The sequence below is a fragment of the Staurois parvus genome, unplaced genomic scaffold, assembly GCF_062004578.1.
Source record: "Staurois parvus isolate SC_StPar_1 unplaced genomic scaffold, SC_StPar_1.0 ptg000574l, whole genome shotgun sequence".
Lineage (NCBI taxonomy): Eukaryota > Metazoa > Chordata > Amphibia > Anura > Ranidae > Staurois > Staurois parvus.
The window spans coordinates 4,121,209-4,193,297 of record NW_028318370.1 but is presented as its reverse complement, the minus strand read 5'-3'; the positions used below and the strand labels follow the sequence as shown (position 1 = coordinate 4,193,297).

General features: G+C 43.8%; 1 protein-coding gene across 1 annotated transcript; it reads left to right on the top strand.

Moving 5' to 3' along the window:
- The first annotated feature begins 20,476 nt into the window (after positions 1 to 20,476).
- LOC149450468 (OX-2 membrane glycoprotein-like) lies at positions 20,477 to 53,838 on the top strand. Its single transcript, XM_089691956.1, has 5 exons — positions 20,477 to 20,500; positions 31,940 to 32,000; positions 37,766 to 38,092; positions 47,408 to 47,722; positions 53,377 to 53,838. The coding sequence occupies exons 1-5, from the start codon at positions 20,477 to 20,479 to the stop codon at positions 53,451 to 53,453; spliced, it is 804 nt and encodes a 267-aa protein (XP_089548082.1). The 3' UTR covers positions 53,454 to 53,838.
- The last annotated feature ends 18,251 nt before the right edge of the window (positions 53,839 to 72,089 follow it).

The following is a 72,089-nucleotide window of genomic DNA, read 5'->3' as shown; positions in this document are numbered from 1 at the left end:
TTGGATGAGTCTGACTTTGACGTGACTTTGGGTGGGTCTGACTTTGACGTGACTTTGGATGAGTCTGAATTTGACGTGACTTTGGATGAGTCTGACTTTGACGTGACTTTGGATGAGTCTGACTTTGACGTGACTTTGGATGAGTCTGACTTTGACGTGACTTTGGATGAGTCTGACTTTGACGTGACTTTGGATGAGTCTGACTTTGACTTGACTTTGGATGAGTCTGACTTTGACGTGACTTTGGATGAGTCTGACTTTGACGTGACTTTGGATGAGTCTGACTTTGACGTGACTTTGGATGAGTCTGACTTTGACGTGACTTTGGATGAGTCTGACTTTGACGTGACTTTGGATAGGTCTGACTTTGACGTGACTTTGGATGAGTCTGACTTTGACGTGACTTTGGATAGGTCTGACTTTGACATGACTTTGGATGAGTCTGACTTTGACGTGACTTTGGAAGGGTCTGACTTTGACGTGACTTTGGATGAGTCTGACTTTGACGTGACTTTGGATGAGTCTGACTTTGACGTGACTTTGGATGGGTCTGACTTTGACGTGACTTTGGATGAGTCTGACTTTGACGTGACTTTGGATGAGTCTGACTTTGACGTGACTTTGGATGAGTCTGACTTTGACGTGACTTTGGATAGGTCTGACTTTGACGTGACTTTGGATGAGTCTGACTTTGACGTGACTTTGGATAGGTCTGACTTTGACGTGACTTTGGATGAGTCCGACTTTGACGTGACTTTGGATAGGTCTGACTTTGACGTGACTTTGGATGAGTCTGACTTTGACGTGACTTTGGAAGGGTCTGACTTTGACGTGACTTTGGATGAGTCTGACTTTGACGTGACTTTGGGTGGGTCTGACTTTGACGTGACTTTGGATGAGTCTGACTTTGACGTGACTTTGGGTGGGTCTGACTTTGACGTGACTTTGGATGAGTCTGAATTTGACGTGACTTTGGATGAGTCTGACTTTGACGTGACTTTGGATGAGTCTGACTTTGACGTGACTTTGGATGAGTCTGACTTTGACGTGACTTTGGATGAGTCTGACTTTGACGTGACTTTGGATGAGTCTGACTTTGACTTGACTTTGGATGAGTCTGACTTTGACGTGACTTTGGATAGGTCTGACTTTGACGTGACTTTGGATGAGTCTGACTTTGACGTGACTTTGGATGAGTCTGACTTTGACGTGACTTTGGATAGGTCTGACTTTGACGTGACTTTGGATGAGTCTGGCTTTGACGTGACTTTGGAAGGGTCTGACTTTGACGTGACTTTGGATGAGTCTGACTTTGACGTGACTTTGGATGAGTCTGACTTTGACATGACTTTGGATGAGTCTGACTTTGACGTGACTTTGGGTGGGTCTGACTTTGACGTGACTTTGGATGAGTCTGAATTTGACGTGACTTTGGATGAGTCTGACGTTGACTTGACTTTGGATGAGTCTGACTTTGACGTGACTTTGGATGGGTCTGACTTTGACGTGACTTTGGATGGGTCTGACTTTGGATGGGTCTGACTTTGACGTGACTTTGGATGAGTCTGACTTTCATGTGACTTTGACGTGACTTTGGATGAGTCTGACTTTGACGTGACTTTGGATGAGTCTGACTTTGACGTGACTTTGGATGAGTCTGACTTTGACGTGACTTTGGATAGGTCTGACTTTGACGGGACTTTGGATAGGTCTGACTTTGACGTGACTTTGGATAGGTCTGACTTTGACGTGACTTTGGATGAGTCTGACTTTGACGTGACTTTGGATAGGTCTGACTTTGCCGTGACTTTGGATGAGTCTGACTTTGACGTGATTTTGGATAGGTCTGACTTTGACGTGACTTTGGATGAGTCTGACTTTGACGTGACTTTGGATGGGTCTGACTTTGACGTGACTTTGGATGAGTCTGACTTTGACGTGACTTTGGATGAGTCTGACTTTGACGTGACTTTGGATAGGTCTGACTTTGACGTGACTTTGGATGAGTCTGACTTTGACGTGACTTTGGAAGGGTCTGACTTTGACGTGACTTTGGATGAGTCTGACTTTGACGTGACTTTGGATGAGTCTGACTTTGACGTGACTTTGGATGAGTCTGACTTTGACGTGACTTTGGATGAGTCTGACTTTGACGTGACTTTGGGTGGGTCTGACTTTGACGTGACTTTGGATGAGTCTGAATTTGACGTGACTTTGGATGAGTCTGACTTTGACGTGACTTTGGATGAGTCTGACTTTGACGTGACTTTGGATGAGTCTGACTTTGACGTGACTTTGGATGAGTCTGACTTTGACGTGACTTTGGATGAGTCTGACTTTGACTTGACTTTGGATGAGTCTGACTTTGACGTGACTTTGGATGAGTCTGACTTTGACGTGACTTTGGATGAGTCTGACTTTGACGTGACTTTGGATGAGTCTGACTTTGACGTGACTTTGGATGAGTCTGACTTTGACGTGACTTTGGATAGGTCTGACTTTGACGTGACTTTGGATGAGTCTGACTTTGACGTGACTTTGGATAGGTCTGACTTTGACGTGACTTTGGATGAGTCTGACTTTGACGTGACTTTGGATAGGTCTGACTTTGACGTGACTTTGGATGAGTCTGAATTTGACGTGACTTTGGATGAGTCTGACGTTGACTTGACTTTGGATGAGTCTGACTTTGACGTGACTTTGGATGGGTCTGACTTTGACGTGACTTTGGATGGGTCTGACTTTGGATGGGTCTGACTTTGACGTGACTTTGGATGAGTCTGACTTTCATGTGACTTTGACGTGACTTTGGATGAGTCTGACTTTGACGTGACTTTGGATGAGTCTGACTTTGACGTGACTTTGGATGAGTCTGACTTTGACGTGACTTTGGATAGGTCTGACTTTGACGGGACTTTGGATAGGTCTGACTTTGACGTGACTTTGGATAGGTCTGACTTTGACGTGACTTTGGATGAGTCTGACTTTGACGTGACTTTGGATAGGTCTGACTTTGACGTGACTTTGGATGAGTCTGACTTTGACGTGACTTTGGATAGGTCTGACTTTGACGTGACTTTGGATGAGTCTGGCTTTGACGTGACTTTGGAAGGGTCTGACTTTGACGTGACTTTGGATGAGTCTGACTTTGACGTGACTTTGGATGGGTCTGACTTTGACATGACTTTGGATGAGTCTGACTTTGACGTGACTTTGGGTGGGTCTGACTTTGACGTGACTTTGGATGAGTCTGAATTTGACGTGACTTTGGATGAGTCTGACGTTGACTTGACTTTGGATGAGTCTGACTTTGACGTGACTTTGGATGGGTCTGACTTTGACGTGACTTTGGATGGGTCTGACTTTGGATGGGTCTGACTTTGACGTGACTTTGGATGAGTCTGACTTTCATGTGACTTTGACGTGACTTTGGATGAGTCTGACTTTGACGTGACTTTGGATGAGTCTGACTTTGACGTGACTTTGGATGAGTCTGACTTTGACGTGACTTTGGATAGGTCTGACTTTGACGGGACTTTGGATAGGTCTGACTTTGACGTGACTTTGGATAGGTCTGACTTTGACGTGACTTTGGATGAGTCTGACTTTGACGTGACTTTGGATAGGTCTGACTTTGCCGTGACTTTGGATGAGTCTGACTTTGACGTGATTTTGGATGGGTCTGACTTTGACGTGACTTTGGATGAGTCTGACTTTGACGTGACTTTGGATGGGTCTGACTTTGACGTGACTTTGGATGAGTCTGACTTTGACGTGACTTTGGATAGGTCTGACTTTGACGTGACTTTGGATGAGTCTGACTTTGACGTGACTTTGGAAGGGTCTGACTTTGACGTGACTTTGGATGAGTCTGACTTTGACGTGACTTTGGATGAGTCTGACTTTGACGTGACTTTGGATGAGTCTGACTTTGACGTGACTTTGGATGAGTCTGACTTTGACGTGACTTTGGGTGGGTCTGACTTTGACGTGACTTTGGATGAGTCTGAATTTGACGTGACTTTGGATGAGTCTGACTTTGACGTGACTTTGGATGAGTCTGACTTTGACGTGACTTTGGATGAGTCTGACTTTGACGTGACTTTGGATGAGTCTGACTTTGACGTGACTTTGGATGAGTCTGACTTTGACGTGACTTTGGATGAGTCTGACTTTGACGTGACTTTGGATGAGTCTGACTTTGACGTGACTTTGGATAGGTCTGACTTTGACGTGACTTTGGATGAGTCTGACTTTGACGTGACTTTGGATAGGTCTGACTTTGACGTGACTTTGGATGAGTCTGAATTTGACGTGACTTTGGATGAGTCTGACGTTGACTTGACTTTGGATGAGTCTGACTTTGACGTGACTTTGGATGGGTCTGACTTTGACGTGACTTTGGATGGGTCTGACTTTGGATGGGTCTGACTTTGACGTGACTTTGGATGAGTCTGACTTTCATGTGACTTTGACGTGACTTTGGATGAGTCTGACTTTGACGTGACTTTGGATGAGTCTGACTTTGACGTGACTTTGGATGAGTCTGACTTTGACGTGACTTTGGATAGGTCTGACTTTGACGGGACTTTGGATAGGTCTGACTTTGACGTGACTTTGGATAGGTCTGACTTTGACGTGACTTTGGATGAGTCTGACTTTGACGTGACTTTGGATAGGTCTGACTTTGACGTGACTTTGGATGAGTCTGACTTTGACGTGACTTTGGATAGGTCTGACTTTGACGTGACTTTGGATGAGTCTGGCTTTGACGTGACTTTGGAAGGGTCTGACTTTGACGTGACTTTGGATGAGTCTGACTTTGACGTGACTTTGGATGGGTCTGACTTTGACATGACTTTGGATGAGTCTGACTTTGACGTGACTTTGGGTGGGTCTGACTTTGACGTGACTTTGGATGAGTCTGAATTTGACGTGACTTTGGATGAGTCTGACGTTGACTTGACTTTGGATGAGTCTGACTTTGACGTGACTTTGGATGGGTCTGACTTTGACGTGACTTTGGATGGGTCTGACTTTGGATGGGTCTGACTTTGACGTGACTTTGGATGAGTCTGACTTTCATGTGACTTTGACGTGACTTTGGATGAGTCTGACTTTGACGTGACTTTGGATGAGTCTGACTTTGACGTGACTTTGGATGAGTCTGACTTTGACGTGACTTTGGATAGGTCTGACTTTGACGGGACTTTGGATAGGTCTGACTTTGACGTGACTTTGGATAGGTCTGACTTTGACGTGACTTTGGATGAGTCTGACTTTGACGTGACTTTGGATAGGTCTGACTTTGCCGTGACTTTGGATGAGTCTGACTTTGACGTGATTTTGGATAGGTCTGACTTTGACGTGACTTTGGATGAGTCTGACTTTGACGTGACTTTGGATGGGTCTGACTTTGACGTGACTTTGGATGAGTCTGACTTTGACGTGACTTTGGATAGGTCTGACTTTGACGTGACTTTGGATGAGTCTGACTTTGACGTGACTTTGGAAGGGTCTGACTTTGACGTGACTTTGGATGAGTCTGACTTTGACGTGACTTTGGATGAGTCTGACTTTGACGTGACTTTGGATGAGTCTGACTTTGACGTGACTTTGGATGAGTCTGACTTTGACGTGACTTTGGGTGGGTCTGACTTTGACGTGACTTTGGATGAGTCTGAATTTGACGTGACTTTGGATGAGTCTGACTTTGACGTGACTTTGGATGAGTCTGACTTTGACGTGACTTTGGATGAGTCTGACTTTGACGTGACTTTGGATGAGTCTGACTTTGACGTGACTTTGGATGAGTCTGACTTTGACTTGACTTTGGATGAGTCTGACTTTGACGTGACTTTGGATGAGTCTGACTTTGACGTGACTTTGGATGAGTCTGACTTTGACGTGACTTTGGATGAGTCTGACTTTGACGTGACTTTGGATGAGTCTGACTTTGACGTGACTTTGGATAGGTCTGACTTTGACGTGACTTTGGATGAGTCTGACTTTGACGTGACTTTGGATAGGTCTGACTTTGACGTGACTTTGGATGAGTCTGACTTTGACGTGACTTTGGATAGGTCTGACTTTGCCGTGACTTTGGATGAGTCTGACTTTGACGTGATTTTGGATAGGTCTGACTTTGACGTGACTTTGGATGAGTCTGACTTTGACGTGACTTTGGATGGGTCTGACTTTGACGTGACTTTGGATGAGTCTGACTTTGACGTGACTTTGGATGAGTCTGACTTTGACGTGACTTTGGATAGGTCTGACTTTGACGTGACTTTGGATGAGTCTGACTTTGACGTGACTTTGGAAGGGTCTGACTTTGACGTGACTTTGGATGAGTCTGACTTTGACGTGACTTTGGATGAGTCTGACTTTGACGTGACTTTGGATGAGTCTGACTTTGACGTGACTTTGGATGAGTCTGACTTTGACGTGACTTTGGGTGGGTCTGACTTTGACGTGACTTTGGATGAGTCTGAATTTGACGTGACTTTGGATGAGTCTGACTTTGACGTGACTTTGGATGAGTCTGACTTTGACGTGACTTTGGATGAGTCTGACTTTGACGTGACTTTGGATGAGTCTGACTTTGACGTGACTTTGGATGAGTCTGACTTTGACTTGACTTTGGATGAGTCTGACTTTGACGTGACTTTGGATGAGTCTGACTTTGACGTGACTTTGGATGAGTCTGACTTTGACGTGACTTTGGATGAGTCTGACTTTGACGTGACTTTGGATGAGTCTGACTTTGACGTGACTTTGGATAGGTCTGACTTTGACGTGACTTTGGATGAGTCTGACTTTGACGTGACTTTGGATAGGTCTGACTTTGACATGACTTTGGATGAGTCTGACTTTGACGTGACTTTGGAAGGGTCTGACTTTGACGTGACTTTGGATGAGTCTGACTTTGACGTGACTTTGGATGGGTCTGACTTTGACGTGACTTTGGATGAGTCTGACTTTGACGTGACTTTGGGTGGGTCTGACTTTGACGTGACTTTGGATGAGTCTGAATTTGACGTGACTTTGGATGAGTCTGACGTTGACTTGACTTTGGATGAGTCTGACTTTGACGTGACTTTGGATGGGTCTGACTTTGACGTGACTTTCGATGAGTCTGACTTTGATGTGACTTTGGAAGGGTCTGACTTTGACGTGACTTTGGATGAGTCTGACTTTGACGTGACTTTGGATGGGTCTGACTTTGACGTGACTTTGGATGAGTCTGACTTTGACGTGACTTTGGGTGGGTCTGACTTTGACGTGACTTTGGATGAGTCTGAATTTGACGTGACTTTGGATGAGTCTGACGTTGACTTGACTTTGGATGAGTCTGACTTTGACGTGACTTTGGATGGGTCTGACTTTGACGTGACTTTCGATGAGTCTGACTTTGACGTGACTTTGGATGGGTCTGACTTTGGATGAGTCTGACTTTGACGAGACTTTGGATGGGTCTGACTTTGACGTGACTTTGGAAGGGTCTGACTTTGACGTGACTTTGGATGAGTCTGACTTTGACGTGACTTTGGATGGGTCTGACTTTGACGTGACTTTGGATGAGTCTGACTTTCATGTGACTTTGACGTGACTTTGGATGAGTCTGACTTTGACGTGACTTTGGATGAGTCTGACTTTGACGTGACTTTGGATGAGTCTGACTTTGACGTGACTTTGGATGGGTCTGACTTTGACGTGACTTTGGATGAGTCTGACTTTCATGTGACTTTGACGTGACTTTGGATGGGTCTGACTTTGACGTGACTTTGGATGAGTCTGACTTTGACGTGACTTTGGATGAGTCTGACTTTGACGTGACTTTGGATAGGTCTGACTTTGACGTGACTTTGGATAGGTCTGACTTTGACGTGACTTTGGATAGGTCTGACTTTGACGTGAGTTTGGATGAGTCTGACTTTGACGTGACTTTGGATAGGTCTGACTTTGACGTGACTTTGGATGAGTCTGACTTTGACGTGACTTTGGATAGGTCTGACTTTGATGTGACTTTGGATGAGTCTGACTTTGACGTGACTTTGGATGGGTCTGACTTTGACGTGACTTTGGATGAGTCTGACTTTGACGTGACTTTGGATGAGTCTGACTTTGACGTGACTTTGGATAGGTCTGACTTTGCCGTGACTTTGGATGAGTCTGACTTTGACGTGACTTTGGATAGGTCTGACTTTGATGTGACTTTGGATGAGTCTGACTTTGACGTGACTTTGGATGAGTCTGACTTTGACGTGACTTTGGATGGGTCTGACTTTGACGTGACTTTGGATGAGTCTGACTTTGACGTGACTTTGGATGAGTCTGACTTTGACGTGACTTTGGATGAGTCTGACTTTGACGTGACTTTGGATAGCTCTGACTTTGCCGTGACTTTGGATGAGTCTGACTTTAACGTGACTTTGGATAGGTCTGACTTTGATGTGACTTTGGATGAGTCTGACTTTGACGTGACTTTGGATGGGTCTGACTTTGACGTGACTTTGGCTGAGTCTGACTTTGACGTGACTTTGGATGAGTCTGACTTTGACGTGACTTTGGATGAGTCTGACTTTGACGTGACTTTGGATAGGTCTGACTTTGACGTGACTTTGGATAGGTCTGACTTTGACGTGACTTTGGATGAGTCTGACTTTGACGTGACTTTGGATAGGTCTGACTTTGACGTGACTTTGGATGAGTCTGACTTTGACGTGACTTTGGAAGGGTCTGACTTTGACGTGACTTTGGATGAGTCTGACTTTGACGTGACTTTGGATGGGTCTGACTTTGACGTGACTTTGGATGAGTCTGACTTTGACGTGACTTTGGGTGGGTCTGACTTTGACGTGACTTTGGATGAGTCTGAATTTGACGTGACTTTGGATGAGTCTGACTTTGACTTGACTTTGGATGAGTCTGACTTTGACGTGACTTTGGATGGGTCTGACTTTGACGTGACTTTCGATGAGTCTGACTTTGACGTGACTTTGGATGGGTCTGACTTTGGATGAGTCTGACTTTGACGTGACTTTGGATGGGTCTGACTTTGACGTGACTTTGGATGGGTCTGACTTTGACGTGACTTTGGATGAGTCTGACTTTGACGTGACTTTGGGTGGGTCTGACTTTGACGTGACTTTGGATGAGTCTGACTTTGACGTGACTTTGGGTGGGTCTGACTTTGACGTGACTTTGGATGAGTCTGAATTTGACGTGACTTTGGATGAGTCTGACTTTGACGTGACTTTGGATGAGTCTGACTTTGACGTGACTTTGGATGAGTCTGACTTTGACGTGACTTTGGATGAGTCTGACTTTGACGTGACTTTGGATGAGTCTGACTTTGACTTGACTTTGGATGAGTCTGACTTTGACGTGACTTTGGATAGGTCTGACTTTGACGTGACTTTGGATGAGTCTGACTTTGACGTGACTTTGGATAGGTCTGACTTTGACGTGACTTTGGATGAGTCTGACTTTGACGTGACTTTGGATAGGTCTGACTTTGACGTGACTTTGGATGAGTCTGGCTTTGACGTGACTTTGGAAGGGTCTGACTTTGACGTGACTTTGGATGAGTCTGACTTTGACGTGACTTTGGATGGGTCTGACTTTGACATGACTTTGGATGAGTCTGACTTTGACGTGACTTTGGGTGGGTCTGACTTTGACGTGACTTTGGATGAGTCTGAATTTGACGTGACTTTGGATGAGTCTGACGTTGACTTGACTTTGGATGAGTCTGACTTTGACGTGACTTTGGATGGGTCTGACTTTGACGTGACTTTGGATGGGTCTGACTTTGGAAGGGTCTGACTTTGACGTGACTTTGGATGAGTCTGACTTTGACGTGACTTTGGATGGGTCTGACTTTGACATGACTTTGGATGAGTCTGACTTTGACGTGACTTTGGGTGGGTCTGACTTTGACGTGACTTTGGATGAGTCTGAATTTGACGTGACTTTGGATGAGTCTGACGTTGACTTGACTTTGGATGAGTCTGACTTTGCCGTGACTTTGGATGAGTCTGACTTTGACGTGATTTTGGATAGGTCTGACTTTGACGTGACTTTGGATGAGTCTGACTTTGACGTGACTTTGGATGGGTCTGACTTTGACGTGACTTTGGATGAGTCTGACTTTGACGTGACTTTGGATGAGTCTGACTTTGACGTGACTTTGGATAGGTCTGACTTTGACGTGACTTTGGATGAGTCTGACTTTGACGTGACTTTGGAAGGGTCTGACTTTGACGTGACTTTGGATGAGTCTGACTTTGACGTGACTTTGGATGAGTCTGACTTTGACGTGACTTTGGATGAGTCTGACTTTGACGTGACTTTGGATGAGTCTGACTTTGACGTGACTTTGGGTGGGTCTGACTTTGACGTGACTTTGGATGAGTCTGAATTTGACGTGACTTTGGATGAGTCTGACTTTGACGTGACTTTGGATGAGTCTGACTTTGACGTGACTTTGGATGAGTCTGACTTTGACGTGACTTTGGATGAGTCTGACTTTGACGTGACTTTGGATGAGTCTGACTTTGACTTGACTTTGGATGAGTCTGACTTTGACGTGACTTTGGATGAGTCTGACTTTGACGTGACTTTGGATGAGTCTGACTTTGACGTGACTTTGGATGAGTCTGACTTTGACGTGACTTTGGATGAGTCTGACTTTGACGTGACTTTGGATAGGTCTGACTTTGACGTGACTTTGGATGAGTCTGACTTTGACGTGACTTTGGATAGGTCTGACTTTGACATGACTTTGGATGAGTCTGACTTTGACGTGACTTTGGAAGGGTCTGACTTTGACGTGACTTTGGATGAGTCTGACTTTGACGTGACTTTGGATGGGTCTGACTTTGACGTGACTTTGGATGAGTCTGACTTTGACGTGACTTTGGGTGGGTCTGACTTTGACGTGACTTTGGATGAGTCTGAATTTGACGTGACTTTGGATGAGTCTGACGTTGACTTGACTTTGGATGAGTCTGACTTTGACGTGACTTTGGATGGGTCTGACTTTGACGTGACTTTCGATGAGTCTGACTTTGATGTGACTTTGGAAGGGTCTGACTTTGACGTGACTTTGGATGAGTCTGACTTTGACGTGACTTTGGATGGGTCTGACTTTGACGTGACTTTGGATGAGTCTGACTTTGACGTGACTTTGGGTGGGTCTGACTTTGACGTGACTTTGGATGAGTCTGAATTTGACGTGACTTTGGATGAGTCTGACGTTGACTTGACTTTGGATGAGTCTGACTTTGACGTGACTTTGGATGGGTCTGACTTTGACGTGACTTTCGATGAGTCTGACTTTGACGTGACTTTGGATGGGTCTGACTTTGGATGAGTCTGACTTTGACGAGACTTTGGATGGGTCTGACTTTGACGTGACTTTGGAAGGGTCTGACTTTGACGTGACTTTGGATGAGTCTGACTTTGACGTGACTTTGGATGGGTCTGACTTTGACGTGACTTTGGATGAGTCTGACTTTCATGTGACTTTGACGTGACTTTGGATGAGTCTGACTTTGACGTGACTTTGGATGAGTCTGACTTTGACGTGACTTTGGATGAGTCTGACTTTGACGTGACTTTGGATGGGTCTGACTTTGACGTGACTTTGGATGAGTCTGACTTTCATGTGACTTTGACGTGACTTTGGATGGGTCTGACTTTGACGTGACTTTGGATGAGTCTGACTTTGACGTGACTTTGGATGAGTCTGACTTTGACGTGACTTTGGATAGGTCTGACTTTGACGTGACTTTGGATAGGTCTGACTTTGACGTGACTTTGGATAGGTCTGACTTTGACGTGAGTTTGGATGAGTCTGACTTTGACGTGACTTTGGATAGGTCTGACTTTGACGTGACTTTGGATGAGTCTGACTTTGACGTGACTTTGGATAGGTCTGACTTTGATGTGACTTTGGATGAGTCTGACTTTGACGTGACTTTGGATGGGTCTGACTTTGACGTGACTTTGGATGAGTCTGACTTTGACGTGACTTTGGATGAGTCTGACTTTGACGTGACTTTGGATAGGTCTGACTTTGCCGTGACTTTGGATGAGTCTGACTTTGACGTGACTTTGGATAGGTCTGACTTTGATGTGACTTTGGATGAGTCTGACTTTGACGTGACTTTGGATGAGTCTGACTTTGACGTGACTTTGGATGGGTCTGACTTTGACGTGACTTTGGATGAGTCTGACTTTGACGTGACTTTGGATGAGTCTGACTTTGACGTGACTTTGGATGAGTCTGACTTTGACGTGACTTTGGATAGCTCTGACTTTGCCGTGACTTTGGATGAGTCTGACTTTAACGTGACTTTGGATAGGTCTGACTTTGATGTGACTTTGGATGAGTCTGACTTTGACGTGACTTTGGATGGGTCTGACTTTGACGTGACTTTGGCTGAGTCTGACTTTGACGTGACTTTGGATGAGTCTGACTTTGACGTGACTTTGGATGAGTCTGACTTTGACGTGACTTTGGATAGGTCTGACTTTGACGTGACTTTGGATAGGTCTGACTTTGACGTGACTTTGGATGAGTCTGACTTTGACGTGACTTTGGATAGGTCTGACTTTGACGTGACTTTGGATGAGTCTGACTTTGACGTGACTTTGGAAGGGTCTGACTTTGACGTGACTTTGGATGAGTCTGACTTTGACGTGACTTTGGATGGGTCTGACTTTGACGTGACTTTGGATGAGTCTGACTTTGACGTGACTTTGGGTGGGTCTGACTTTGACGTGACTTTGGATGAGTCTGAATTTGACGTGACTTTGGATGAGTCTGACTTTGACTTGACTTTGGATGAGTCTGACTTTGACGTGACTTTGGATGGGTCTGACTTTGACGTGACTTTCGATGAGTCTGACTTTGACGTGACTTTGGATGGGTCTGACTTTGGATGAGTCTGACTTTGACGTGACTTTGGATGGGTCTGACTTTGACGTGACTTTGGATGGGTCTGACTTTGACGTGACTTTGGATGAGTCTGACTTTGACGTGACTTTGGATGGGTCTGACTTTGACGTGACTTTGGATAGGTCTGACTTTGACGTGACTTTGGATAGGTCTGACTTTGACGTGACTTTAGATGAGTCTGACCTTGACGTGACTTTGGATAGGTCTGACTTTGCCGTGACTTTGGATGAGTCTGACTTTGACGTGACTTTGGATAGGTCTGACTTTGCCGTGACTTTGGATGAGTCTGACTTTGACGTGACTTTGGATAGGTCCGACTTTGACTTGACTTTGGATGAGTCTGACTTTGACGTGACTTTGGATGGGTCTGACTTTGACGTGACTTTGGATGAGTCTGACTTTGACGTGACTTTGGATGAGTCTGACTTTGACGTGACTTTGGATGGGTCTGACTTTGACGTGACTTTGGATGAGTCTGAATTTGACGTGACTTTGGATGAGTCTGACTTTGACTTGACTTTGGATGAGTCTGACTTTGACGTGACTTTGGATGGGTCTGACTTTGATGTGACTTTGGATGAGTCTGACTTTGACGTGACTTTGGATGGGTCTGACTTTGATGTGACTTTCGATGAGTCTGACTTTGATGTGACTTTGGATGGGTGCAACTGTAATGCTTTTTTTATGCTAATAGAAACGTATGACAGTTCTGTTCATGTAGTGCAACTTTGATGCGACTTTACACTCTCTGGCACTCAAGTAGCATCAAAGTCGCATTCAAGTCACAGCATTCAAGTCATACCCATCCAAAGTCGCACCCACCAATGGTGTAACTAGAACTTTCAGGACCCTGGTGCAAGAAACCATGAACGGCCCTCCTGACCCTCAGCCAGGGCCTTTCTGCCTGAGCCTGGTAGCCAAACGCCAGGGCCTGGTCACAAGTGCGACCTCTGTGACCCTGCTAGTTTCACCACTGATGTCAGTAGTTTTTTTTGTTTTTGTTATATTATATTTTATTATTTTTTTTAAACTATTTTTAAAAAAGTTTTTCACAGTTTTTTTTTTGGTAATTATTTCTCAGACTTTTTTAGGAGCCCCTTTGGGGGGGACTTTGGTGAGATATCAGGAGTCTAAACAGAGACAGAGAAAGGAGATTGAAGACACAGTCTTCCTTCTCCATCTCTTGCATGTGCACAGAATGAATGGACAGGAATAGCTCTGTAAGGAGGCTTCCTGTCCATTCATAAACTGAAGAATAGTAAATACAGTTGACTATGCCTCAGTTATGAACGGACACAGTCAGTGATTGGTACGGATCTGCTTTCAGAAAAGGAAGGAGATGGTAAATGACACATTTACAAGCCCCTTCCCCGCTCTCCATCCTGACAGATCTGATGGATCCATCGCAGCAGCTGGCAGGAGGGGGGAATCTGGCAGAACTTCAGGGGATGGGGGGGGGGGGGGCAGGAAAGAGCACAGGTGGGGGAGGTGGGAAAGAGCTCATTGGGGGCTGGAGAGCACATGGGGGGGGGGGGGGGGGGGTGTTGCAGCATAAAAAGTGCTGGACAGGAGGAGCAGTGGGGGTGGCTGCATATAGAGGAACCAATCTCTCCATATTCCTCCTGCAGCCCCTGAATGTGGAAGGGAGAGGAGGAGAAGCAGGCATTCAGCTGCTGCAAGAGGAACATGGAAAGATTGGTACTTCTATATGTAGCATGTGGCATGCAGCCACCCCTGCCGCTCTTTCTATCCAGCTCTTTTTCTCGTGCAACCCCCCTCGTGTGCTCTCCAGCCCCCTTGAGCTCCCCCCCACCTGTGCTCTCTGGCCCCATGCTTTTTCTTGGCCTCCCCCTTTATCTTCTGCAGCTCTGCTAGGTTCCCCCTTTCCTCTCCCGCCAACTGCTCCTGGATCTATCACTCCTCCTCTCCCTGTGTACAGGGGGTCACACGGGCACCCTGCAGCATAGGGCAGGGTCGCAATTGTGACCACTGCGACCCCTGTAGATATGCCCCTGGCACCCATATAAAGTTGCATTAAAACTGCATTAAGGTCCATCACTTTCCTATTAGAAAAAAAAAAAAGCAAAACACAAAAAATGCACGTTCAAAAACTCCTCAGAAAAACACATCAATCGCAATATTGCTCCCAAGGGGCCCCAAAGTGGCCCCTTGGGAGCTATTCATTTTCCAAAGGGGCCACAAGAGACACTTTGGCTATTGTGGAGGGCTGAACGTAATTCTGAACTTATTCATTTTGGACCTCAGAAGGACTATAAGTACGTAAACATAGTAAACACCTGGCAATAGGTACAAAATAGGTCATGAAATAGGTCTCTGCCAGGCAGGCAGTCAAGGGGAGGTAAAAACAGATGGCTGAGCTGCAGTTTTACTGCCCTCCAGATCTGAAAATAATGTTATACTTTCCTGCTCTGTGCAAGTGCCCCCCGAACCCCCTCTTCTAGAGTCCCTTCATCGGTGCTGTCTGCTCTGCCCTGGCAGTGGAGCCACCCTCAATATGGAAGTAGAGTACAGAGAAACTTCAAATGAAGATTGCAAAATGAGTGCCAGGCTGCAGACAGAGAGAAAAGAGCAAACAAGGCGAGTCCTGTGGTATGCTGCTGTATATCAGATTTCACAGCTGAGGGTTTAATTATAGCCTCAAAGACTCGAATGAAACAATTCACCATGTGCAGTGCTGTCACAACCTAGTGCCCAGACGAGGGGCGGACTGACCATTTGGAAACTCGGGCACTACCCGAGGGCCCGAGGTCAGTAGGGGGCCCCATGAGATGCCCCTGGTACCTTTTTCATAGGCTTTTTTGAGTTTGGGCAAGGACACAGGGGCCCCATGATCCCCTATTGCTCGGGGGCCCCATGCGTTGTCAGTCTGCCCCTACTCACACCTATGCAGATTATGTTTGATGCATTTTCTTGTTATGTTTCACATTTTTTCATGCACATTTTAGTGCATCTGATGCGTTTTGGGAGGTTGTCTTGTGGGAGGAACTAGCGGAAATGCATCAAAAAAGCTAGCACTGCGTTTTGATGGGTTTCAGCTCGTTATAGAATGCCAACGAGCTGCATTTCAATGGAAGTCTATGGAACCAAAAATGCAACTTGCTGCAGAAAATAAGTCCCTGACCCCTTCCAAAAAATGCACTGGTGAAAAACGCAGGGATGTAAACGTGACCCATAGGAAACCATATTAAATGGACGTTTCTTCAAAACTGAAATTCATTGAAAAAAGCATAGGTGTGAACCAGGCCTATAATATATTGTTTAGCAAGTTGTTCTGAGACGTCAAACTGCTTATAGAGTCCTGTGTATAATCTTGCTCCAAATAGTATGCACTGTGGATGGGAACATATTGGGGCAGCACAGTGGCTAAATGGTTAGCACTGCCACCTGGCAGTACTAGGGTCGTTGGTTCAAATCCCCACCACGGCACCTCCTACCTAGAGTTTTCATGTTCTCCCTGTGCCTGCGTGGGTTTCCTCCGGGTACTCCAGTTTCCTCCTACACTCCAAAGACATGCTGGTAGGTGAATTGGCTCCTGTCTAAATTGTCCCTAGTATGTGTATGTATGAATGTGAGTTAGGGACCTTAGATTGTACACCCCTTGAGGGTTAGGGACTGAGGTGAATGTACAATATATATGTAAAGCGCTGCGTAAATTGATGGTGCTATATAAGTATCTGGAATAAATAATAATAGCTATGATCCTGTAAATTGTTGTTCCTCAACCTGGCTGCCAGTCCTTAAAGTATATGTAACTCAGAGTTGTATTACTGTATCCAAATCACAATCACCGTCAAATGAAATACAGTATATGGAGGTATTGTTATGCTGTTATTACATTACTCTGTAAAGTGCCAGAAAGAGATTAGTATAAACTATTATTATCTATTATTATTTTAAAAATAATAAATAAATAAATACCATCAATAAAATACTACTACTACTATTACTACTACTGCTACCACTAATATTAATAATATACAAATAAACAATATATTATTATTATTAGCAGTAGTAGTTGTAGTAGTAGTGGTAATAGTGTTATTAATATTATATTTATTATTATTATTGGTAGCTATATAAGTACCTGAAATAAATAAATAAACATATAGTGAACATCTTGTATTGAACTTTATTGTTGCTGTATTGTCTCCCGTTATATTGTAAAGCGCTGAGCAAACTGTTGGCGCCATATAAATCCTGTATAATAATAATATATAAATCCTGTATAATAATAATATAAATCCTGTATAATAATAATGTATAATAATAAAGTAGGTGTCTCTGGAATGTGGATGCAAAGCTGGAAAAACTATTTGTTAATTGGTCACTAGGTGGCAGTCCACTGTGGTACAGCCCTGGACTATATGTAGAGGGCAAAGGAAATGGCATTTAGTCTGCTGAGCTGACCATGGACTGGACGGTAAGGCGTGCTGTGCTGTGTGTGTTTCCTCTGATTGTCTACATTTTGTTATTCATTTGTTCTTATTTTTGAAAGTTATAAAGAGCACATCACAACAATCCTTGTGAAAATACTGTTGGGATTTACCGGGGAGAGTCAGTGTGATCACTAATAGGAATTACTTACCATTTACCCATCTGCAATCATTTTCCTGGAAGTGTTTAGTGTGAGCGTCTAGGATTAATGGATTCGGTGTGTCATTCAAATTCATATCTCAAATTTGAAATTTGCTGCACTCCAATAACCCATGAATCCGTAGTCCAGCATTTGTACCATCAAAATTGTTATTTTATGATTTTTACCGCATTTGGGATTTGAGATTTTAAGGTGTTATTCCTCCAAGAAAATGCTGTAGAAAAAAAAAAAATAATAAAAAATATTGATTGAAAATACAAAAATGACAAACTATGAAATAGTATTATTATTATTATTCAGGATTTATAGAATGCCAACAGTTTGCACTGAGATTTACAATCTTAAAGGGAGAAAGCGCAGTTACAATACAATAAAATACAACAGTCCAGCATTTTTACCATCAAAATTGTTATTTTATGATTTTTACTGCATTTGGGATTTGAGATTTTAAGGTGCCATTCCTCCAAGAGAATGCTGTAGAAAAAAAAATAATAATAAAAAATAATATTGATTGAAAATAAAAAAATGACAAACTATGAAATAGTATTATTATTATTCAGGATTTATAGAATGCCAACAGTTTGCACAGCGCTGTACAATCTTAAAGGGAGAAAGTACAGTTACAATACAATAAAATACAACAGTCTAGCATTTTTACCATCAAAATTGTTATTTTATGATTTTTACATTTTTACCGCATTTGGGATTTGAGATTTTAAGGTGTTATTCCTCCAAGAAAATGTTGTAGAAAAAAAAAAATAATAAAAATAATATTGATTGAAAATAAAAAAAAATGACAAACTATGAAATAGTATTATTATTAATATTATTATTATTATTATTCTTCAGGATTTATATAATGCCAAGTTTGCACAGAGCTTTACAAACTTAAAGGGAGAAAGTGCAGTTACAATACAATAAAATACAACAGTCTAGCATTTTTACCATCAAAATTGTTATTTTATGATATTTACATTTTTACTGCATTTGGGATTTGAGATTTTAAGGTGTCATTCCTCCAAAAGAATGCTGTAGAAAAAAAATGATAATAAAAAATGATATTGATTGAAAATAAAAAAATAACAAACTATGAAATAGTATTATTATTATTATTCTTCAGGATTTATATAATGCCAACAGTTTGCACAGCGCTTTACAATCTTAGAGGGAGAAAGTGCAGTTACAATACAATAAAATACAACAGGAGTAAGAAGGTCACTCTCATAGGAGCTTACGATCTAATAGAAAACAAAAATGACAAACTATGAAATACCTCTTAGATTGTAAGCTCCCAGGATCAGGGCCCTCCTATCCCTCTTGTATTGAACTGTATTGTTGCTGTACTGTCTCCCAGTATATTGTAGAGTGCTGAGCAAACTGTTGGTGCTATATAAATCCTGTATAATAATAAAATAATTTTTTTGGTGTAATGAAGATTCTTATTTAACAGTTAGTACTGACGGGTAAGGGGTTTTATTGTGTTTTTTTTTTTTTTTTTAAACAAGTATTTCAAATTTGTGTATTTCTGAGCTGCAATGGAGTCCACTGCATTAAATGTATGCATTATAATCGAGATAACACCACTGTTTGATATTGAAGGGAAATCTCTTCGGATTCATAAATGGGGAGGAGTGCACAGCTTTATAAATACAGAGAAGTTGCTATGTCTTCATTGTCATTGTAATATTGATAAATATGCCTGTTATGTACAAATATACATAGTAGTATACATGTTAGTACATAAAACCAAGCCTGCTCAGTGCTAATGGATGCTAGCAAGTGGAATCTCCTGCTAGATACAGGTGGAGGGAACCCTTCCAGATCCATCTACCTTAATGGCTAGGAGGAACTTCTTACCATTCGGAAACTCGGGCACTGCCCAAGGGCCCGGGGTCTGTAAGGGGCCCCATGAGATGCCCCTGGTACCTTTTTCATAGGCTTTTTTGAGTTTGGGCAAGGACACAGGGGCCCCATGATCCCCTATTGCCCGGGGCCCCATGAGTTGTCAGTCCGCCCCTGCTTCTTACTCTTACATTAGGTAGATTGCAGCAAGGGGGTGAGACTATATGACAGTGGTGGTGTGTGTGTTCTGCCACTGGAGAACCCAAAATTTCAGGGATGATTTAATGCATCATCATCTATCCATAATCAAAAGATGTGATTTAGATGGATTTATCCTTTGTGAACAGTTATTATTTTATTTTTATTATCATCTATTATTATTATATTATTATTTAAAAAATGAATGAAATAATATTAACATCAATACAAATAATTATAATAATAATATCACCAAAAATAATACTTTATTAATTTATCATGTTATTGTTATTATTATTTGAATATTATTATTCAAAAAATGTATATAATAATATCGACAACAATACAAATAATAATAATATTTTATTATTTTATTGTTATGTATTAGTGTTTTTATTGTTATTTATTATTGCTATTATAATGATTATTGTTAGTATAATATTAGTATAATATTTTGTCTTAATGATCCCTAATCTGCTTTGGCATTGTACAAAGTAATGTAATAACAGCATAACAATACATTCATAAATTTAATTTGACAATAATTGTGATTTGGATACAATAATATAACTGACCTACGATTCTGTAAATTGTTGGGTTGCTAACCTGACTTCCAGTCACTAAAATTCTTTACCATTTTTAATATTTTTATTGTCTTATTTATATTTTTATTTGTATTGTGTTTATACCATTTTCATCTAAGGGATGCATTATTTTTCCTCCCAGTTGGAGATATCAAATCTCCCTGCTCCCAGTGAGGAAGGCTCTAGGGATATCTCAGTGATTCAATCTCTTTGCTGTTTAGAGATTTAACTACTTGTTGTCCATCATCTCACAACAATATATTCACCATGGTGGAAATGAGCTTACTGCCAGTAAGCAGTTGTCAGCGATCTGGGGCCTGTTCACACCTGCGAGTTCCATGAGGTACGGTATTTGATGAAATATGTGCTACGTTAAGGCTGCCCATTCATTTAGAATGGATTGACAATTCATGGCAATGGAACAAATATATGAGTAATGCATACAATGTATTTACCAAGCGTAGAAAACTTGGGAAATACTAACACACACATGCACAGGTAAATGCAGATACACATACACTATATTGCCAAAAGTATTGTTCTGCCTGCCTTTCCACGCACGTGAACTTAAATGGCATCCCAGTCTTAGTCCGTAGGGTTCAATATTGAGTTGGCCCCGCCCTTTGCAGCTATAACAGCTTCAACTCTTCTGGGAAGGCCGTCCACAAGGTTTAGGAGGGTGTCTATGGGAAGGTTTGACCATTCTTCCAGAAGGACATCTGTGAGGTCAGGCACTGATGTCAGGGGAGGAGGCCTGGCTCTCACAGTTTTTGCTCTAATTCATCCCAAAGGTGTTCTATGGGGTTGAGGTCAGGACTCTGTGCAGGCCAGTCAAGTTCCTCCACCCCAAACTGGCTCATCCATGTCTTTATGGACCTTGCTTTGTGCACTGGTGCGCAGTCATGTTGGAACAGGAAGGAGCCATCCCCAAACTCTTCCCACAAAGTTGGGAGCATGAAATTGTCCAGAATGTCTTGGTATGCTTACGCCTTAAGGGTTCCCCTCACTTGAACTAAGGGGCCAAGCCCAACACTCCAGAGAAAACTTCACTCCAGAGAACACGTCTCTACTGTGCTAGAGTCCAGTGGTGGCATGCTTTACACCACGGCATCCGACGCTTTGCATTGCACTTGGTGATGTAAGGCTTGGATGCAGCTGCTCGGCCATGGAAACCCATTCCATGAAGCTCTCTACACACTGTTGTTGTGCTAATCTGAAGGCCACACCAAGTTTGGAGGACTTTAGCTATTGACTCTGCAGACAGTTGGTGACTTCTGCGCACTGTGCGCTTCCACATGCACTGACCCCACTCTGTTATTTTACGTGGCCTACCACTTGGTGGCTGAGTTGCTGTTGTTCCCAGTCGCTTCCACTTTGTTATAATCCCACTAACAGTTGAGCGTGGAATATTTAGTAGCAAAGAAATGTCATGGATGGACTTATTGCACAGGTGACAACCTATCACGGGACCACGCTTGGAGTCACTGAGCTCCTGAGAGCGACCCATTCTTTCACAAATATGTGTAGTAGCAGTCTGCATGCCTAGGTGATGGATTTTTTTACCCTAGTGGTCACTGGTTCGAATCCCAACCATGGCACCACCTGCCTGGAGTTTACATGTTCTCCCTGTGCCTGCCTGGGTTTCCTCCAGGTACTCCAGCTTCCTCCCACACTCCAAAAGACATGCTGGTAGGTTAATTGGCTCCTGTCTAAATTGTCCCTAGTATGTGTATGTATGAATGTGAGTTAGGGACCTTAGATTGTACGCCCCTTGAGGGTTAGGGACTGATGTGAATGTACAATATATATGTAAAGTGCTGCGTAAATTAATGGCGCTATATAAGTACCTGGAATAAATAATAATAATAGCTACAGTATGATCCTGTAAATTGTTGTTCTTCAACCTGGCTGCCAGTCCTTAAAGTATATGTAACTCAGAGTTATATAACTGTATCCAAATCACAATTACCGTCAAATGAAATATATGGATGTATTGTAATGCTGTTATTACATTACTCTGTAAAGTGCCAGAAAGAGATTAGTATAAACCATTATTATCTATTATTATTACTATTTAATAAATAAATAAATAACATCAATAAAATACTACTATTACTACTACTACTAACAATAATATACAAATAAACAATATATTATTATTTTTAGCAGCAGTAGTGGTAATAGTGTTGTTATAATTATTATTATTAATGGTAGTAGTAGAGTAGTAGTTTTATTATTATCAGTATTATTTTCTTTATTAGTATTAATATTAGTAGTAGTAGCAGTATTATTATTATATCAGATTTCTAATAAACATAGTGAGCGCTAAAAGCAAAGAAGCAGCCACAGCATCAAAAAGGATACCAAAAACCTTGCAAAACTCAGAGTATAAAAGATGCGGCGCTAAATACAAATAGTTATAAACAATATTAAAAGGTGCCTAATAACCACAGTGCCAATATAGTCGATGCTAATATATGGTGAGCATATATCAAGTGACTAGTGTGATCGCATGTATTCCGTCACTAACAAAGTGACACGCAGTGCAAAATAGCAGTCTTAGTGAAAACGTGGGAGATGAAAATCCCTCTCCATCAGAGTGCTTCTTCCAAGCTGTGATAATGAAAAAGTGAAGGCTGTGCACTCCCCAGATGCACAGTGTAACTGCGCATTTAGAGACAAATTTCTCTACTGGATCCGCTGATGATTCCTAAAGATATGGATCTGGTCTGGTCAGGTATTCCTCACCCCGCTTAACCTCCCTAGCGGTATGATTATTTCCGATTTTTGGTGCTGAAAGCGGTACCATGTTTTTTGCATGGAAATATGTAGTTTTTTTATTGTAGGCTGTAATTTTTTGGAATAACTCACTGAAATCTGTCCGAACAAGAGTCTAGTAAACATTCCGGATATGATAAAACTTGAAACACGAAATCATAAATTATAATTTAATTAATAATTATAAAAAATAATAATATAATAATAATAAATTTAATTCAATAATATAATCAAACCAAAAACACTGAAATTTGAAATACAGAGGCAAATTCGCACATCGCTGAGCAAAGTCGCAAAATCGTCATCAGTGTCTGATGACGAATTTCCCCCACGAATCATTATAACTCAATTCTGCAAGTGGTTCTGATTTACTATCGCTGTTCTCTAGCCGGTCTAAAACTGCTTTTGACCTAAAGGGACACTTTTTGGGCGCCATGGACATTTCTAAGTTTCCAGGCAGAAAGAACAGTCAAAATGCAGGCAGGGCACAGGACAAAGCACTCGGGACAAAATGTATGTGAAATGCATTGAAACAGCAATGTTTTACTATATAATAATCATTTTTAAAATAATGAAATTTTTTAAAAATTTCAAATTTGCCTCCGTCCCGTCGTCACAGGGACCGGAACACGGAAGCCGGATGCCGGCATCGGCCGGAGGAGATGGCCGGGGACGCTGCAGGGGACACATCGCGGGAGCGAAGGACAAGGTAAGCGCTGCAGGGACTCCCTGAGCAACGCTGCATGGTAAGCCCGAGTGTAGCTCGGGGTTACCGCTCTTGGTATAGAAATTTTACCCCGAGCTACACTCGGGAATACCTCCAGGGAGGTTAATACTGCTGGTAATCCTTGGTCTCTCCTTTAATTGGCTCTCTGGGTAATGAGTGGCTCACCAAGGGCCAAAAGAAAAAAGGAGGCCAATAGCGTAATTCCCTCAGGGAAGGAGCTACAGTGTCGTGACGTCACACCGCCAGCACCACGGAGGTCCCGGCGGCCATCTTTATATCCACCTCATGGTCAGTGTTGTTATTTTTTCCTCATACCATACTGCATCCTATAAATTTATTCCCTAAACGGTATTACGCTATTGGCCTCATTTTTTTCTTTTGGCCCTTGGTGAGCCACTCATTACCCAGAGAGCCAGTTAAAGGAGAGACCAAGGATTACCAGCAGTATTAAGCGGGGTGAGGAATACCTGACCAGACCAGATCCATATCTTTAGGAATCATCAGCGGATCCAGTAGAGAAATTTGTCTCTAAATGCGCAGTTACACTGTGCATCTGGGGAGTGCACAGCCTTCACTTTTTCATTATCACAGCTTGGAAGAAGCACTCTGATGGAGAGGGATTTTCATCTCCCACGTTTTCACTAAGACTGCTATTTTGCACTGCGTGTCACTTTGTTAGTGACGGAATACATGCGATCACACTAGTCACTTGATATATGCTCACCATATATTAGCATCGACTATATTGGCACTGTGGTTATTAGACACTTTTTAATATTGTTTATAACTATTTGTATTTAGCGCCGCATCTTTTATACTCTGAGTATTATAATTATTATGATTAGTAGTAGTAGTAGTAGTAGTAGTAGTAGTAGTCAGGGGCGGACTGACCATTTGGAAACTCAGGCACTGCCCGAGGGCCCAGGGTCAGTAGGGGGTCCCATGAGATGCCCCTGGTACCTTTTTCATAGGCTTTTTTGAGTTTGGGCAAGGACACAGGGGCCCCATGATCCCCTATTGCCCGGGGGCCCCATGAGTTGTCAGTCCGCCCCTGCAGGGACCCCATGATCCCCTATTGCCCGGGGGCCCCATGAGTTGTCAGTCCGCCCCTGGTAGTAGTAGTAATAGTAGTATTGTTATTATTGCCAATAACTACAGAACTGAGCTGGTGACGATGAATTTCCCAACATGCTGTATTTGGATTGTTGTAGCAGGAACTTGGCTGATTTAATAACAGTTATATGTCTTATTTCCTACAAGTTTTCAGGATATTCCTGTAAGGAAGAGCTACAGACACTGTATATAGTAAACGAAATATACTTGTATATCATTTCTGAACACAGTTTAACATGTGACGGTGTCATAGAGAAGTCAGGGAACTTGCTTACAATGACCTGTTTCCTGTAGGAAAGTCATTAACTATTAACAGCTGGAATAAACCTCGGCCCCAATGACTATTTTGTCTACTGTGATGATGTATTTTTATTTTTTATGAGATATTTTCCACCTTAACTGAAGGGAATCTCTCTCCAAGGAAATAGTCCCGGGACACACCACAGCTCGCTGCTTAGAAAAATTCAAGTTTCAGCTTAATCTGTTGGCTTTTGGATATAAATTAGTCCCATCTATAAGTCTCATTGTACATGCAGTATGATTTAGAATAGTTGTCTTCAAACTGCGGCCCGGGGGCCAGATGCAGCCCTTTGTTTGCCTTTACCCTGCCCTTGGGGCACTTTTCCTCCCACTGATACAAGACACTATTCCTCCCACTGACACCAATGATGGGGCACTATTCCTCCCACTGACACCAGCGATGGGGCACTATTCCTCCCACTGACACCAGCGAAGGGGCACTATTCCTCCCACTGATGCCAATGATGGGGCACTATTCCTCCCAATTATGCCAATAAAGAGGCACTATTCCTCCCGTTGATACCCACAAAAGGACACTATTCCTCCCACTGACACCAATGATGGGGCACTATTCCTCTCAATGACACCAATGATGGGGCATTATTCCTCCCACTGATACCAATGATGGGGCACTATTCCTCCCACTGACACCAATGATGGGGCACTATTCCTTCCACTGATACCAATGATGGGGCACTATTCCTCCCACTGATAGCAATGATGGGGCACTATTCCTCTCAATGACACCAATGATGGGGCATTATTCCTCACAATGTTACCACTGATAAGGCACTATTCCTCCCACTGATACCAATAATGAGGCACTATTCCTCCCATTGATACCCACGAAGGGACACTATTCCTCCCACTCACACAAATGATGGAGCACTGTTCCGCCTACTGACACCAGTGATTGTGTACTACTCCTTCCACTGACACCAATGATGGGATATTATTCCTGCCGCTGACACCAATGATGGGACATTATTCTTCCCCCAGACTCCAATGATGGGGCACTATTCCTTTAATTGACACCAACTATTCCCTCAACTGACACCAAACTGACACCAACGATAGGATACTATTTTCCCCACTGACGCCAACAATAGGACACTATTCCTGCCACTGACACCAACAATGTGTTGTTTACTCCCACTAACTCAATTTGTACTCCCAATGGTCACAGTAGGCCTCCCCCCTCCCCCCTCCCCCCAAAGTCTGAAGGGCAGTAAACTGGCCCTTTGCTTAGAAAGTTTGGTGACCCCTGATTTAGAACAAAAGAAAAAGCTTCAGTAAAACAAAGCAAAGACATTGCAATGACGCCAATAAAGAGGCACTATTCCTGCCATTGATACCCACGAAGGGATACTATTCCTCCCACTGACACCAATAATGGGGGCACTATTTCTCCCACTGATACCAATGATGGGGCATTATTCCTCCCAATGACCCAATGACACCAATGATGGGGCATTATTCCTCGCAATGTCAAAAATGATGGGGCACTATTCCTCCCACTGTTACCAATAATGAGGCACTATTCCTCCCACTGATACCAATGATGGGGCACTATTCCTCCCACTGATACCAATGATGGGGCACTATTCCTCCCACTGACACCAATGATGGGGCACTATACCTTCCACTGATACCAATGATGGGGCACTATTCCTCCCACTGATACCAATGATGGGGCACTATTCCTCCCACTGTTACCAATGATGGGGCACTATTCCTCCCACTGATACCAATGATGGGGCACTATTCCTCCCACTGTTACCAATAATGAGGCACTATTCCTCCCATTGATACCCACAAAGGGGCACTATTCCTCCCACTGACGCAAATGATGGGGCATTATTCTTCCTACTGACACCAGTGATTGTGTAATACTCTTTCCACTGACACCAATGATGGGACATTATTCCTGCCACTGACACCAGTGATGGGACATTATTCCTGCCACTGACACCAATGATGGGGCATTATTCTTCCCCCAGACTCTAATGATGGGGTACTATTCCTTTAATTGACACCAACTATTCCCTCAACTGACACCAACGATAGGACACTATTCCTGCCACTGACACCAACAATGTGTTGTTTACTCCCACTGACTCCGGATCAATTTGTACTCCCAATGGTCACAGTAGCCCCCCCCCCCCCCCCTAAAGTCTGAAGGACAGTAAACTGGCCCTGTGCTTAGAAAGTTTGGAGACCCCTGATTTAGAACAAAAGAAAAAGCTTTAGTAAAACAAAGCAAAGACATTGCAAGAAACTTGACCCTCAGTGATCCACCTTACATCAGAATCCCCATCAGAATTCTTTTTTTGCTTTAAGGTCTTCATTGGAGTCCCCTCTTACATCAGAGGGCAGGATAACAACTTGCAGTGGGCCAGATTTGGCCCATGGGCCATCGTTTGGAGACCCAATGTCACCTTGAAGAGCATTTTCAGAAATAAATGCAGTATCATTTTGTATTTATTTTTTTCTTTATTTGTGACCGATATCCCTCATTTATCTCCCTATGACGGGTTCATTTGGTAATCTGTGTGCATTTTTTTGAACAAGGCTTGCCTTGATGTATGTTTTCTTTGGTTTGTAGAGAATCCACCTATCTCCGGACCCTTCCTTCCTCAGAGGTGGTTCACACTAGAATGCACACGTTTGAGCGTCTTCCAGTTTTGACCACCCATTCATTTCCATGGTCTGCCCAACACACGGGAACGTGTAATCAATAGTGCAGGCACCACTTTTGCAAAAAAAAAAAAAACGCACCATACTGCAAGGCACTGTGGTAAATGTGCTGCATTTGTACATTTGATACATTTGGGGTGACTTTAACAACTATTATTATTATACAGGATTTATATAGCTTCAACAGTTTGCTCAGCGCTTTACAATATAAAGGGAGACAATACAGCAACAATACAGTTCAATACAAGAGGGTTAGGAGGGCCCTGATCCTGGGAGCTTACAATCTAAGAGGGACGGGCTTGTGGTACAAAAGGTAATAACTATGGGGCATGGACTGATAGGAGAAATAGAAGATTCGGTTATTAGCTGAAGGCAGGATAGGCTTCCCTGAAGAAACAGGTTTTCAGAGATCGCCTAAAAGTGGGAAGAGTAGGCAATAGTCTGATAGATTGGGGTAGAGAGTTCCAGAGGATGGGTGAAGCTCTGGAGAAGTCCTGGAGACAAGCATGGGAGGAGGAGACATGGAAGCTAGAGAGCAGGAGGTCGTGCGAGGAGCGGAGAGGACGGTTTGGGTGATATTTGGAGACAAGATAGGTGATGTCATTTGGGGCAGAGTTATAAATAGCTTTATATGTTATTGTTAATGTTGTGAATTTTATTCGTTGGGCAATGGGAAGCCAGTGGAGGGATTGGCAGAGAGGGGTGGAGGACACTGAGTGGAGGCCAGTGGAGGGATTGGCAGAGAGGGGTGGAGGACACTGAGTGGAGGCCAGTGGAGAGATTGGCAGAGAGGGATGGAGGACACTGAGTGGAGGTCAGTGGAGGGATTGGCAGAGAGGGGTGGAGGAAACTGAGTGGAGGTCAGTGGAGGGATTGGCAGAGAAGGGTGGAGAACACTGAGTGGAGGTCAGTGGAGGGATTGGCAGAGAGGGGTGGATGACACTGAGTGGAGGCCAGTGGAGGGATTGGCAGAGAGGGGTGGATGACACTGAGTGGAGGCCAGTGGAGGGATTGGCAGAGAGGGGTGGAGGACACTGAGTGGAGGCCAGTGGAGCGATTGACAGAGAAGGGTGAAGGACACTGAGTGGAGGCCAGTGGAGGGATTGGTAGAGAGGGGTGGAGGACACTGAGTGGAGGCCAGTGGAGGGATTGGCAGAGAGGGGTGGAGGACACTGAGTGGAGGCCAGTGGAGGGATTGGCAGAGAGGGGTGGAGGACACTGAGTGGAGGCCAGTGGAGGGATTGGCAGAGAGGGGTGGAGGACACTGAGCGGAGGCCAGTGGAGGGATTGGCAGAGAAGGGTGGAGGACACTGAGTGGAGGCCAGTGGAGGGATTGGCAGAGAGGGGTGGAGGACACTGAGTGGAGGCCAGTGGAGGGATTGGCAGAGAGGGGTGGAGGACACTGAGTGGAGGCCAGTGGAGGGATTGGCAGAGAGGGGTGGAGGACACTGAGTGGAGGCCAGTGGAGGGATTGGCAGAGAGGGGTGGAGGACACTGAGTGGAGGCCAGTGGAGCGATTGACAGAGAAGGGTGAAGGACACTGAGTGGAGGCCAGTGGAGGGATTGGTAGAGAGGGGTGGAGGACACTGAGTGGAGGCCAGTGGAGGGATTGGCAGAGAGGGGTGGAGGACACTGAGTGGAGGCCAGTGGAGGGATTGGCAGAGAGGGGTGGAGGACACTGAGTGGAGGCCAGTGGAGGGATTGGCAGAGAGGGGTGGAGGACACTGAGTGGAGGCCAGTGGAGCGATTGACAGAGAAGGGTGAAGGACACTGAGTGGAGGCCAGTGGAGGGATTGGTAGAGAGGGGTGGAGGACACTGAGTGGAGGCCAGTGGAGGGATTGGCAGAGAGGGGTGGAGGACACTGAGTGGAGGCCAGTGGAGGGATTGGCAGAGAGGGGTGGAGGACACTGAGTGGAGGCCAGTGGAGGGATTGGCAGAGAGGGGTGGAGGACACTGAGCGGAGGCCAGTGGAGGGATTGGCAGAGAGGGGTGGAGGACACTGAGTGGAGGCCAGTGGAGGGATTGGCAGAGAGGGGTGGAGGACACTGAGCGGAGGCCAGTGGAGGGATTGGCAGAGAAGCGTGGAGGACACTGAGTGGAGGCCAGTGGAGGGATTGGCAGAGAGGGGTGGAGGACACTGAGTGGAGGCCAGTGGAGGGATTGGCAGAGAGGGGTGGAGGACACTGAGTGGAGGCCAGTGGAGGGATTGACAGAGAAGGGTGAAGGACACTGAGTGGAGGCCAGTGGAGGGATTGGTAGAGAGGGGTGGAGGACACTGAGTGGAGGCCAGTGGAGGGATTGGCAGAGAGGGGTGAAGGACACTGAGTGGAGGCCAGTGGAGGGATTGGTAGAGAGGGGTGGAGGACACTGAGTGGAGGCCAGTGGAGGGATTGGCAGAGAGGGGTGGAGGACACTGAGTGGAGGCCAGTGGAGGGATTGGCAGAGAGGGGTGGAGGACACTGAGTGGAGGCCAGTGGAGGGATTGGCAGAGAGGGGTGGAGGACACTGAGCGGAGGCCAGTGGAGGGATTGGCAGAGAGGGGTGGAGGACACTGAGTGGAGGCCAGTGGAGGGATTGGCAGAGAGGGGTGGAGGACACTGAGTGGAGGCCAGTGGAGGGATTGGCAGAGAAGGGTGGAGGACACTGAGTGGAGGCCAGTGGAGGGATTGGCAGAGAAGGGTGGAGGACACTGAGTGGAGGCCAGTGGAGGGATTGGCAGAGAGGGGTGGCAGATACAGAACGGTTGGTAAGTTGGATGAGTCTGGCGGTGGCAGCATTCATGATAGACTGAAGGGATAGCCTGCGATGAGGTGAGCAACTAATGGCACCTGCAAGCATCTTGCAACACCAAGTGACATTTTGATTGACTTTTTAGGAAGCATTGCACCACGGGACTGTAACGTCTTACTTTGCATTTTGCAGCCGTGTGAAAATCCGAGCTTTATCTATTTTGGGGAAATGAAAGGAAACCACAAGATTTTTGTATGATTTCATTTCTTTACTCGCTTAGTCTCGGGTTCACACTACTGCGACCTCAAAGTTGTGCGAATTACAGTGTGACCTTGCTAGGCGACTTCCTGGCAACTTGAATACTACTTTGATGTGACTTTGATACAACTGTGAAGCGACTTTCAAGGAATGCCTGGGTAATCTTCCTGTAATGCGGATCCAAATCACATCAATTTCGATGAGGATCCAACTTGGAGGCGACTTCCATTAAAGTCTATGGGCACAAGTCGGATAGAAGTCACCTTAAAGTAGTATAGGAACCTTTTCTAAAGTCGGAGCGGCTTCAGTAGAGCTAATTAAGACAGCTCTCATTGACTAACATGGGATTTCACATGTCACGCGACTTGTCTCACAAGTCAGATCCTAAATCGTGGCAATGTGAACTGAGCCTTCCTCATTATTTATTATTATAGGTACTTATACAGCGCCGTCAATTTATGCCGTGCTTTACATATATATTGTACATTCCAGTCCCTAACCCTCAAGGGGTGTACAATCTAAAGTCCCTAACAGGGGCGGACTGACCATTTAGAAACTCGGGCACTGCCCGAGGGCCCGGGGTCAGTAGGGAGCCCCATGAGATGCCCCTGGTACCTTTTTCATAGGCTTTTTTGAGTTTGGGAAAGGACACAGGGGCCCCATGATCCCCTATTGCCCGGGGGCCCCATGAGTTGTCAGTCCGCCCCTGGTCCCTAACATACATTCATACACATTCTAGGGCCAATTTAGACAGGAGCCAATTCACCTACCAGCATGTCTTTGGAGTGTGGGAGGAAACCAGAGTACCCGGCGGAAACCCACGCAGGCACAGGCATGCAAACTCCAGGCAGGTGGTGCCGTGGTTGGGATTTGAACCAACGACCCTAACTGCCAGGCGAAAGTGCTAACTATTTAGCCACTTATGTTTTTTATTTATTTTTATTTGCTTTTGCTGGTCTAGTTTCTTTTTTTTTTTCAGAGAACCAAAACACAGAAAATATCAAAGCAGAGAGATTGAGGAATTTAGTAACATGCAGAAAAAAAGTTCTAATGTCAATAGAGTGAAATTGGCTTGTTGTTCTTTAGTTTCATGTTGTATTTACACTTTTGTTTTTTTTTCTTACAGGAGGGACGTTTTATCTTTGCTTGTTTTCTAAGTTATATCTGTATAACGGCGGCAGTTGATGGTGAGATTTTAAACAAAAAAATGCAGAAAAGAAAATGCAAAAAATGTTAAAATGTTTTTAATGTGGGAACACAGTACATGTTAACTGCAATATTTGTTATATAGGAGATCCATTGCGCTGTAGGTATTCCATTTACATGATGGTGAGATTTACAATTGCTAAAATATTATATAGGGAACTGTAATGCAATCTTGGGCAAGGTCACTTGGCAATAAAGGCAATGCCACTTACTGTGGTGGGGCTGGCACAGGGTACAGAAATGACAGCCACTATCCGCTAGGTCTAGGGTTGTCACCTTTTGGGCAAGCAAATGGGGTGGGGGAGATGTTACAACATTGTTAAAACGGGTGTGACATAATGAGCGTGTTAAAACATAATCAGGTTTCTATTATCTAGTACTCCTTACATTATTGAATACAACTTTTGATCTTCCATCTAGAGCAGCCTATCTCAACCTTCTTATCATGGAGGAACCCTTGATATAGTTTTCAGGTCACAGGGAACCCCAGCAAAAATTAATCAGAGTCAGTGGGAAGAATGTCTCATGATGGTCAGTGGGAAGAATGTTTCTTACATTGGTGGTCATTGGGAAGAATGTCCCTTACATTGGTGGTCAATGGGAAGAATGTCCCTTACATTGGTGGCAAGAGGGAAGAATGCCCCCCTTACATTGGTGGTCATTGGGAAGAATGTCCCTTACATTGGTGGCCAGTGGGAAGAATACTCCCTTTACATTGGTGGTCAGTGGGAAGAATGTCCCTTACCTTGGTGGTCAATAGAAATAATGTCCCTTACATTGGTGGTCATTGGGAAGAATGCCCCCCTTACATTGGTGTTTAGTGGGAAGAATGTCTCTTACATTGGTGGCCAGTGGGAAGAATGCCCTCCTTACATTGGTGTTCAGTGGGAAGAATGTCACTTACATTGCTGGTCAATGGGAAGAATGTCCCTTACAGTGGTGGTCAGTGGGAAGAGTGCCCCCCTTACATCGGTGTTCAGTGGGAAGAATGTCCCTTACATTAGTGGTCCATGGGAAGAATGCCCCCCTTACATTGGTGTTCAGTGGGAAGAATGTTCCTTACATTGGTGGTCAATGGGAAAAATGTTCCTTACATTGGTGGTCAATGGGAAGAATATCCGTTACATTGAAAGGGGAAGAATGCCCCCCTTCACATTGGTGGTTAGAATTCCATAGAAAAGATTATTGGTGTCATGCCGCTGGATCTGCCAAGTGGCATTAGACCTGGAACTATGCAGACACCATCAGGTGAGAGGTCAATGAGCCACACCTCAAGGAACCCCTAACAACCATTGGAGGAATCTTAGCTGAGAATATTGATCTAGAAAAGTAGACTGTAATAATTAATAAAAACAAATCAAAAGTGAAAATTTTAATCTGATTGAATCCTTTTTAAAAGGCACTAGAATTAAAAAATAGCTAAAAAATAGCTAAGGAAAGAAGGGGAAGAAGGAGATAAAGTGATAGTAAAGTCATTTTTCATAAGTCAGATAATAATAACTTAACTTATATGCATTTGCTTTTTTTTTTCCTCTTCTGGAAATAATTTTCATTCCCTGAGCTTCCTTTTGAATCTGTCCCCTGGCCGCACTGCCACACTCCCATTCTATGTGTGCCCGCTGTGTCGCCGGGACCTATGGAGCCTGGTAGGAGTCTCCGCTTCCCACTTAGCACTCCAACTGTACATGCAGCCGTTCACAGCGCCGCACACACAAGCAGCGCAAGAAGGACAGCGGCCATGTTACCCATTAAAATGAACCCATATTGCTTCTGCTAGCCATGAGTGAGTTCATGTGTTTTCATTCCTAGAAAAAGGAGTTTTTTTTGTTTTTCACCCTAAGCAATACATGTGATTTGGAAATGCTGACGAAGGACGAGTGAAATTTTTTTGCTTTGAAATTTATGCTTTGATCAGCACATGACATCCATTAAAGCAACCTTAGTAAAGTAAGGAAAGTAAAAGATGTCACCCATTATAAATGCCTAGTTACCACTAATTAGGCCTAATTAACCCCTTCCTCCCCTTTTTAAAAATATTTTTCCCCTTTTTTCCTTTTTAGTCCCCTGCTGGAACAAATTGCATGATTTTTTTTTTTGCCTTCCTCTGGATCAGCTGTGGGTATAGGATTCTGTATATGAAGGTGTTCTATTTATTGGCTCCCGACCATGTGACCTGTGACCACTGTGATAGTCAGTCACAGTGGTCACAGTTACATAGTTAGTCTGGATGAAAAAAAACAAAAGTCCATCCAGTTCAACCATAGAAAAAAAAAAGTTATAATCCTACACCCACAGTTGATCCAGAGGAAGGCAAAAAACCCAGCAAAGCATGATCCAATTTGTTCCTGCTGGGAAAAACGTCCTTCCTGATCCCCCGAGAGGCAATAGGATATTCCCTGGATCAACTTTACCTATAAATGTTATATCCAGTTATATTCTGTGTATCTAAGAAAGAATCCCGGACTTTTTTGAAGCAATCCACTGAGCTGGCTAGAACCAACTTTTGATTGAGTCTATTCCACATTTTCACAGCTCTTACTGTGAAGAAACCTTTCTGTATTTGGAGATTAAATGATTTTTCCTCCAAACATAAAGAGTGCCCCCTTGTCCTCTGTGATGACCTCAGGGTGAATAGCTCTACACCGAGTTCACTATATGAACCACTGATGTATTCATACATGGAGATCATATCCCCCCTTATGTATTATACATGGTGATCATATCCCCCTTATGTATTATACATGGTGATCATATCCCCACTTATGTATTATACATGGAGATCATATCCCCCCTTATTATACATGGAGATCATATCCCCCCTTATGTATTATACATGGAGATCATATCCCCCTTATGTATTATACATGGAGATCATATCCCCCTTATGTATTATACATGGTGATCATATCCCCCCTTATGTATTATACATGGTGATCATATCCCCCCTTATGTATTATACATGGAGATCATATCCCCCTTATGTATTATACATGGAGATCATATCCCCCCTTATGTATTATACATGGAGATCATATCCCCCCTTATGTATTATACATGGTGATCATATCCCCCCTTATGTATTATACATGGAGATCATATCCCCCCTTATGTATTATACATGGAGATCATATCCCCCCTTATGTATTATACATGGAGATCATATCCCCCCTTATGTATTATACATGGAGATCAGTTCTCCAATGTTCTTTTTGTGAATTGGTGCCCAAAACTGGACTGCATATTCCAGATGAGGTATTACTAATGATTTGTACCGGGGGAAATGATATCTCTCTCTGGAGTCTATACCTCTTTTAATACAAGAGAGGATTTTGCGCGCATCAAAGAAATAGCAGACCCAAATAGTCCTGTGCTTAGGAATAGACAACACAGATTATGGCCACATCACGGATGTCCTAGAATGTGCACTCCTTGCTGCTCTCAGAGGACCGAGGAAGTCCAAGTGTACTAAATAGAGAAAAAACAAACAGAAGGCGCACCGGCCCAGTGCATTACATAAGAAACATTTATTAAAACAATAAAAGTGGGTATTGTACTCACAAACAACAATACAGTCAAAGGCACATCATAAAAGAACAGCTCTGTCCAATCCACACTACGTGTTGAACCGCACTGGGAACCCTGGACCTCTAATATACTAACGCGTTTTGAGGACTTGCCTCTTCCTCAGAGCCAACTAACCAAATGTCTGTACCCTCTCTTATATGTTCACTAATGGATACATGTGGGCCAACATGCACACTCCCAGAGGCGGAGAGAAGTGTCACATGGGCTGTTAGCATCATAAATACAAATCCAAACACATAAAATATGCCTTATCAAAATTCATTAATACAATAAAATAATGTAATGTATAAACATGAAAAATTCCTCTTATAATGCATTGCATTGTGTATATTTGTTATAGGATGCAATGATAGGAACGTAGGTGGTATAGCCCTCATATAAATGGATAGAATATTAGGGGACTCACATACCAAGTAAGATGTAGCAGGATGATTCCTATAGTATATGCAATGGATGGCAAATCCAGAGATGGATCAGCTGCTAGATCAGTGGTGCAGCAGAGAACTGCACCCATGCAACTGTATTGTTGTTTGTGAGAACAATACCTACTTTTATCGTTTTAATACATTTTATTTTTGAATTTATTTCAGGTACTTATATAGCGCCGTCAATTTACGCAGCGCTTTACATATATATATTGAACATTCACATCAGTCCCTAACCCTCAAGGGGCGTACAATCTAAGGTCCCTAACTCACATTCATAAATGCTTCTTAAGGTAATGCACTAGGTCTGTGCGTCCTCTGCTTGTTTTTTTCTATACAGTGGTCACATCATTGCCGATCCTCCCTACCTCCTGGGTGTTCATAATCTCTAAAAGGGATGCAGGCATAGGTAGGAATGGGTTAAATAATATCTCAACTCAAAATTTCCTATTCCTGATCTGTACCTGCCAGGGGCGGACTGACAACTCAGGGGCCCCCGGGCAATAGGGGATCATGGGGCCCCTGTGTCCTTGCCCAAACTCAAAAAAGCCTATGAAAAAGGTACCAAGGGCATCTCATGGGGCCCCCTACTGACCCCGGGCCCTAAGGGCAGTGTCCGAGTTTCCAAATGGTCAGTCCACCGCTGATACCTGCTGTACCATGTACTTGTATGAAAAAGTCTCCTGTTCTTTGTATTGCTTCCTTTGTGTGAAATCCCTGGTGTTCCTGCCAGTTCCTCTGCTTTCCTATTAAAAACTGACCGCTACTAGGCATGAGAGCACAGCGTGCTCAGTTCCCTAGCTGTGCTCAGCCTGCTCTCCTACAACGATCAGACTGGCCCTGGCACAACCTACCCCCTCCCATCTTCTGTGCAGCCATTCACTGGGAAGATCAGTGTACTGCTGCTTCTCCTTTCCTCAGCTCTCTGAACTCCTTATGCAGCTAAGAACAGAGGGTATGTGATCACTTATTAAAAGGGGAAAAAAGGTATTTTAAATGTTTTTATATCTATACACAAATGTTTTACCTTTCATTTCTATTTTAAATTGAATGGGTTGTTTTACAAGGTGAGGGTTTACATACACTTTAAGAATTAGCTGATCTTCTCTGCAATCAGGGGCAGACTGACCATTTGGAAACTCGGGCACTGCCTGAGGGCTCGGTGTCAGTAGGGGGCCCCATGAAATGCCCCTGGTACCTTTTTATAGGCTTTTTTTGGGTGTGCTTTGAGTGTGGGCAAGGACACAGGGGCCCCATGATCCCCTATTACCCAGGGGCTCCATGAGTTGTCAGTCCGTCCCTGTCTGCGATTCAGCAGTTGGTAAAATATAACTAAAGGAAACACTTTCTTTTAGTTTTGGATAGACTGGAGAGGGATTAGAACCCCTGTCAGCTTGAATTGCTCTCTGTGTCCCCATTAGGGAGCGTCACTCTCTCTCTTTGTCCTGATGAACATTATCATTGAAAGTGAAAGTAGAAAAAAATCCCCAATTTTAGGTTGTCCTCTGAACAGAGGAGAAACTAGTCCTGGTGACAACCAGGGATTCCCTCACTTTAGAGGGATTTCCTCTCACTTCCGTTTCAGTAAGTAAAAGGAAATCTCCCCAGTTGGCAAAAAAAAAACACACAAGTCATAACCCTCCCTTACTCTATCCAAAGAAATAGTAAATAAATAAAATTCTGCCTTTGGTTCTAAGATGTTCCACTTGCTGATTCATTTTGGTTGTTTTTTGCAGAGAGTGTCCAGGCTGCCGATGTACAGGCAGAGTTTGGGGAGAGCGCCACGTTGACGTGTCTTTTACAGAAAATGAATGACTCGAACCAAGTGACTTGGAAGAAGATTGGGAAGAACAATCAAACCAAACTGGCCACATACACAAAAGAGAGAGGAGCCAGGGTGGACAAAGCGTATGAGGATCGGCTGAATATCAGCATGCTGGGGTTGAACAGGACCGCCATCACTATTTATAAAGCCAGCTTGGAGGACGAAGGGTGCTACGCCTGTGTCTTCAATGTCTTCCCAACAGGAGCCAAGGAGGGCCGCATCTGTCTGAGGATTTCTGGTAAGAGATCATAAGCCATTAATACTGGTCTCCAGCAGAAATACAACCACTTACATTTCCACCGCAGCCTCCCTGGCGATATTCCCGAGTGTAGCTCGGGGTAAAGTTTCAGTACCACAAGTGGTAACCCCGAGCTACACTTGGGCTTACCATGCGGCGCTACCCCGGGATCTGTTCTTCTCTTACCTTGTCCTGCGCTCCCGCAATGTCCCCCCTGCAGTGTCCCCGGCAATGTCCTCCGGCCGATGCCAGGATCTGTCTTCCGGGATCCGTTCCCTGCGACGTCGGGACGTACGGGGGACTGAACCGGCGGGAATTTTGAAAATGACAAAAAGTGACATTCACTAAATTCACTAAAATCACATAGTATAACATTCCTGTATCAAACCATTTCACATACATGTTGTCCCGAGTGCTTTGTCCGGTGCCCTGCCTGCATTTTTACTGTTCTTTCTGCCTGGAAACTGAGAAACGTCCATGGCGTCCAAAAAGCGTCCCTTAGGGGTTTATTTACTAAAGCTGGTTCACTCAGAATCTTTTGTACTTCTGCATAGAAACCAATCAGCCTACAGATTTTATTGCTAAAGCTTAATTGAACAAACTGAGATTAGAAGCTGATTGGCTACTATGCAGAGGTGCACAAGATTCAAAATGAACCAGTTTTAGTAAATAAACCCCTTTAGGTCAAAATCGGTTTTAGACCGGCTAGAGAACAGCGATAGTAAATCAGAACCACTTGCAGAATTGAGTGATAATGATTCGTGGGGGAAATTCCTCATCAGACACTGAAAACGATTCTGTGACTTTGCTCAGCGATGTGCGAACTTGGCGCTATATTTCAAATTTCAGTGTTTTTGGTTTGATTATATTATTGAATTAAATTTATTATTATTTTTTATGATTATTTATTAAATTATAATTTATGATTTCGAGTTTCAAGTTTTATCCTACCCGGGATGTTTACTAGACTCTTGTTCGGACAAATTTCAGTGAGTTATTCCTAAAAATGACAGGCCTACAATAAAAAAAATACATATTTCCATGCAAAAAAATGTACCGCTTTGAGCACAGAAATACTGACATAATCAGACCGCTAGGGAGGTTAATGTTCCCATCTCCATCTACGATGATAGGTGGTCTCTCATTTAAAGGAAACCTGACATTACCGACCTCCTTCTGAAAATGCCAGTCGCCTGGCTCACCAGAGCTCCCCTGCATACTTTGGGGTCAGTGATTTAAAATGTATGGGATAGGCAAATAGCAATTTTAGAAGGTGAGGTCAGCAGTAGTAGTCCAACCCCATTCTCCTCTCACCTCTGACATCAACAAGGCATTTTCTTCCACACAACTGCCGCTCACTGGATATTTTCCCTTTTTCAGACCATTCTCTGTAAACCCCAGAGATAGTTGTGCGTGAAATTCCCAGTAGATCAGCAGTTTTTGAAATACTCAGACCAGCCCGTCTGGCACCAACAACCATGCCGTGTTCAAAGTCACTTAAATCCCCTTTCTTCCCCACTCTGATGCTCGGTTTGAACTTCAGCAACTTGTCTTCACCACTTCCACATGCCTAAATGCATTGAGGTGCTGTCATGTGATTGGCTGATTAGGAGAGAGAGAGAGAGATTTGCATATGTATTCTTTATTTATTATGCTGATATTTTTCTTATTTTTAGATAAATATTAATTCATTTGATTTCACTTGAGGGGGCAGCCCTAGCAAGTTTACTGTCACTGTCCAATCACCTGAAAGTAGCTTCCATATACCCTATGGTCTATGAATACAAGTCCTGTATTATATGTTCAAGAAAAAATATAGTTCTTAATTTAGTTAAAATTTAAATGATGCATATTCATATATCACTGGGGTCTCCAATTTTTCAAAACAAAGGGCCAGTTTACTATCCATCAGACCTTAGTGGAGCTTGACTGTGGCCAAAGGGAGTAGGAAATGTCCTCTAAATGACAGCAAACAACGTCCACATTGTCTCAGGCTTGATGCTCAGTTGGAGTCAAACATTTATATAGCGCCTGTGGTCATTAAGAGGAAGAATAGTGCCCCATCATTGGTGTCAATTGAGGAATAGTGCCCCATCATTGGTATCAGTGGGAGGAATTGGTGCCCCATCATTGGTATCAATGGGAGAAATAGTGCCCCATCATTGGTGTCAGTGGGAGGAATAGTGCCCCATCATTGATATCAGTGGGAGGAATTGGTGCCCCATCATTGGTATCAATGGGAGAAATAGTGCCCCATCATTGGTGTCAGTGGGAGGAATAGTGCCCCATCATTGGTATCAGTGGGAGGAATAGTGCCCCATCATTGGTATCAGTGGGAGGAATAGTGCCCCATCATTGGTATCAGTGGGAGGAATAGTGCCCCATCATTGGTATCAGTGGGAGGAATTGGTGCCCCATCATTGGTATCAATGGGAGAAATAGTGCCCCATCATTGGTGTCAGTGGGAGGAATAGTGCCCCATCATTGGTATCAGTGGGAGGAATAGTGCCCCATTATTGGTGTCAGTGGGAGGTATAGTGCCCCATCATTGGTGTCAGTGGGAGGAATAGTGCCCCATCATTGGTATCAGTGGGAGGAATAGTGCCCTATCATTGGTATCAGTGGGATGAATAGTGCCCCATCATTGGTGTCAGTGGGAGGAATAGTGCCCCATCATTGGTGTCAGTGGGAGGAATAGTGCCCCATCATTGGTGTCAGTGGGAGGAATAGTGTCCCATCGTTGGTATTAGTGGGAGGAATAGTGTCCCATCATTGGTATCAGTGGGAGGAATAGTGCCCCATCATTGGTATCAGTGGGAGGAATAGTGCCCCATCATTGGTATCAATGGGAGAAATAGTGCCCCATCATTGGTGTCAGTGGGAGGAATAGTGCCCCATCATTGGTATCAGTGGGAGGAATAGCGCCCCATCGTTCGTGTCAGTGGGAGGAATTGGTGCCCCATTATCGGTGTCAATGGGACAAATAGTGCCCCATCATTGGGTTTATTAGGAGGAACAGTGACCTATCATTGATGTCAATGGGAAGAATAGTACTTCATATCACTGAGAGGAATAATGTCCCAAGGGCCAGATAAAGGTCCACTGACCACAGTTTAGAGACCACTGATATATTGTATTCTCCTTCTTTTCTTCATTTTCATCATTTTCAGTTGTTTATCTCTATCTACTTGCCCCTTGTTGAAAAAAAGCCCTATTGTTTACAGAACTCAATATTTAGATAGAGTAGGGAGTAGTTAACATAAAGGGTGTCCTTGCTCTGGGGGCCAGTGAACTCTGAGCTTTCCTCCTTTTTAGCTCCAGTCCTGCAGGCAGGCCCCATCCCACTGAGCCTCCTTGCAGCCTCCTGCCTTCAGCCTCACATCTTCTTGTTCCAAAGCCCTAGAGCGGGGGAAATTCCAGAGGGGCTGTCCTGCAGAGCCTCTCAGCACCTGACTGAGATTTAACCTTCTGGCTATTACACTCAGGCTTCCTTACTAACAATTAAACACCCCAGTTCGCCCTAGCTAACCTAGGAGGGTGCTGCACTAGTAATGGCGGTGATCAGCGACTCAGCGGGAGTGTGATAGGGCATTCTGACACTAACTGCCACTGGGTGGGAACTGACTAACTGCCACTGACATCTCCAGTGACACTAATACAGTTATCAGTGCTAATAAAAAGTACTGACACTGTACTAATGACACTGGGCAGGAAGGGGTTAACATCTGGGGTGTGATTTTACTGTGTACTGTGCGGTATTTTATTAGGGGATGTGCTGGTTTTTATCTTCCTGCTTTGCAGGGAGATAAAAACCAGCACATCCCTGCTGACAGGAGAGAGATCTGTGCTGTTAACATTCACAGATCTCTCTCCTGTCAGTTGCTCTGCCGATCTCTGGGTCCCAGCCATAAATCGCTGGCCCAGACCTGGTGATTGACATGTACAGGAGCAATGACAGCACTATCATTAGTGAACTTTTCACTGTGTCGCAAAGATTTTTACACATTAATACACAATGCTTATATTAATTACACCAACCTTACCGCTTTTTTATACATTGCTCAAATAAATTAAAAGGAACACTTTTTAATTAGAGTATAGCATCAAGTCAATGAAACTCCTGGGATATTGATCTGGTCAGCTAAGTAGCAGAGGGGGTTGGCAATCAGTTTCCGCTGCTTTGGTGTTAATGAATTTACCAATAGGTGCACTAGATAGGCAACAATGAGACCACCCCCAAAACAGGAATGGTTTTACAGGTGGAGGCCACTGACATTTTTTTTCCTACTCATCGTTTGCATTTGGCTAGGTTCAGTGTCACTAATGGTATCATGAGGCGATACCTGGACCCTACAGAGGTTGCACAGGCAGTCCAACTCCTCCAGGAGTGCACATCAATACATGCCATTGTCAGAAGGTTTGCTATGTCTCCCAGCACAGTCTCAAGAGCATGGAGGATATTCTAGAAGACAGGCAGTTACCCTAGAAGAGCTGGACAGGGCTGTAGAAGGTCCCTAACCCATCAGCAGGACAAGTATCTGCTCCTTTGTGCAAGGAGGAACAGGATGAGCACTGCCAGAGCCCTACAAAATGACCTCCAGCAGGCCACTGGTGTGAATGTCTCTGACCAAACAATTGGAAACAGACTTCATGAGGGTGGCCTGAGGGCCCGATGTCCTCTAGTTGGCCCTGTGCTCACTGCCCGACACCATAGAGCTGGTTTGGCATTTGCCATTGAACACCAGAATTGGCAGGTCCACCACTGGCACCCTGTGCTTTTCACAGATGAGAGCAGATTCACCCTGAGCACATGTGACAGATGAGAAAGGGTCTGGAGAAGTCGTGGAGAACGTTATGCTGGCTTTAACATCGTTCAGCATGGCTGTTTTGGTGGTGGGTCAGTGATGGTCTGGGGAGGCATATCCATGGAGGGATGTACAGATCTCTACAGGCTAGACAATGGTACCCTGACTGCCATTAGGTATTGGGAGGAAATCCTTGGACCCATTGTTACACCCTACACTGCGGCAGTGGGTTCTTTCTGGTGCACAACAATGCCCGGCCTCAAGTGGCAAGAGTATGCAGGCAGTTCCTGGAAGATGAAGGAATTGATACCATTGAATGGCCCCCACACTCGCCTGACTTAAATCCAATAGAACACCTCTGGGATATCATGTTTCGGTCCATCCGATGCCGCCAGATTGCATCTCAGACTGTGCAGGAGCTCAGTGATGCCCTGGTCCAGATCTGGGAGGAAATACCCCAGGACACCATCCGTGGTCTCATTAGGACCATGCCCCGACGTTGTCAGGCATGCATACAAGCACATGGGGGCCATACAGACTACTGAGGACCATTTTGAGCTGCTGCAATGAAATTTCAGCAAAATGGACTAGCCTGCTGCATCATTTTTCCACTTTGATTTTCGGGGTGTCTTTGAATTCAGTCCTCTGTAGGTCAATCATTATCATTTCCATCAAATGATGGGGCATCCTTACGTTCCTAACACATCACCCTGTCCATATCAGTATCAGGGGCGGACTGACCATTTGGAAACTCGGGCACTGCCCGAGGGCCCGGGGTCAGTAGGGGGCCCCATGAGATGCCCCTGGTACCTTTTTCATAGGCTTTTTTGAGTTTGGGCAAGAACACAGGGGCCCCATGATCCCCTATTGAGGGCCTGGGGTCAGTAGGGGGCCCCATGAGATGCCCCTGGTACCTTTTTCATAGGCTTTTTTGAGTTTGGGCAAGGATACAGGGGCCCCATGATCCCCTATTGCCCGGGGCCCCATGAGTTGTCAGTCCGCCCCTGATCAGTATAGATATCCACCAAGATATTTTTCCCCATTGAGATCTGATGTGTTTTTAAAGTGTTCCTTTAATTTTTTTGAGCAGTGTATATAGTTCATGCTACACATAGAAAGAATTTTCTTTTTTGTCTGTTTTTTGTTTATTTTTTTAATATTAGCGTACACAGATAAGATTATTTACATCAAGTGTATCTCTTTTCCAAAAAAAAAAAGAAATTGTTGGGTAAAAGAAAGCTGAACTTCTGATAGATATAAAAGACACAAGTTAATACAGTTTAGCTTTTGTTTAATTCCGCACATCCCTAAATGCATATTTTAGGTAAGGTAAAAATTGCGCACTCACCAGAAGCGTAATAAAATTACTCAGTGTGTATATCAACGGTGAATCCCTTCACAGGTAAAGGACAGGACTGAAACATGGAATGGTTCTCTCTCCAGGTGGCAAGGATTCGAGCCCTCAAAGGAAGTAGGTGGATCCAGATGGCCAGAGACCCCTTTAAGGGATGGATGGGTAGAGACGCCTGTTTACAGCTGCTCCCTCTCTGGATGCAGTGGACCGGAAACTGGATCGCAGCAAGACTCTAAAATGATATACCGTATTTTTCGCTCCATAAGACGTACTTTTTTCCCCCAAAAAAGGGGGGAAAATGTCAGTGAGTCTTATGGAGCGAATATGGAGCGGCTGGTCCGGTATTTCCACCGCCGCCGTGTCAGAATACCGGGCCAACAATACAACAAACAAGAGATCCCTGTGCTCAAATCCATACAGCTAGTGCATGCATTTATCCATCAGGTGCTAAAGGGGTGTAACCACATTAACTCTAGAAATTCTGAAGGACCCTCTGCACACTGGTATATACCCTTTCAAGCAAACTATGCAACAAATAGGGATATTTGGTTCACACATATTGCAATACATGTTTAAGCTGGCCAACTGCGTCAAAGTAATCCCTCTATGGCCAGTCCTACTCTGCCCTGCCTACGCAAGTGCTACTGTGGACACAATGCTAACATAGGGGAAAAGACACAATGGGGAGAGCTACAAGGTTCAGGTCTGGCTACTGACCCAACAATACAACAAACAAGAGATCCCTGTGCTCAAATCCATACAGCTAGTGCATGCATTTATCCATCAGGTGCTAAAGGGGTGTAACCACATTAACTCTAGAAATTCTGAAGGACCCCCTGCACACTGGTATATACCCTTTCAAGCAAACTATGCAACAAATAGGGATATTTGGTTCACACATATTGCAATACATGTTTAAGCTGGCCAACTGCGTCAAAGTAATCCCTCTATGGCCAGTCCTACTCTGCCCTGCCTACGCAAGGTCAGTAGCCAGACCTGAACCTTGTAGCTCTCCCCATTGTGTCTTTTCCCCTATGTTAGCATTGTGTCCACAGTAGCATAGGCAGGGCAGAGTAGGACTGGCCATAGAGGGATTACTTTGACGCAGTTGGCCAGCTTAAACATGTATTGCAATATGTGTGAACCAAATATCCCTATTTGTTGCATAGTTTGCTTGAAAGGGTATATACCAGTGTGCAGAGGGTCCTTCAGAATTTCTAGAATACCGGGCCAGCCGCTCAGCTATGCAGTGGGACCTTACCTGTTCCTCTATCCAGCGGCGCGCTGTCTTCCCGGCTTCTGTAGTGTGCGTGACAGCTGGGTGCCAAGTGCGCATGCGCATGAAGCGGTGCTCTTTGTGAATGGTAAGGCGGTACCTGGGACACATGACAGATCCCAGAAGCCGCCGGACCAATCACAAAGCGCAGCGCTTCTTGCTCATGCGCACTGGGCACCTGGCTGTAATGCCGAGCGCCCACACTACAGAAGCCGGGTAGACAGTGCGCGGCTGGATAGAGGAACAGGTAAGATCAAAGAACAACTCCGCCAAAGTAAGAGCGGGTACCTGTCAAATTCAGGTACCCCCCCCCCCAAAGGTCAGCAGTCATCTCCTGTACTGTCCGCAGTCTCTGGTCATCTCCTGTACAATCTGCAGTCTCTGGTCATCTCCTGTACTGTGTCCGCAGTCTCTGGTCATCCCCTGTACTGTGTCCGCAGTCTCTGGTCATCCCCTGTACTGTGTCCGCAGTCTCTGGTCATCCCCTGTACTGTGTCCGCAGTCTCTGGTCATCCCCTGTACTGTGTCCGCAGTCTCTGGTCATCCCCTGTACTGTGTCCGCAGTCTCTGGTCATCCCCTGTACTGTGTCCGCAGTCTCTGGTCATCCCCTGTACTGTCTGCAGTCTCTGGTCATCTCCTGTACTGTGTCCGCAGTCTCTGGTCATCCCCTGTACTGTGTCCGCAGTCTCTGGTCATCCCCTGTACTGTGTCCGAAGTCTCTGGTCATCCCCTGTACTGTGTCCGCAGTCTCTGGTCATCCCCTGTACTGTGTCCGAAGTCTCTGGTCATCCCCTGTACTGTGTCCGCAGTCTCTGGTCATCCCCTGTACTGTGTCCGCAGTCTCTGGTCATCCCCTGTACTGTGTCCGCAGTCTCTGGTCATCCCCTGTACTGTGTCCGCAGTCTCTGGTCATCCCCTGTACTGTGTCCGCAGTCTCTGGTCATCCCCTGTACTGTGTCCGCAGTCTCTGGTCATCCCCTGTACTGTGTCCGCAGTCTCTGGTCATCCCCTGTACTGTGTCCGCAGTCTCTGGTCATCCCCTGTACTGTGTCCGCAGTCTCTGGTCATCCCCTGTACTGTGTCCGCAGTCTCTGGTCATCTCCTGTACTGTCTGCAGTCTCTGGTCATCTCCTGTACTGTGTCCGCAGTCTCTGGTCATCCCCTGTACTGTGTCCGCAGTCTCTGGTCATCTCCTGTACTGTGTCCGCAGTCTCTGGTCATCTCCTGTACTGTGTCCGCAGTCTCTGGTCATCTCCTGTACTGTGTCCGCAGTATCTGGTCATCTCCTGTACTGTGTCCGCAGTATCTGGTCATCTCCTGTACTGTGTCCGCAGTCTCTGGTCATCTCCTGTACTGTGTCCGCAGTCTCTGGTCATCCCCTGTACTGTGTCCGCAGTCTCTGGTCATCTCCTGTACTATGTCCGCAGTCTCTGGTCATCCCCTGTACTATGTCCGCAGTCTCTGGTCATCTCCTGTACTATGTCTGCAGTCCATTAGTTCAGAATTTTTTTTCCTGTTTTCTGCCTCTAAAACCTAGGTGCGTCTTATGGAGCGAAAAATACGGTAGCTCCTGTCACTCCCGTTTCATCTTTCCTCAGGCCGGTCTACATCGGCTCCCTATAGCAGTTTAGGCCGCAGCTGGATGTGGAGCAGGCCGCAACCAGCCTGCGGACAAAGCAACACCTACTGGCCACCTAGAGCTATAGCAACACCCGTGAAGGGAGAACACAATATGCATAGAGGTGTCTGACTGAAACCCCCCGACGACATTTTTAGTGTGTTGTTTCTCCTTTCACTGTCCAGTCACAGGCTGGAAATCAGCTTTAGGTTTATGTGTTTTTTTTTTTTAAATAAAGTTTTGGTTTTTTTTAATTTTCAGATGAGGTGCTGATTGAAAAGAGGCATAAAGTCAAGGTTGATGATTCTATAACACTGAAATGCTACCTGCGGAATCCAGAAAACGTCACACAAGTCTCCTGGGAAAAGAATGGACAGAACATCGGGATTTACAGAAACGGACCAACAAAGATTGACCCGCAGTTTCAGAAGACGGTGCATTTATGTAGCGAGTCTCCAAATGTATCTGCTCTCACCATATGGAGAGTCGCTGTTAGTGATGAAGGAGAATACAAATGTGTGTTCAACAGTTTTCCAAAGGGCTCCACACATGGGATAACCAAACTACAGGTCTACAGTAAGTACAGCCATACTCTTTTATGAGGAACTCTGGGCAAACAGATAAATACCCAAGAAGATAGAAGAACGTAGAACACATGGGCAATGAGTTTGTCCTTTATTAATTGTGTGTGCTTTTTATTATTTTTTGTCTGAGCACAGCCCAGTTACCTGTGATTGACAGCAGCGGGAGCCAATAAGGATCCCGCTGCTGTGTCTGAGCCAATAAGGAGAGAGAATGAGCCGAAAGAGCCTCTGCTCTCATGCACATCACTAGATCGAAAGCAGGCTCAGGTAAATATAATGAGGAGGGGGGGGGGTGCATGCAGAAGGTTTCTTACCTTAACCACTTGAGCTCCAGAGGATTTACCCCCCTTAATGACCAGGCCTCTTTTTGCCACTCGGCGCTGCACTAATTCAGCTGATAATTGCAATGCTGCACTATTGCAATGCAATGTCATGCAATAATTGCAATGTCATGCAAGATAATTGCGCGGTCATGCAATGCTGCACCCAAACAAAATTTACGTCCTTTTTTTCACACAAATAGAGCTTTCTTTCAGTGGTATTTGATCACCTGTGCGCTTTTTATTTTTCACGCTATAAACAAAAAAAGGCCAAAAATTTTGAAGAAAAACAATATTTTTTACTTTCAGCTATAAAAAATATATAGTAAACTCAAAGTTGGTTATAAATTTAGGCCAAAATGTATTCTGCTCCATGTTTTTGGTAAAAAAAATCCCAATAAGTGTATATTGATTGCTTTGTGTGGAAGTTATAGCGTCTACAAACTATGGTATAGATACTGCAATTTACGCCATTTTTCTGCTATACAGAGCTGCGCTAGTTTAATGGACAATTGCGCGGTCATGCAATATGGTACATAAATGAAATTTACATCCTTTTTTCCCCCACAAATTGAGCTCCCTGGACCCTGCATTCACTATATCTGGTCTCCCCGGACCCTGCATTCACTATATCCGCTCTCCCCGGACCCTGCATTCACTATATCCGGTCTTCCCGAACCCTGCATTCACTATATCCGGTCTTCCCGAACCCTGCATTCTCTATATCTGGTCTCTCAGGACCCTGCATTCACTATATCTGTTCTCCCCAGACCCTGCATTCACTATATCTGGTCTCCCCTCACCCTGAATTCACTATATTTGGTCCCCCAGACCCTGCATTCACTATATCCAGTCTCCCCGGACCCTGCATTCACTATATCTGGTCTCCCGGACCCTGCATTTACTATATATGGTCTCCCTGGACCCTGCATTCACTATATCTGGTCTCCCCGGACCCTGCATTCACTATATCTGGTCTCCCAGGACCCTGCATTCACTATATCTGATCTCCCCGGACCCTGCATTCACTATATCTGGTCTCCCCGGACCCTGCATTCACTATATCTGGTCTCCCCGGACCCTGCATTCCCTATATCTGCTCTCCCACAGTACACACAACATGAAATGCAATTATTTTAGTAAATATAAACTGCTAAATACCTTTCTCATCAGCAGTTAGAGCAGTCTTGTGACTTCTATCAGTGTCCAGCAGAGCACTGGTTAAAGCTTGTAAGAGTTTTAATTCTGCTCTAGGAGGATGCAGAACCCCTAACCTCTGTCTGGACAGTACTGATTGGCCCTGTGCTGATCACATGCACTTTCCCAAGAAAAAAAAAACCTCTATAGCAATACACACTATACTGAGCATGTGCAGAAAGGCTAGGGCTCAGTCTTTCTTATCAAGGGATAAGACGTGGACATTAGAACAAGAGTTTGAGCAGAGAAGACAGGATCAAACAGCCTTTTTTACACAATGCAGAGGATTAACCCCTTAGGTTCCACAGTGAGTATAACAAGCATGCTTTACTGCATCTACAGACTGATTGTACTGTTGTGGGTTTAGTAACACTTTAAGGTAAAAAGCCTTCTGCCTTTAGAACCACTTTAAGGTATTTACTAAATCCAAAAAGCAAAAATGATATGTGATGGTGTAAGGGTGGGGTAGGAAGTGAATGAGAAAAGGTACAGTTAAAGGACTCTCACCAATAAATACTACACTTAGAATGTTTATAATTCATGTCAGGGGCAGACTGACAACTCATGGGACCCCCGGGCAATAGAGGATCATGGGGCCCCTGTGTACTTGCCCAATCTCAAAAAAGCCTGTGAAAAAGGTACCAGGGGCATCTCATGGGGCCCCCTACTGACCCCTGGCCCTCGGGCAGTGCCCGAGTTTCCAAATGGTCAGTCTGCCCGATTCATGTGATTTATTTGAGTTGCTTGGCGCATCACCTTTTGTTTTGAGGAGAGCCTGGGATTAAATATCCATCCACCATTGGTGTACCCGGAGTCTTGTGACCACCCAACTGGGGGCAACTATATGTGATTCCCTGGTGACCGAGAGGTCTAACCCAGGAGAGCCTATTGCTGGTCTTCAATACTTATTATAACAAAGCTGTACCTGACCACCTTAAGCGGGGTCAATTGTTTCTGGTGAGTGAGAGATTCACATATTGTTTGCACGTGGCGAAGAGCACATCTCTTTGGCCTACGGAATTACATCTTCATGGGACTGTCAATATATTGTGTTCACCATTTATTATATTTGTTATATGAATATTATTTGTTAGATGTTGTTGAGAGTTCACTTGTTCTCATCTTTTGATGAACAGTTGTTGTAGCGCCTATCTATTCATGTATTTGTGTGTGAACTACAGCATCTGTGGATGCTTGAAGTTAGATCACACAGCCCTGCAGTGCTGAGTGACCTTTAGTGACATTTAGAGTCATTTTTGGAATGCATTTACAAATATATGTAAAAATATACGTTAAAATGCCTTTTTATATGTTAAAAAAATCCGAAGAATATATTTTAAAAATACATATTTTTAAAAATATATTTTTTAAAATATATTCTTCAGATTTTTTTAACATATAAAAGAGTCATTTTAACATATACTTCTACATATATTTGTAAATGCATTCCAAAAATGTAGATTTGTATTTATAAAGACATTCAGTATCTTTGAAACGTATTTTTAAAAATATGTTTTATATATTTTGTAATAAAAACGCATTTCAACATGCAGTGTGTGTGTGTGTGTGTGTATATATAGATATATATAGATATAAAGATATATATATATATATATAGATATATATAGATATATATAGATATATATAGATATATAGATAGATAGATAGATAGATATAGATTATATATATATATATATATATATATATATATATATATATATAGATATCTATATATATATATATATATATATATATATATATATATTGAAAAATATTTTGAAATATATTGAATACGGCCAAAATTGTAGTATTTCAAATATACAGCAATATCTTTGGGAAGAATATTTTTTAAATATATTTCAAATATATTTTTCTTCCATGTGGGAATCCCCTAACATTGTATATATTTTTAAGCAGAGGCCCTGAAGACTAAATTGGTGGCTGTTGCAATTTTTATGTCACGCCACATTTGTGCAGCTGTTTTTTTAAACGCAAATTTTCAGGGAAAAAAAAAAGGATTTAAATGCACACAAACACAATATAATAACCAATTTCTTGGTAAAAATATAAATGATGATGGTGTGCCAATTACATAGAAAACAAACATGTCAAGTCTTAAAATTGCATACACCTGAGGAACTATAGTACCTACAATTTTTCACAGGCGATTTTTTTACAGCCTTTGCAAATTTTCAGTGCCGGTCCTAGAATTATTGTTCTCATTCTCATGTATGCAGCAATACTTCACATGTGTGGTGCATAACAGTTTACATATGTGTCCAGGACCTACGCACGTGTTTGTATTTGCGAGGGGATGCTTTTAAAATAGTTTTTGGCTATTTATTTTTTTACACTTTTTAATTTTATTCATTTAAAGCTCAACTTTGGGCAAAAATAAGGTTTTCCCATGCGGTCAGTCAGTGCCCGCACTGCACTGGTCAACTGCTCTAGGGGTGAGAAGAAAGCTTACACCCACCCGATCCTTCGTTCCGCTGGAAAAAAGTGCAGGGATGCCAGACCGGTCTTGTGCTGGGAGGATCTATGCAAGAAGGTAAAAGCCCTCAGTCATGCTCCCCACCACAGCCCCCCACAATACTCACCTGAGCCCCCTCTTGATCCAGCACTGTGCATGGGAGCCTCAGCTATCCCAGATCTCTCTTTCCTCATTTGATCCCACTGCTGTCAATCACAGGCAGTGAGCCAATGAGCAGGGAGCTGGGCCGAACAGCGGCTCTATGTGTCTTATGGATGCATAGATTAGGGCTCGGGAGCGAGCATGCATCAGTGCCCCCATAGCAAGCTGCTTGCTATTGGGGGGGCACTGTCAAGGGTGAGGAGCCAATAGCACCATCGGGGGACCCGAGAAGAAGAGGATTGTGGCTGCTCTGTGCAAAACCATTACACAGAGCTGGTAAGTATGACATGTTTGCTATTATATAAAAAAAACTGAACCTTTAATATCACTTTAGCCCTTACAGATGGGAAAACCTTTTTTTTTGCTTGGTTGGGCTTTAACTTTAATGCTATCATAGATAGAATGGGCAGGTGACATGCACTCTTTATGATGACATCAGTGGTTTGTTAGATCCCTGGTGTCTCTCCTGCCCTCCAAAGCAGCTAATCAAGCACAGATTGTGCTTGGTTAGCGCCTTTCCTGGCTATAACAGCCAGAGAATGACAACCAAAACTGAAAAAATCCTTGTTGCTTCTAGGTTCATTTGTCACAGTGGAGATCAGGGAATGGATGTTCCTCCATCTCTTCTGTGTGAAGGGATCCCAGCCTTTTACTGCAGTCCTGATCTTCCCAGAGGAATAAGAGAGCCTGGGAACCACCACAGGTAGAAGCTGTACAGTCACCTCGATCATTTCTACAAGACAGCTGATCACCGGCTATAAGAATGGTACCAGCTGCAGCTGCACCATTTTTATTTATTTTATTTAAATTTATTTTTGTTCCACTTTCTTAATTTTGTTATTTAAATGTGAGAGCTGTGAAAATGTGGAATAGACTCCCTCAAGATTGGTTCTGGCCAGCTCAGTGGATTGCTTTAAAAAAAAAAAGTCCTGGATTATTTTCTAGATACACAGAATATAACTGGATACTAACATTTATAGGTAAAGTTGATCCAGGGAATATCCAATTGCCTCTCGGGGGATCAGAAAGGAATATTTCCCCTGCAGGAGCAAATTGGATCATGCTTTGCTGGGTTTTTTTGCCTTCCTCTGGATCAACTGTGAGTGTAGGATTATAACTTTTTTTTTTTATGGTTGAACTGGATGGACTTTTGTCTTTTTTCAGCCAGACTAACTATATAACTGTGTATTGCCGTCATAGATAGTTTGGGTAGGTGACATGCACGCTTTACTGAGACATCAGGGGGGGGGGGGTTTAGATCCCTGGTGTCTCTCTTTCCCTCTGAAGCAGCTAATCAAGCACAGATTGTGCTTGGTTAGCTGCAGCTATGATCTAGTAAAAATTCAGGACGTTTCTATATGTATGGTGGGCAGCAAGTGGTTAATGGTGAAAGACCCCTTTTAACACAGTTATATCTATAAGAAATAATTTAAAGTAAAGACATGCAATGTATTTTTCCTAAAATTCTAAACGACTATTCTTTATTTTGTTTAGGTTTTGCAAACCACCTCCAGCCTGAAATGGTCCCCCTGACTCTCACTCTGTCCATTCTTCTATGGCTTACGTGGTGATGCTCATCATTGGTCAGGGTCAGATATGAAGAGGAAATGCTGCGGAATTGCTAATACTAATTAGCCAATGAGCTGCCTGTCAGAAACATTTATAGCCTTGGAAAATGCTGCTAGAGAGAAGTGCTATGGGGCTACCAAATGGTTTCAAGCTTGCAGATAACAAAAACAAATGAGACTATGCTGTGTAGTCAGACCTCCCAATGGTTTCATTTAGATATCAGTATGTACATTGGATGTGGTGGTTTGGGACATTTTCTGTTGTTTTACAACAACATGCTATGCACTGGATCTCCTTTTTAAAGGGAAACAGTAATTTTTTTTGGTTGTTTTTTTTTATATGCTTGAAAAAGTTACACATTTATAAACCTATATAATTTTGTCTGTATGTATAAAATCTTTACTTAACCTGTTGTTGCCCACGTAGCATATGCATGATGGTAAAACATATCAGACTGGATGTCGCTCCACTTCCTTAAACTGAACCTCTCCAAAACCGAGTTTCTTGTCTTCCCCCCAGCCCGGACACCCCCCCCCCATTGACTTCTCCATCACATCCAACAACGCCACCATCAAACCCGCCCCGCAGGCCAGAGTACTTGGTGTCATTCTGGACTCCAACCTATCCTTCCAGCCCCAAGTCCAATCTTTAACAAACTCGTGCAGACTCCACCTCCGCAACATCGCCAAAATCCGCACGTTCCTAACCCCGGAAACCACTAAACAGCTCATCCACTCCCTCATCATATCACGACTCGACTACTGCAACTCCCTCCTCACTGGCCTGCCTCACCGCTGGCTATCCCCGCTTCAGTCGATCCTGAATACGGCTGCCAGACTCATTCACCTTTCCAACCGCTCCGTCTCCGCCACCCCCCTCTGCCAATCCCTCCACTGGCTTCCGATTGCGCAACGGATCAAATTCAAAATCCTAACACTGACATACAAAGCCGTCCACCATACTGCCCCGAACTACATCACTGACCTAATATCCAAGTACCGCCCAGCACGCACACTCCGCTCCTCACAAGACCTCCTTCTCTCTAGTTCCCTGGTCTCCTCCTCCCATGCCCGCCTCCAGGACTTCTCCAGAGTGTCACCCGTCCTCTGGAACTCCCTGCCCCATACCATCAGATTATCACCTACTCTCCTCTCCTTTAGGTGCACCCTGAAAACCCATCTCTTCAGGGAAGCCTACCCCACCCCCTGCTAACCTGCAGACCTCCTCCACTCTTCCTACCACTCCATCCCCCACAGCTATCTCCTCCTGTGCCACCATCCCCTCCCTCCTAGATTGTAAACTCGAAAGAGCAGGGCCCTCAATCCCCTCATGTTTTGCATTGTATTGGTATTGTTCTGTCACATGTTCTGTCCCCCTTTGTAATGTACAGCGCTGAGCGAACTATTGGCGCTTTATAAATACTGTATAATAATGGTAAAAGGGGGGCCTTTAATGCTCACATGCCATACGTTTTGTCACTGGATGTTCAATGTTTCAGTTCTCAGAGTGTCCAAGTTCTCAATTCCCACTAACTTTAGGTATGCAGCAGGGCCAACTCCTGATCATGTGACCACTGGGACAGCCAATCACAATGATCACACGATTGCTGATCTTTCCTACCCCTCAGGTGTACAGATCCCGTTAAAGGAACACCGGAGCTGGGCAGGAAGGGGTTAATATATATATTACAGCATATATTATAACCTAGCAGGACATTCCTATTTTCTAACCTGTCTGTGTTCACATGTCAATGTCATTGTCACATGTCATTTTCCTGCATTTGACACATGTTAGAAATGCACAAATTTTGTGAGCTGAGAACTTCCTGTGCTCTCCGCCAAGACCCAAAGAACAGAGGTATACCGCTCAGGCAAACAATCCAGATCAATCCACAACAGGTGCGGGCTCTGGCTCGCCACCACACACCATGCAATAGGAAGAAAGTTCAGCCGCGCACCGGAGGATAGATGAATATAGTGTGTAGTTATTGATCCATAGGACACACAAAACACCAGGGCATAAATACAGGACTTGTTAACGGGTTTCACACGATCTCGTGCTTAATCATAGTTTTGTGTGTCCTACTTTTCTCCTAGACCCCGTCCACCTACACTATTATGCCAAAAGTATTGGTCGGCCTGCCTTTCCACGCACATGAACTTTAATGGCATCCTGGTCTTAGTCCGTAGGGTTCAATATTGAGTTGCCCCCGCCCTTTGCAGCTATAACAGCTTCAACTCTTCTGGGAAGGCCGTCCACAAGGTTTAGGAGGGTGTCTATGGGAAGGTTGGACCATTCTTCCAGAAGCACATTTGTGAGTTCTGGCACTTATGTCGGGGGAGGAGGCCTGGCTCACAGTCTCTGCTCTAATTCATCCCAAAGGTGTTCTGTGGGGTTGAGGTCAGGACTCTGTGCAGGCCAGTCAAGTTCCTCCACCCCAAACTGGCTCATCCATGTCTTTATGGACCTTGCTTTGTGCACTGGTGCGCAGCCATGTAAGAAAGGGCCACCCCCAAACTGTTCCCACAAAGTTGGGAGCATGAAATTGTCCAAATTGTCTTGGTGTGCTGACGCCTTAAGAGTTCACTTCACTGGAACTAGGGGGCCAAGCCCTACCCCTGAAAAACAACCCCACACCATAATCCCCCCTCTACCAGACTTTGCACTTGGCACAATGCAGTCATGCAAGCACCGTTCTCCTGGCAGCCGCCAAACCCAGACATGTCCATCGGATTGCCAGACAGAAGCGTGATTGGTCACTCCAGAGAATATGTCTCCACTGCTCTAGAGTCCAGTGGCGGCGTGCTTTACACCACTGCATCTGACGCTTTGCATTGCACTTGGTGATGTAAGGCTTGGATGCAGCTGCTCGGCCATGGAAACCCATTCTGTGACGCTCTCTATGCGCTGTTGTGCTAATCTGAAGGCCACACCAAGTTTGGAGGTCTTTAGCTATTGCAGACAGTTGGTGACTTCTGCGCACTGTGCTCTTCAGCATGCGCTGACCCCGCTCTGTCATGTGACGTGGCCTACCACTTGGTGGCTGAGTTGCTGTTGTTCCCAGTTGCTTCCACTTTGTTATAATCAGGGGCGGACTGACAACTCATGGGGCCCCCGGGCAATAGGGGATCATGGGGCCCCTGTGTCCTTGCCCAAACTCAAAAAAGCCTATGAAAAAGATACCAGGGGCATCTCATGGGGCCCCCTACTGACCCTGGGCCCTCGGACAGTGCCCGAGTTTCCAAATGGTCAGTCCGCCCCTGGTTATAATCCCACTAACAGTTGAGCGTGGAATATTTAGTAGCCAGGAAATGTCACGGATGGACTTATTGCACAGGTGACAACCTATCACAGGACCACGCTTGGAGTCACTGAGCTCCCGAGAGCGACCCATTCTTTCACAAATGTTTGTAGAAGCAGTCTGCATGCCTAGGGGCTTGATTGTATACACCTGTGACCATGGAGGGGATTGGAACACCTGAATCCTATGACTTGGAGGGCTGGCCCAATACTTTTGACAATATAATGTATGTTATGGAAACTAGAGAGGGATGGGATGCATCACATGGAAATAAGGGAAACAGAAAAAAGAAATGCAGTTACCACATCTAAGGGCTAGTAATCTGCAATATTACATTTTTGTTTTTTGGTTTACAACAAAAATATACTTTAACCGCTTGCTGCTTGATCACAGTAGATTTTTTGCGAGCTGACAGCAGCTGCAGGCTCAGCTTACATATAAATATGTTGCTGGCATGCTTCCTGACCGGTGTTGTGTTTGGCTCAATTTTGTCAGTAGATTTCAGCTAAAGATTTATGGCTGAAACCTGATGATTGGCTGTGTCCAATCATAGCACAGAGCCCTGTGTTTACAAACACAAAGGACTCTGTACACAGAGCAGAGATCTGGCTGTTTCTTCTCCTTGAAAAACAGGGAGAAAAAACAGCCAGATCTCGTAGTAAAAGAATCACACAATACACTTGTTAGGCACACAGTTAGCCCATTGATTGCCCCTTGATGTTAACCTCTTCCAAGCCAGTGTCATTAGTACAGTGACAGTGTACAGTATTTCATCTGATCACTGTATTAGTGTCACTAGCGATGTCGGCGTCAGTTTGTGTACCTCCCAGCGTAGGTCTGTTAGTGCCAGATTGTCCGCCATGCTATCATAGTCCCACTTTAAATCACTGATCACTGCCATTACCTGTATAGCATCATAGCTGTGTAAATTCCAGTATATGTACCATAGTTTGTAGACACTATAACTTTCACACAAACCAATTAATATACAATTATTGGGATTTTTTTTTACCAACGATATGTAGCAGAATACATGTTAGCCTGCCTAGTGCTTAGGAAGAAATTAGATTTTTTTTTCCTTTTTTATTGGATATGTTTTATAACAGAATGTAGAAAATATTGGGGGTTCAAAATTTTATGTCTTTTTTCATTTATATGAAAAACCCAGAGGTGATCAAATACTACCAAAAGTAAGTTCTATTTGTGTGAAAAAATTATATAAATTTCATGTGGGTACAGTGTTGTTTGACCACACAATTGCCAGTTAAAGCAGCACAGTGCTGAATAGCAAAAAAATGGCCTGCTCATGAATGGGGTCAAACCTTTCAGTGGTGGTTAATATGCAATATTTAATATTTAGCTGATTAAACAATGCTTTGTACATTTTTTTAGTACCAAATTTAGTACATCATATTTATTTGGTGTATAACTAAACATTCCTTTTAAAGTGCAAGAGTTTACCACTGCACGCTGTATTTTGTGCTCAGTAAAATTAATTTTGTGGTCATGCAATGAAATTTATGCTCACAAATCTATTTTGTACTTACAAAACAGAAAAGATGCATTTGACCTTTCACAGAATACATTTGTGTCAAATATGATCTGTTCAACGGGCTTCATGCTACAATTTACTTTCAGTTCAGAGTAGAGGCAAACAAGTGAATTCTAGAGCTCCACCTAATGACTAGAAATGAGAATAAAAACAATTTAAATGCAATATTTCACACTTAAAAAAAAACAAAAAAAAAAACATTTTTTTACAGTTTAGTAATAAAATGTAAAAATGTACCAAACCTCTTTGAATACTGTTTTTTTTTATACTGTATCAAAGTATTTATTTTCAATAAAATATGAGCAAAAAATGTAATTGCTGTTCTTTGATACACACATGCAAACTACTGTAGGATGAAGAATTAAATTTATGGAGTAAATTAAATAGAAATCTCAATCTAATAAAATACATTGTCACAAGTAAAAGTGTATTTTAAACTGAAACTTTTTTTAGCTTTAGAAAAAGTAGAAAAAAAAGTTGAAACCCATACCAAATGGAAATGAAAAGAGATCTATCCAGAATGAAAAGAATGTCCATCTTAGTTCTCACAGGAGCAGGTGTCCTCATTGGAGGATTTTCCCTCAGATTTAAAAAAAATATAACATCTTGGATTTACCTTTCCTTTCTGTTGCCAGGACAAACAGGTGACTCTCTACTGTTCCTGCTTACAATGCTCATTTGCACATTCCTCTGTAAATATGGGTGTATATATATATATATATTTACAGTGGGGATCGAAAGTTTGGGCACCCCAGCTAAATATTTGTATTAATGTGCATAAAGAAGCCAAGGAAAGATGGAAAAATCTCCAAAAGGCATCAAATTACAGATTAGACATTCTTATAATATGTCAACAAAAGTTAGATTTTATTTCCATCATTTACACTTTCAAAATAACAGAAAACAAAAAAATGGCGTCTGCAAAAGTTTGGGCACCCTGCAGAATTTATAGCATGCACTGCCCCCTTTGCAAAGCTGAGACCTGCCAGTGTCATGGATTGTTCTCAATCATTGTCTGGGAAGACCAGGTGATGTCAATCTCAAAGGTTTTAAATGCCCAGACTCATCTGACCTTGCCCCAACAATCAGCACCATGGGTTCTTCTAAGCAGTTGTCTAGAAAACTGAAACTGAAAATAGTTGACGCTCACAAAGCTGGAGAAGGCTATAAGAAGATAGCAAAGCGTTTTCAGATGTCAATATCCTCTGTTCGGAATGTAATTAAGAAATGGCAGTCATCAGGAACAGTGGAAGTTAAAGCAAGATCTGGAAGACCAAGAAAAATATCAGACAGAACAGCTCGCAGGATTGTGAGAAAAACAATTCAAAACCCATGTTTGACTGCATGATCCCTCCAGAAAGATCTGGCAGACACTGGAGTTGTGGTACACTATTCCACTATAAAGAGATACTTGTACAAATATGGTCTTCATGGAAGAGTCATCAGAAGAAAACCTCTCCTACGTCCTCACCACAAAAATCATCGTTTGAACTTTGCAAATGAACATATAGACAAGCCTGATGCATTTTGGAAACAAGTTCTGTGGACCGATGAGGTTAAAATTGAACTTTTTGGCCGGAATGAGCAAAGGTACGTTTGGAGAGAAGGGGCACAGAATTTAATGAAAAGACCCTCTGTCCAACTGTTAAGCATGGGGTTGGATCAATCATGCTTTGGGGTTGTGTTGCAGCCAGTGGCACAGGGAACATCTCACGAGTAGAAGGAAAAATGGATTCAATAAAATTTCAGCAAATTTTGGATGGTAACTTGATGCCATCTGTGAAAAAGCTGAAGTTAAAGAGAGGATGGCTTCTACAAATGGATAATGATCCTAAACACACCTCAAAATCCACGGGGGATTACATCAAGAGGCATAAACTGAAGGTTTTGCCATGGCCTTCACAATCTCCTGACCTCAACATAATTGAAAATCTATGGATAGACCTTAAAAGAGCCGTGCGTGACAGACAGCCCAGAAATCTCAAAGAACTGGAAGACTTTTGCAAGGAAGAATGGGCAAAGATACCTCAAACAAGAATTGAAAGACTCTTTGCTGGCTACAAAAAGCGTTTACAAGCTGTGATACTTGCCAAAGGGGGCAGTACAAGATATTAACTCTGCAGGGTGCCCAAACGTTTGCAGACGCTTTTTTTTTTGTTTTCTGTTATTTTGAAAGTGTAAATGATGGAAATAAAATCTAACTTTTGTTGACATATTATAAGAATGTCTAATCTGTAATTTGATGCCTTTTGGAGATTTTTCCATCTTTCCTTGGCTTCTTTATGCACATTAATACAAATTTTTAGCTGGGGTGCCCAAACTTTCGATCCCCACTGTATATATATATATATATATATATATATAGAGAGAGAGAGAGAAATATATATATATATATATATAGAGAGAGAGAGAGAGAGAGAGAGAGAGAGAAATATATATATATATATATATATATATATATATATATATATAGTTACTGAAGGAGTAGTTATTATGCTGTCCTCCTTCTAGCAGTGCTACCTACCTGGCTGTCATGTTGAGTCTCTAGCATCAGTATTATCTGGACCTGTGCCTTTTTTTCATCCTTATCTACTATGTAACTACATGAATTGAAGCTGACAATTGTAAGCACCCCTGACAGTGTACTATGGCTTCTCCCAGCCCTGAAACTTTCACTGGATTGCTTGGCCTATTACAGGGAGTGGAAAAACAATTGGTCTGGAAACAGCTACCTAAGCTATATAACAGGTGGGATTTAGAAAAGCAAAACTGCTGTGTAAATACTACTGATGGTATCATATACAGTATGTATTTTTTTTTTATTTTGCCTATAGTTACACTTTAGAGTGCATTCTAATAGATTTCAGGCAATGTAAACCACCTCAGTTTCAAAATATTTTTTTTTAATAATAATAATCTTTTTCTAAATATGTTCACCTGTAGTTCCACTTTAAATACTAAACGGAGCATTGGGAAAGAAAGTGTTGCTCCCTCCAGGCATATAATTAGCAAAAAAAAAGACATTTGAAAAACCATAAGTATACCATTTTCACCTGCTACAAAACTAACAAAATTATCTTTATTATTAATCTGACCAAAAACCTCTAAGTGAAAAAAAAATTGAAATGCTGAAAGATTTAAAAATTTCCTTTCACTTCTTCAAAAGACGTTGTGATACAATATAATATCCATTATAAAATAATGACAAGACAAATAAATTCTTTAAAAATCATACAATGTGATTTCCTGAATTTTTTTTTCAATTCTGTCTCAGAGTGGGAATGCACCTACAATGTGAATTTCAGACCCCTCCATGATTTCTAAGTGGGAGAACTTGCAAAATCGCAGAGTGTTCAAATACTTCTGTTCCTCACTGATATATATATATATATATATATATATACTATAAAAACAAAATTGAAGACACAGTGTTATATGTACACATAATAATCAAATACTAACACAATACAGCCCTGGTCAAGTTTTTAAAATGAAACAAATATTAATTTACCTGCAAGGAAACACATGCAGTCATCAATGCTTTGCACGAAAAGGGATTCACAGGCAAGGATATTGCTGCTACTAAGATTGCACCTAAATCAACCATTTATTGGGTCATCAAGAACTTCAAGGAGAGAGGTTCAATTGTTGTGAAGAAGGATTCAGGGCGCCCAAGAAAGTCCAGCAAGCGCCAGGACCGTCTCCTAATGTTGATTCAGCTCCGGGATTGGGCACCACCAGTGCAGAGATTGCTCAGTAATGGCAGCAGGCAAGTGTGTGCGCATGTGCACGCACAGTGAGGCGAAGACTTTTGGAGGATGGCCTGGTGTCAAGAAGCCATTTCTTTCCAGGAAAAACATCAGGGACAGACTGATATTCTGCAAAAGGTACAGGGATTGGACTGCTGAGGACTGGGGTAAAGTCATTTTCTCTGATTAAGATGAGCGCTACCATCAGTCCTGTGTCATGCCAACAGTAAAGCATCCTGAGACCATCAATGTGTGGGGTTGCTTCTCAGCCAAGGGAGTGGGCTCACTCACAATTTTGCCTAAGAACACAGCCACGAATAAAGAATGGTACAAATACATCCTCCGAGAGCAACTTCTCCCAACCATCCAACAACAGTTGGGTGATGAACAATGCCTTTTCTAGCATGATGGAGCAACTTGCCATAAGGAAAAAGTGATAACTAAGTGGCTTGGGGAACAAAACATCGAAACCCAGACCTTAATCCCATTGAAAACTTGTCAATCCTCAAGAGGGGGGTAAACAAACCCCCCCCCCCACCCCACCAATTCTGACAAACTCCAAGAATTGATTATTCAAGAATGGGATGCCATCAGTCAGGATGTGGCCCAGAAGTGACAGCATGCCAGGCGCATTGCAGAGGTCTTGAAAAAGAAGGGTCAATACTGCAAACATTGACTCTTTGCATAAACGTAATGTATTTGTCAGTAAGAGCCTTTGACACCTATGAAATGTTTGTAATTATACTTCAGTATACCATAGTAACATCTGATAAAAAGTGATCTAAAAACACTGAAGCTTCAGACTTTGTGAAAATTAATATTTGTGTCATTCTCAAAACTTTTGGCCCCGGCTGTACAGAATTAATGCTGCATTTTTCCTCCTGAATATTTTATTAAGTCATTGCGAAGTTGCTCAGTGTTTATCATAAGGATATTTTAAGGGCCAAAAAAAAAAACGGTACTTTCCCAGATAATCAGTGAACACTGCTAATTATGATTCAGAACTTCCTAACCTCTAACATACTCTTTCTTTTATGTCTTATGCATCGAGTCATAATAAACCGGGACTCTCACTGAGCTGAACAGGAATAGGTCATCTTTATCTTCCCAAATCTTCATCTTCCTGAGCAACAGGAAGTAACTCCTACACAGCCCTTTATAAATCTGGTCCCAGGCCAGAGATTTTCCTGTCTTGGAAAGTTAACTTTCTTCCACTTTGGAGGAAAACATTTGTCATTGTCACTACTGTGGAAAATAAGGAGTATACTATATTAAACATGACATATGTTTAGGTTAGGAAAAATGGAAAGCAATCTTCAGTTGAGCTGAGAGAATGATGGGAAATGATGTGAAGGAAATATAATATCTTGGAGTTGTTCCCTGGACTGGATCCTGGCCAAAAGTTACCCAGAGAAATGCAGATTAGAGATGAAGGAATCTGCCTGGGTGTATTTGCTGAACAGTTGTGCAGGTTTTGCTTAAAGTTCATAAAATTTTCTTGCTTTGGAGCCTTTGGAGGTGAATCTTGGTATTTAAATCTGAGCAATAAGCAAGCTATTGTCACACAAAGGACATGGGGAGCTGAACACAAGTACTAATGCCAAAATTAAAAAATGAATTAAAAAAAAAGTCCTCACTGTTGTGAGCCCACTCTTGTATTGCAAGGGGACTTGGTTGTCCATTCATTTATATTATTGACCTAGTGATTTATCCTGGAGATTTGCCATAAACCCAAGCCCAAACCATATCCCCATTGGTAATCAAGTAGATGGTAACGATATGGTGATAGGTAATGTATGATATTATTATAGATGGCACCTATAATGTAAAGCTTATGACGTTCTGAAAGATCAGAAACTTTGCCTAAACAATATTGTTCTTCGCAGGATACATTGGAGACCAGTGCATCTGCATGAGGTTGCTCCATTTCTTTTTCCCCAAATAGGAATGAGCAATCGGAGTATTCCTGTTAAAGTGAAAACTACTAGTAAAATCAGTGACATAGTATATGATGCAGGCTGTCACTAACATTAACACAGATTTTCATATCTGTGTCCCCTTTGCAGATTTTCCCGCACTTCCTGTCTGGCAAAACTGTTGTCGATAGGACAGGAAGTGAGTCCAACAGGAATTATATCCTTCCCCACTCTATTCAAAACTAGGGGAAAAAAAATTGGCTTTACATATACTGCACTGCCACAGCAGCTTCCTTATTATTATTATTTTATTGTACGTTATATATTCCTGTGTGCCCCCTTTGTTTGTGTGTAAGTTAGTATAGTCTCCTGTTACATGATCTCAGCCTTCCCATGCCTTCTGCGTCTTTAGCTGATGCCCACAATGGTGTACAGAGGTTGCCTTAGAGCAGTCTTTCTCAACTTTTGTACCTCAGAGGAACCCCTATAACAACTGTAACACCCTCCTAGTCAGTGTAAGTTGCTAGGCAAATTTAGTGTATCTCCTCTATAGCCAGTGGAGCAGTAGTTGATTGCTTTAGAGCACTCAATGTTTCCCAGGTACTGGTCTGATTATTTCACCCTGCATTCTAGAGGATTCTAGAATCACAGTGGGAGGAAAGACAGAAGGTCAGCTTGAATATTTATGGAGACCCAGCCAATTCCTGAGATTGTGTGTCCAGTAGGTGGTTGGTCATAAATAGAGACCTTGAGCAGTGTGTGTTGGATCCTGGGCCCAGTTTGGCAAGGGCTGTCCCCTGCCTAAAGGGCTCTGCCCCTAAGGGAAGTCTGCTGGAAACGCTGCTTGAGGGTCAATGAAGTCCCTGTAGCTTAGCCTGGGGGCCTAGTTTCAAATTCTGGTCTGGAGTTTTTATGGTCTGGAGAGTTCACTGAAGAGTACCCAGTGGAAGTTGGGGGCAAAGTGTCCAGCTGTCTTGTGTATTGTGAGTGTGCATCTCCCTCACTGTAGAGTGCACAGTGGATATTAAAAGGAGGCAACAGGTGATCATGTGGCATTGTGAGTGCCAACCTAAATTGTGTGCAGTTCTTAGTTCAAAAGTAGGTCCTGGGCATTTCTCAGCCAGTATAGAATTATGCGGGAGCTTTCTGCTAGATCAGTGGGAAAAGAAGTGTCCTCAACTTCAAAATCCTAACACTGACGTACAAAGCTGTCCACCATACTGCCCCGAACTACATCACTGACCTAATATCCAAATACCGCCCAGCACGCACACCTCCTTCTCTCTAGTTCCCTGGTCTCCTCCTCCCATGCCCACCTCCAGGACTTCTCCAGGGTGTCACCCATCCTCTGGAACTCCCTGCCCCAACCCATCAGATTATCACCCACTCTCCTCTCCTTTAGGCGCACCCTGAAAACCCACCTCTTCAGGGAAGCCTACCCCACCCCCTGCTAACTTGCCGACCTCCTCCACTCTTCCTACCACTCCATCCCCCACAGCTATCTCCTCCTGTACCACCATCCTTGCCCTCCTAGATTGTAAGCTCGAAAGAGCAGGGCCCTCAATCCCCTCATGTTTTGCATTGTATTGGTATTGTTCTGTCACATGTTCTGTCCCCCTTTGTAATGTACAGCGCTGAGCGAACTGTTGGCGCTTTATAAATACTGTATAATAATAATAATAACTCTGTTTGTTCAACATTTTTGGGGTATCCCATGCTCCCTCCTGCCCATCCAAGTTTAATCTGCAATAATGCATAAAAAGGTACCCCTAGACTGTTTCCTTAAAGCCAGCAAGAAGGAGAAAATGTTGTGTGCCTCACTGTGTGTGCAGTAGAATTGGGTAAGGAATCTGACTGCTTTTAGCGGCTCCTTTGGGTGTGCGCTACACAACTTTTAGGACTCAAGAAACCCTTACCAAAACCCATTCATCAGAGGTCAATGGCTAAATGTCTCTTACATTGGGGTTCAGTGGTAATAACACAACCTTTATTGACAGCTAGAAAGATAACTGGTGTCAGTTGCTGGCTTTGCCAAGTGGCATTGGTTCTGGAACTCGGCAGGCAACCTCAAAGGAAGGAAAACCTAGCAACCTCTGGATACAACCTAAGGTTCCTTAGAATCCTGGTTGAGAATGACTGCCTTAGAGAGTTATTGGGCTTGGATTTCACTATAAGGGTGAAGGATGTGTCTACACCGTAATGCTGGAGGGGCCACCTCCAGTTAGACTCATTACCGAATACAGACCTTTATTCTAGAGAACAAGTATTTTCCAACCAATAGAACCAAGTACACCTAAATAGCTACATAGTTCTTCATGATAGTTAAAGGAGGTTGAGGTTTTCCATATGTCTAATGTAATTTATTTTAGAGAATCATAGACCAAAAGTAGGGGCGATCTTGGTTTAAAGGGGCTTGGGATGCATTAAGGAGATGAGTCACAAGCAGGGGTGCACTGACCATTTGTAAACTCGGGCACTGCCCGAGGGCCCGGGGTCAGTAGGGGGCCCCATGAGATGCCCCTGGTACCTTTTTCATAGGTTTTTTTGAGTTTGGTGCAAGGACACAGGGGCCCCATGATCCTCTATTGCCCGGGGGGCCCGATGAGTTGTCAGTCCGCCCCTGTTCACAAGAGAGCGCTTCTACCTGTTCCTGGAGAGGTTCGCTTGTAACTTTTTTTTATGTTTTTTTCTTTGATACAATCAATATGTTATCAGGTCTGTTTATGCTTCTCCTTTTTTAATCTTGTTTCTCATTTTACCTGTATGTTTTCTCTTTTGGGACCTTTTCAAACAGACTTTCTGATGAGGTCCACCTGTCAGTTTTTCAGACGGACCAGATTGAAAGCTCCATGCAGCTCTATGGACAGGGAGATGCACACTGACCTGTGCCCATGTACACCTGTCTACCTTGGAGTCTGTCCAGGTACAGAAAAAAAAACAGAAAAGGGCTGTGTCCTCTGTTTTTCCAGACCTAAATGTGATTGATAGGAGGTAAACTGATGTAAACGGACACCAGGGTCCATTTACATCTAGCTGTCCACAGAGCTGTCAAGGGTCCTCTGGGATACAAACTAAACGGGCACAAATGTAAAACAAAATTGACATCTGTTATGTATGTACCCAATTCAGCAGACGATCTTCTCATGGATTCCTTGCTGATTGGAGCAGACCCAGTTCCGTGTGAAAGAGAACTTGCATTTTTTTCTCTACTTCTGTGCTTTCTCCTTTTATCTGCATTTAGTCCTTGTTTTTCATTCAGGAGAGGTGTGGGTATTTTTTCGTGTTTGGTTGGCCCACCTTTTCCCAATGTAGAGAAAAGGATTTCCTTAGTCAGGAAGAGGAACCACTCATTTACACCTCTGAGCAGCATTTAAAGCGTCTAGTTCTTGTTTTCTTTTCTTTTAATAATGAGTTTATCTGAAGAACATCTCAAAATGTGGCAGAGAAGCCGGAGCAGTACATTAGAAATAACACCTCCGAATACTACTGTATATATATAAATCACTCCACCGAAAGCTGTAATTCTATCATCCTGATTGTCCAGCTATGACTCTTGGCTGAACCCTTTTCCTTTCACTGCTCCAACTCTCACAAAGATCGGAGCTGTTATTCAGTGACTGGAAACATATCTGCTATTATAAAAAAACAGAGAAAGAAATGATGAGGTCCGAATTAGCAGCAAATCTGTAAAATGTATTTAACAATGTGAATATTCTCAAACTACTTTATATCATATAAAAAAGAATTAAAAAATGAAAAACGTAAAGGTGAACTAACACCAGACGACCTGCCCACTCCTCCAATACCACTTTACTTACCTTTAGGGTTGCTAAGCTGTCAGCATCTCCACAGCCATTCCAGTGGTCCAGGAATTTAAAATCTCTGCTATTCTCCGGGATAGATGGTTTGAGATGATAAAAAGGCAACTGTAAGTCAAATAGCCACTTGTTACAACCAAGGTATGCAGAATTCCATCTCTGAATGCACAGCACATCGAACCTTGAAGCAGATGGGCTACAGCAGAAGAAGACCAACCCAGGTGCCACTAATGTCAGCTAAGAACAGGAAACAGAGGCTATAATTCGCACAGTCTCACCAAAATTGGACAATAGAAGATCAGAAAAACTGTGCCTGGTCTGATGAGTCTCGATTTTAGCTTCGACATTCAAATGATAGGGTCAGAATTTGGCATAAACAACATAAAAGCGTGGATCCATCCTGCCTTGTATCAATGGTTCATGGATGTGCAGCCAACAAATCTACAGCAACTATGTCAGGGATCGGTGTCCCTGCCGCGATACGCCGGGCGGCGCATGTGCAGGACACTGATGCGCTCTAATCAGCAGGCAGCGGGACCGTGCATGCGCACTCTCGATCGCGGACACGCGCCTGGCACCAATGACAGCGCAGGGCGGGCTATTTAAACGGGAATAGAGGTATGTCAGATTGCCTTTTGATCTTTTGTGCTCTGTTCCTGATACCTGATCCTGTGTTACTCCGTTGCCGACCTCTGCATTGTACCTGACTCTGATTGTATCCTGCTTATCCCTTGGCTTGCCTGGCCATTCTTCTGCCTGACCCCTTGTACCGCGCTGTCCGCTAGTTACTGAACCCGGCTTGTGACCTCTACCATTCTCTGCCTTCTCCTCCGGTACCTCGCTGCCCGCACGTTGCTGACCTGGCCCGCCTGACTACACTTCCAGCCACCCAGACGATCCATCCATCCCGCAGGGATCGTCCCTGGTTACCAGGTCTGCCAGCCTCTTCACAGCAGACTCCTTACCCCGCACTCCTCTGACGGTGCTCTCTACCATTGTCGGACGTACTCAGGGGTCGCGACCTGGTCTCAGTCTGCTCCAAGTCCATCCCCACCATCAGGGGCCCTGGTGAATAAGCAGATTGGGATTTAGACCCCGCGCCCTGAGGAAATCCGTGCTGTGGACCGATAGAGACGCCGCCAGGCGGATCGTGACAAACTACGTGTTGCTATCATGTCAATATGGACCAAAATCTCTGAGGAATGTTTCCAACACTTTGTTGAATCTATGACATGAAGAATTAAGGCAGTTCTGAAGGCAAAAGGGGGTCCAACCCAGTACTAGTAAGGAGTACCTAATAAAGAGGCCAGTGAGTGTATATGCTCCTAGTGATATACACTGCACAAAATTAAAAGAACACTTTGAAAACACATCAGATCTCAGTGGGGAAAAATATCATGCAGGATATCTATACTAATATGGATTGTGTTAGGAATGTAAAAATTATCAACCTACAGAGGACTGAATTCAAAAACACCCCGAAAATCAAAGTGAAAAAATTATGCAGCAGGCTAGTTCATTTTGCTGAAAATTAATTGCAGCAACTCAAAATGGTACTAATGAGACGATGGATGGTGTCCTGGGGTATTTCCTCCCAGATCTGGACCAGAGCATCACTGAGCTCCTGGACAGTCTGAGGTGCAACCTGGCGGTGTCGGAAGGACCAAAACATGACATCCCAGAGGTGTTCTACTGGATTTAGGTCAGGTGAGCGTGGGGGCCATGCAGTGTTATCAATTCCTTCATCCTCCAGAAATACTCTCGCCCCATAAAACCGGGTATTGTCGTGCACCAGGAGGAACCCAGGACCCACTGCACCAGTGTAGGGTCTGACAATGAGTCCAAGGATTTCATTCCGATACCTAATGGCAGTCAGGGTGCCATTGTCTAGCCTGTAGAGGTCTGTGCGTCCCTCCATGGATATGCCTCCCCCCCAGACCATCACTGACCCACCACCAAATTGGTCATGCTGAACAATGTTACAGGCAGCAAAACATTCTCCACGGCTTCTCCAGACCCTTTCACGTCTGTCACATGTGCTCAGGGTGAACCTGCTCTCATATGTGAAAAGCAGAGGGTGCCAGTGGTGGACTTGCCAATTCTGGTGTTCAATGGCAAATGCCAATCAAGCTCTCTGGTGCCGGGCAGTGAGTTCAGGGCCCACTAGAGGACGTTGGGCCCTCAGGCCACCCTCATGAGGTCTGTTTCTGATTGTTTGGACAGAGACATTCACACCAGTGGCCTGCTGGAGGTCATTTTGTAGGACTCTGGCAGTGCTCATCCTGTTCCTCCTTGCACAAAAGAGCAGATACCGGTCCTGTTGATGGGTTAAGGATCTTCTACAGCGCTGTCCAGCTCCTCTAGAGTAACTGCCTGTCTCCTGGAATCTCCTCCATGATCTTGAGATTGTGCTGGGAAACACAGTAAGCCTTCTGGCAATGGCACGTATTGATGTGCCATACTGGAGGAGTCGGACTGCCTGTTCAACCTTACATTACAGTCAGAAAAGATGAGTAGGGAAAAAAATGTCAGTGGCGTCTACCTGTAAAACCATTCCTGTCGTCTCATTGTTGCCCATCTAGTGCACCTGTTGTTAATTTCATTAACACCGAAGCAGCTGAAACTGATTAACAACCCCCTCTGCTACCTAACTGACCAGATCAATTTACCAGGAGTTTAACCCCTTGCCTACCAGGCACTTATACCCCCTTCCTTACCAGGCCAATTTTCAGCTTTCAGCGCTGTCGCACTTTGAATGACAATTGCGCGGTCATGCAACATTGTACCCATATGAAATTTTTATCATTTTTTTCTCACAAATAGAGATTTCTTTTGGTGGTATTTACTTGCCACTGGGGTTTTATTTTTTGCGCTATAAACAAAAAAAGTGCAAATAATTTGAAAAAAAAAAGGTTTCTTTGTTTTTATTATAAAATTTTGCAAACAGGTAATTTTTCTCCTTTACTGATGTGCGTTGATAAGACTGCACTGATAGGCAGCACTGAAGGCACTGATAGGTGGCACTGATAGGCAGCACTAATGAGGTAGCACGAATAGGCGGCACTGATAGGTTGAACTGATAGGCGGCACTGACTGGTGGCATTGCTGGGCACTGACTGGCACAACTGCTGGGCACTGACTGGCAGCATTGCTGGGCTGCGCTGATGGGTAGCACTGATGGGTGGCACTGATGGGCACAGGTGGGTGGCACTGATGGGCACAGGTGGGTGACAGAGGTAGGTGGCACTGATGGGCACAGGTGGGTGACACAGGTGGGTGGCACTGATGGGCACAGGTGGGTGGCACTGCTGGGCACTGGTGGGTGGTGCTGGGCACTGGTGGGCGGAACTGCTGGGCACTGGTGGGTGGCACTGGTGGGTAGCACTGGGCACTGGTGGGCGGCACTGCTGGGCACTGGTGGGTGGCACTGCTGGGCACCAATCATCAGGGCACTGATCATCAGTGCCCTGATGATCGGCGCCGATCCCTACTCTGACAACTGCCGGTTCTCGGCAATACTTTCCCCACGTTCTCACAGCGTGAGGAAAGTGCAGCCAAGAACTGGCAATTGCATTTCCCTGTGATCAGCGTGTCGCTGTGATTGGATTTTACAACATCACGTGATCGGCTGTGTCCATACGACCCAGCGAACACGGAGATCGCCAGGTGCACGCCCCAAGGGGCGCACAGGAGAGCGCGTTCTGGGAGGACATCATATGACGCCCTCCCAGAACTGGCCGGCTGCAGTGTAGCCATCATTCGGTTATCTGCGGTCGCCAACTGGTTAATTGACTTGATGCTATGCTCTGAATTAAAAGTGTTCTTTTAATTTTTTTTAAGTAGTGTATTATGCTTAACCACAACATAAAGTTTAAAATAAAGATATTTTTGTTTTGTACAAAAATGTAAAACCCAATATAAAAGAATATTGACACTTACAAAAGGTAATATAGACAGAGCAGCTCTATCATTCTTCGTAGAATCAGCGCTTCATCAGAAAGTTCAATGTAGCTGTTCTTGTGCCAATAAGATCAAGGGATAATAATCCATCTGCAATAAGTGGTATACCAAAGACAGACAAGATGACAAGCATCAGCGGCAGTAGTAGTTGTGTTTCCACTAGGGAGAGCATGTAGGATCAAAAAGAGGGGATGGATAGAAGTCTGCAGGAGGTATACCCTATTTTTTACTTTTCTAGTCCAATTAGCAATAAATTCCTATGTTGGAGTACCATGGAGGAGTATATATCACCCAGGTAGGTAGCAAGGATGTATAGGCTTGGGATGTAATTTCTCAAATTGC

Bases quoted from the DNA above. Each gene is read 5' to 3' on its own strand.
- LOC149450468 (XM_089691956.1), top strand. From the start codon at position 20,477: ATGGTGGAAATGAGCTTACTGCCA. The intron at 38,093-47,407 runs GTAAGAGATCAT...TTTAATTTTCAG, and splicing joins CATCTGTCTGAGGATTTCTG to ATGAGGTGCTGATTGAAAAG. The intron at 47,723-53,376 runs GTAAGTACAGCC...TATTTTGTTTAG, and splicing joins AACCAAACTACAGGTCTACA to GTTTTGCAAACCACCTCCAG.